This window comes from Microcebus murinus, chromosome 11 (assembly GCF_040939455.1).
Source record: "Microcebus murinus isolate Inina chromosome 11, M.murinus_Inina_mat1.0, whole genome shotgun sequence".
In the NCBI taxonomy this organism is placed as follows: Eukaryota; Metazoa; Chordata; class Mammalia; order Primates; family Cheirogaleidae; genus Microcebus; species Microcebus murinus.
Window position 1 is genome coordinate 77,134,897 of NC_134114.1, and position 72,089 is coordinate 77,206,985.

Consider the following 72,089-nt stretch of genomic DNA (forward strand, 5'->3'; position numbering starts at 1 on the left):
CTGGTAAGCAAGACTTATATATGACACAACAAAATAGTGAATATTGATTAACATACATTAGCATATATTATCAATAGCTCTGATGGAAAAGAATCATTGTGTGTGTGATTGCTATAAATATTTCCCTAAACATATTTTAAGAGCCAAAAAGCCTGTGGAATTATTTGTAAAGAAGGATGGAAAAGACTCAAGATGTGAAGAAAGATTAATCTGGAGTGAATGGCAAGTGGGGTTCTATTCAAAGATCACTTAGAATTCAGTAATGATTGAACTGGGTGGTGGAAAATGGGAAGGGTTAAAATGAGTGGCTTGCAATCTATTTATTTCCCCATTAATTGATCATCAGAATATCAGAATGGTGTATTCCCTCCCAATGAAAGGAGGCAGATGACCCAGTTCAATATCATTGTAAACATGCTGGTATTTCATCTCCTGATATTGCTAGCAGAAAAGTCCTGATGTATGGAATGCTCAAAGTGGATGCCTCTGTTTTAGGATTGCCTGTGCTAAACAAATCCAGAACCTACCGCTTGATGAGACATTACTCTCTGGGACCTCCTATAATTATTCTGGGTAGAAAATTCATTATACAAAATGGAAGGGCATATGGAGCCATGTGGGATATCCCAGAGCTTTCCCTGATTCATCTTGCTTCTCGATTCTAGGTAGGACTTCTAACTCATGTGAGTCTCATTTGACAATCCAAACCTTTGTGTTAGCTTAAAAATAGCTTCCATTTATAAGATAACTAAATTAGACAGGACACAATTATTTTATATACATTATCTCAATGAATTATCATAAGAACTAAGTCATTGCCCTCACATTACAGGGGAAATAACTGAAGCTCAGAGAGGTTACTAACTTGTTTTATTTATTTATTTATTTTTTGAGACAGAGTCTCACTTTGTTGCCCAGGCTAGAGCGAGTGCCATGACGTCAGGCTAGCTCACAGCAACCTCAAACTCCTGGGCTCAAGTGATCCTCCTGCCTCAGCCTCCCGAGTAGCTGGGACTACAGGCATGCGCCACCATGCCCGGCTAATATTTTCTATATATATTAGTTGGCCAATTAATTTCTTTCTATTTTTAGTAGAGACAGGGTCTCGCTCTTGCTCAGACTGGTTTCGAACTCATGACCTTGAGCAATCCGTCCGCCTCGGCCTCCCAGAGTGCTAGGATTATAGGTGTGAGCCACCGCGTCCGGCCTACTAACTTGTTTTAACTTATACAGTAAGTGATAGAGCCTGGCACCATGCTAGGCCTCTCAGAGGCAAAGGAAATATGAAACCTGGCCTCTGGTTTCCTGCAACAATCCTCCATCTTCCACGTAAATTGTGTTTCTAATCCATGCAAATAACAGCTTAGACTTTCCTAAAAAGAAAGGCAAGTATCAGGTTGCAGCAATAGTAGGGAAAAAGCTATTTAAAATTGTATGTACAAAAGGATGTTTGAAGGATTTTCAGTTTCTGGTCCAGTGTGTAAAGAGCTTAGAAGTCACCACTCTTTCCCAACAACAAGCAAAAAGCTGAAAAAAAAAAATGGAAAAATAAAAAGGTTTCTTAGGTCAATTAAGGAAGTGAGGTCCCAAGGAAAAACAGCTACCCCCCAAATTGTAGAGACAGACAGGCAGATATAGAGAATCACAACTTACCTAAGCAGAACCCGCTACTAAAAACCTCTAAGGGAACCAATTCCTGGATAGGAAAACCAGAACTATAGTTGACAAATTGCTGAAGGCTCAGTGTGGACAGGTCTGAGAGTTAAAAACTCCAGGGGGCCTTATCACAGGAGAGGCCTCATGCATTTGTGAGTTTTACCTCCAGGTGCTCTATCAGGTTCTTATGGTGAATATTGGTAAAAAATCCCCTCATACTTTTTGGGGAGGGGGGGGGAAGTAACCATTCTGAAATACAACAGAGCACTCTGTTTTTCTTAACAGGTCTGCCCCCAGATTCAAACCTGCTGGGACTTTATTAGAGCCTAACCTACTGGGAGAAGAGGAATACCCAACTCTAGTCCCCTCTAGCCATCCTGTCAACTTAAGGGGGGAAATAAATCTGAGAAGCCCTGGTCCCATTAACAGTACAGGGGTGCAGGCTCACCAAAAAACTAAGATCAAATTGTAGGACTACAGAACACTCTTGCCCCTCCTCCATACTTTACTGTCACGTTACTAAAAGCCCATTTATAGAAGTTTCATTTCCTGGTACATAATGTATGTCCACTTTTCAACAAAAAAATTTCAAAGCATACTAAAAGGCCAAAAACACAGTTTAGAGAGACTTAATAAGCATCAGAACCAGGGTCAGATATGTCAGGAAATTCAAATTATCAGACCAGGAATTTAAAAAACACACAACTGTGATTAATATGCAAAGGGCTTTAATGGAATAAGTAGAAAACATGCAAAAACAGGTTAATGGATGAATAAAGAAAACAGAAGGATGGAATTATAAGAAAAAATAAAAAATAAATGGTAGAGATCAAAAATAGTGTAACAGAATGAAAAATCCCTTTGATGGACTCATTCATAAACAGATGTGTCTAAGGAAAGAATTTTTGAGCTTGAAGATATGACTATAGACACTTTCAAACCTGGAAAAGAGAATAAAAAACTGAAAATAAAAAACAAAGCCCAAAAAAGAATATCCAAGAGCTGTGGAACAACTACAAAATATGTAACATACACATAATGGGAATACCCAAAAGGGAGACAGAGAGAAAGGAATAGAGCCATCCTTGAAACAATAATGACTGAGAAGTTTCCCAAATTAATGTCAAACACCAAAACCACAGATCTGAGATGCTCAGAAAGCATCAAGCAGGATAATGCCAAACACCCCTTAGGCATATCATAATCAAAATTCAGAAAATCAAAGATAAAGAAAAAAAGCTTCAAGGAAGTCAGAAGAAAAAATCACCTTACCTACGAGGAACAAAGATAACAATTACATCTGACTTCTCTGAAATTATGTAACCAAGAAGAGAGTGGAGTGAAATATTTATTTAGTGTTGATATATTAAAAAAAACCCACTAACTTAGAATTCTTTATTCTGCAAAATTGTCTTTCAAAAGTGAAGGAGAAATAATTAGTTTCTCAGACAAACAAAAATTAAGGTAATTTGTTGCCAGTAGATCTACTTTGTAAGAAATGTTCTTTAGAGAGAACTAATGTTCTTTAGAAAGAACTCTAAAGAAGTTCTTTAGAGAGAAAGAAATAATATAGGTCAAAAACTCAGGTCTAAATAAAGAAGGAATAAATGAAGGTAGAATAATAACTGATTTTTCTTATTCTTAATTGATATGGTAGATGACAGTTTATGCAAAATAATTGCAATAATGTATTTAATTATGTAAGCTTATGTATACATATATAAGCCTATATATATAAAGCACATATATACTTATGTATAAGTGAAATATATATAAAAATATATATATTTAAATATATATGTTTTACTTACACATACACTTATACATATGCTTATATAAAAGTGAAATGAATGATAGCAATGATATAAGAGACAGAAGGAAGGAATTAGGAATATCTTGTTATTATATGGTACTTGCACTACCTGTGAAGCTGTATAGTGTTATTTGAAAGTGGATTTGGATTAACAGTAAATGTATATTGCAAATTCTAGTGCAACCACTAATGTTTTTTTTAAAAGGAGTATAATTGATTTGCTCAGAAGGTCGACAAGATGAAATTATATAAAATTTCAAATAAACCACAAAAGACAGACGATATGTGAAGACAAAAATAAGAACAAATAACAAAAGCAATAAATAGAAAACAGAGATCAATATGATAAAATTAATCTAATTATAGTCATAATCATTTAAGTGTCAATGGTCTAAATACAACAATTACAAGATTTTGAGAGTGCTTCAGGAAACAAGACTCAGCTATGTTGTCTGCAAAACCCACTTTATTTTTTTTTTATTTTCAGAATATTATGGGGGTATGAACATTTTGGTTACATATACTGCCTTTGCCTCACCCAAGCCAGGGCTACAAGCGTGCCCTTCCCCCATACAGCGTGCTCCATGCCCATTAGTTGTTAGTTTGCCCACCTCTAAAACCCCTCTCCCACCTGACCGGCACCCAATGAATATTACTTTCATGTGAGCACCTTAGTGTTGATCTGTTAGTACCAATTTGATGGTGAGTACATGTGGTGCATATTTTTCCATTTTTGTGATACTTTACTTCGAAGGATGGGCTCCAGCTCTATCCAGGATAATATAAGAGGTGCCGGTGAAAAGCCCACTTTAAATATAAATATACATATACACAAAATGTAAAGGGATAGAGAAAAATATAAAGAAAGTGGGAGTAGCTGCATTAATTCTGGATAAAGCAGACTTCAGAGCAAGGAAATGTATCAGGGATAAAGAGGACATTGCAGACATATTTAATGATAAAAGAGTCGATGCCACACAAAGACAATGATTCTTAATGTGTGTACACCTAACAACAGAGTGTTAAAATATGAGGTAAATATATATAGAACTGGGAGGGGACAGGGATGAATCCACTATTATAGTAGGAGATGTTAACACCCCTCTATCAGAAATGGACAGATCCAGCAGGCAGAAAATCAGGAAGGACACAGTTGAACTCAATAACATTACCAATCATCTGGATATCATGGACACCTATAGACTACTTTATCCTACACCATCAGAATACACATTCTTCTCAAGCTTCTCAAGCTCTATATACATAGAACATTCACTAAGATAGATCGGATTCTGGGTATAAAAGTCCATTGCTTTTCTATACAACAGCAATGAATAAGTAGAAATTTTAATTAAAAACACATTACTATTCACTATTTAGCACTCTCCTAAATGAAACAGGTATAAATTTAACAAAATATGTACAAGGTCTGTATGAAGAAAACTACAAAACTAATGAAAAATATCAAAGAAGAACTAACTAAATAAATACCCATGTTCATGGATAGAAAGACTCAATCTTGTCAGAAGGTCATTTGATCTATAGATTCAATGGAATTCCAGCCAGAATACTAGCAAGTTATTTTGTGGATATTGACAAACTTATTCTAAAGTTTTTGGAAAGGCAAAATGCCCAGAATAGCCAACTCAATCTTGAAAGAGAAGAATGAAGTTAGAGAGGACTGACTACTGAACATCAAGACTTACTATAAATCTCCAGTAACAAACAGACAGTGTGGTATTGGAACAGACAGTGTGGTATTGATGAAAGAATAGACACATAGGTCAATGGAACAGAATAGAGAGCCCAGAAATAGACCCACATAAATATACTCAACTAACTTATGACAAAGGAACAACGACAATACAATGGAGCAAAGATAGTCTTTTCAACAAATAATACTGAAACAACTGGACATCCACATGCAAAAAAAACTAACCTAGATACAGACCTTACACCCTTCACAGAAATTAACTAAAATTAGATCATAGACCTAAATGTAAAACACAAAACTATAAAGCTTCTAGAGCATAACATAGGAGAAAATCTAGGTGACTTCAGGTATGTTGAGGACTTTTTAGACACAACACCAAAGGGACCAGCTTTGAAAGAAATAATTGATTACCTGGTCTTCTTTAACATTAAAAACTTCTGCATTGCAAAAGATAATGTCAGCAAAAAGAGAAGACAAGCCAGCCTGGGAAAGAGAAGAAGACAAAAATATTTGCAAAAGATATATCTGATATAGGACTATTATGCAAAATATACAAAGAACTCTTAAAACTGAATAATAAGAGAACAACTCTATTTAAAATGAGTATAAGATCTTAACAGCTACCTCTCTAAAGAAAATATCCAGGTGACAATCAAGCATATGAAAATAAGTTCCACATGGTATGTTATTAGGGAATTGTAAATTAAAACAACAATGAGATACCACTGCACACCTATTAGAATGATCAAAATCTAAAACACTGACAATACCCAGTGCTGGTGAGGAGACGGAGCACCTGGGAATACAAAAATGTACCGTTGCATTGGAAGACAATTTGGTTGTTTCTTACAAATTTAAACATTCTTTTATCATATGATTTTATAGTCAACTCTTTGGTATTTACCCAAATTAATTAAAAACTTATGTGTACACAAAAACTTGCACACTGACATTTATAGCAGCTGTAGTCATAATTACCAAAACTTGGAAGCGATCAAGATGTCTTTTAGTAGGTGAATGGATAAACTGTGATACATCTAGACAATGGAATATTATTTAGCACTAAAAAGAAATAGCTGTCAAGCTATAAAAAGACACGGAGGAAAGTTACATGCATATTTCTAAGTAAAAGAAGCCAATCTGAAAAGTCTACATATTGTGTGATTACACCTCTATGACATTCTGGAAAAGGCAAAACTATGGATTAGTGGTTACCAGGAGTTAGGGGGGAGGGAGGCATGAATAACGAGTGCAGGGAGGATTTTTAGGGTAGTAAAACTATTCTGTATGATACTACAGTGGTGGATACATGTCATTATATACTTGTCAAAACCCATAGGATGCATAATACCAATGGGGACCCTAATGTAAACTGTGGACTTTGGGTAATAATGATGTGTCACTATAGGTTCGTCACTTGTAACCATTGTACCATTATGCTGCAGGATGTCAGTAGTTGGGGAAGTTGTGTGCTTCTGTGGGTACAGAGGATATATGGGAACTCTCTATACTTTCTACTCAATTTTACTGGAACCTAATATTACTCAAAAAATCACAGTCTTTAATTAAGAAAAAAATCTGTTGAGAAAGGGATTTAACTACTTATTTAACTGGAGAGGAGAACTGAGATTTTATATTTTCAGGAAATTCTGAATTTTGAGTAGTTAGGATAAAGACTAACAAAAGAGGAGGACAACTTGACTTAGATTCTGAGATGTGTGAGGGAATAGAATCATTTAAATGGATACTTCATGTTGTCTACTCTGTAGTGGCTTCGATATTAGTCCACAAAATCAGGTGTGCTGGAAATATAACTTTACTTTTTACAATGTATTTTAACCTACTCTAGGCCTTCTACTGGCTAACAGAAGCAATCTAAGTCAATGAACAGTTGTTATCCTTTCTATGAAGTTGATTATAAATTCAAGGGTCCTTTGAAGAGCCTGGCAATACATTGAGAGAGCATTCTTTGGTGTTGATATCTGTTGAGCTGTATATCATTTTGTTGGGTCCTCGGTCCTTGTGCTTTTTTCATGTCATTGCTCTGTGATGTCTTGAACTTGGCTAATAGGTCTTTTAGGGTCTGCTGGATCCCAATTCTAGATTTGTTCTTTTCCTTCATCACCCTGGTAGGCAGTAGAAACTGCAAGCTTTTCTGAGGCCCATTGCCCACATTGCTTTTGTGTCATCTCTGGTTTGCAGGGAAACTCTGGGGTCTTCCTACCTGTCCAGGATCCACTGGGAAGTGAATTAGTTTCTCTACTAAGAGAATCTGGAATTCTTAACAACAATTTGAAATTGCTGTTTTGCCCTACTCTGGGATCCTGGTATAAGATGAGGGGGATGGTTAGTATATAGTCTTCTTCCTTAGGAATAAAGCAGTATCTAAGCTCCAGTTGCTTATCCTCTTAATGGAAATAGAACACTTACTTAACTTTTACCTCTTATATTCTTTATATCCTCAAAAGCTTCTAAGCCCTAGGTTTTTGACACTCCACATTTTGTTCTATGTTATTCTGCTGTCCCCAACTTTTCATGGATACCAAGGCCTTCACTGCCAAAATGAGAAAAGTTTTAAGAAGTATAACAAGAATAGAAGAAATCGGGCCGGGCGCGGTGGCTCACGCCTGTAATCCTAGCACTCTAGGAGGCCAAGGCCGGGGGATTGCTCGAGGTCAGGAGTTCGAAACCAGCCTGAGCAAGAGTGAGACCCCCGTCTCTACTATAAATAGAAAGAAATTAATTGGCCAACTAATACATATATAGAAAAAATTAGCCGGGCATGGTGGCACATGCCTGTAGTCCCAGCTACTTGGGAGGCTGAGGCAGGAGGATAGCTTGAGCCCAGGAGTTTGAGGTTACTGTGAGCTAGGTTGATGCCACGGCACTCACTCTAGCCTGGGCAACAAAGTGAGACTCTGTCTCAAAAAAAAAAAAAAAAAAAAAAAGAATAGAAGAAATAATGTGATCATTTAATAGTCTCTCATTATCTCTATGTAAAGATGAGAAAAATGAGGGTTGTGGAGATTTAAAATGGGCGTGAAATCAAGGAGCACAGCTAAGACTAATAGGTGGTTAGTTCAGCTTTTACTTCCCTCCCCATGCCAAAGTTCCACTCAAACTGCAAGGACAAAAGAAAATGTTAAAGCAACAATAATAACTATGCCTAACCTTTATTTATGAATTACTCTGCTGGGAACTCCTGTAATAAGTATTTGCAAGCTATCTCATTGTATCTTCACTACTCCAGGAGGTAAACATTATTTCTTCATTTTACAGATGAGGCAACTGAGTTACAAAGAGGAACAATGACATGATTGAAGAGAGGCAAGAACTGCTTCCTCCTCTAACATATGCTACACTGGTTATGTAGGCAATATGGTTGTACTAGTTATATGTTGCTTCATAACAAGTTACCCTAAAAGGTAGCAGCTAAAATCAATAAACATCTTATAAAGTTTCTTTTGGTCAGAGATTCAAGATCACCTTAATTAGATGGTAGTAGCTAAGGGTTTTAGATGGTACTAGCTAAGGCGGGGTCTGCAGCAACCTTGAGGGCTTGATTGGAGTTGATGAATTCACTTCCAGAGTGGGTCGTTCACATGCCTGGATAGTTTGTGCTGACTGCTGACAGGATACGTCAGTTCTTTGCCTTATGGAACTCTCTACAGAAGTGCTTGAGTTTTCTTATGACATGGTGGTTGGCTTCTAGAGAGAGTAAAGAGCAAGAAAGAAAAAGTGAGAGAGCTAGCAAGAGAGAGAAACAGAGAGAGAAATAAAAGCCACAATACCTCTTATGATTGTTATAGACTTCATGTTTTTGTTCCTCCCAAATTCATATATTGCTACTCTAACTTTCAATAGGATATTATTAGGAGGTGGGGGCTTTGGGAGGTAATTAGGGCATGCAAATGGAGTCCCCAAGAGGGATTAGTGTCCTTGCTGGAATATGAAGAGAGCTAGCCCTTATCCTTTATTATGTGAAGATCTAAGAAGTCAGCTGTCTAGAACCTGGAAGAGGACCCTCACCAGACCTCTGACACCCTGATCTCAGATTTCCTTCCAGCTTCCAGAACTGTGAGAAAAAGATGTTTGCTGTTTCAGCCACTCAATCTAAGGCAATTTGTTACAGCAGCTTGAATTGACTGAGACAATGACCTACACCAGGAAGTCATGTGCTGACACTTCTGCCATTTTTATTTGTTAATCCATTCATTTTATTTAATTAGTCACAAGTCAGTCACTAAGTCCAGCTCATATTCAAGGGTAGGGCAATTAATCTTCATCTTTTGAAGGGAAGAGTGTCAAAGAATGTGTGGACATATTTTAAAACCACCACAATGGGAATTCCATGTTTATCATGAATGTTGTAATTTAGTCCAATTTGATTTCTTACTTGCTCTTTACATGTATTTGTGAAAATTATTGTCACCACAAATGCATCCAAGGTGACTTTATTATGAAAAATTATGTTGTATGCAATTGAATCTACCCACATCTCAGATTAGTATTATGGAATAAAACAATAATAGCTTGGATATTTACTGTGCTTGGAAAGTAATTTTTTAATTTATAAAGATAATTTCCTGCACTTGCATTTGTGACTGTTTATGATGTGTTTTTCATTTACCCCCTTGATATACTGAGGTCAGTCTTGTGGTACATTTAACATCCTTAAGGTACATTCATAGGTAAAGTGTAATTTATAGCCTCCAGCTCTGCACACATGGGTTAAAATCCTTATCTTACCACTTATGACTTTTGTGATCTTAGATATATTTAGTCTAAGTCTTGATATCTTTGTCTGTAAAATGGGGCTGATAACAGTACATATATCATGTATAGATTCTTTGTGGCAGTATCATTTTTTCTCATTAGAACAGACTGGCATAATATCTGCCAAAGGACACATTGACATTGCTCTTTTAAAGAAAAATCTAACTGACAAATGACATGAGACCACCAACCTCTTCCTCACGGGTATCATGATGTTTAAAAAGTGTCTCCTCTTTGCCAATGAAGCTTTAAGCCAATCAGCTACCAAGCATCTGAATTTTAAGCACCTGATTTTCAAAGAATTTATCCATATTCCCTTAGGATCAGGCCAAATGGCTTAATTGATTTCACTATCCCCCCTTAAGGTCAGCTGGTTAATGACAGTAAAACACTTAATTGTGGTAGAGTCACAGTTCAAGCTTCCAGCTCACTCCAGTTTTACTGAGAATTTGCCTTTTGTTTTCTAATTTCAGCCTTGTTTTCTATTAAGTCAGATCTCAGATGATTGTGTTATCAATCACTGTGGCAACACTTACTCAATATGCCCAATAACATGCTCAGAAAATCATGTATATTCTTTTGTGATAAACTTCTGCAGCTGTTTTCATTGCACATGGTAAGTAAAGCAACATGCAGATTTCTGGGTTGAGAAGTGGAATGTACCAAGACAAAGAACTGATTCTGTTTTACAAATTTAGGAATTATTCAAAGCATTTAGTTCCTGGGATTTTTACGACTGTGATTCTTGGATTGAATCTCTGGAAAAGTATATAATTGTGTGCTTAACCTCTCTTATTATGAACATCATCATTATTTAATGATAATACTGGAATATTCTGTCTTATGGAAAATAATGAATCATCCTGCTATCTCTCAAGGTAGAGTATGACAAATATGACAGTCCCTAGAGGATTCTGTCAGGTAATTTGGCTTCAATTTATCTAGACCAGCCCAGTTCAATGCTCAAAACTACAAATCTCTTTAAGCATTTAAATGGCATTATTGCCCAACATGTGCTTATACACTTTTTCATACAGGCTGTTTTTCCAGGGAACATAGTGGGAAGGAAGAAGGAAACTTTTAAAAACTTTTTTCTGTGGTTGTTTGTAGAGATTCTCAATCCTGGATTTGCATCAGAATCATCCATGGGGCTTTAAAAGATTTAAATACCAAGGCTTACTGAGTCAGAAAATCTAGGGGTGGGGAACAGAGATGTATAAGATTTAAAAATCTCCATTGGTAATTTTAATTCACTCTCAGGTTTGAGATTCATCACATATGCTGAAGTTTTGGTTGAAAAAAATACCCGAAGTCATTTTGCAATTTTCTTTTTCCTGAAAGCATAGACTAGGAATTAATATAATATCCAGTACACACTAAATAAGCTCTGTCATGGTAGAGATTTTGCACAGAGCTTCAAAGCCCATGTTTAGGGAAATAAGGAAGCTATAACAGGAAGCCTCTCTGTTCTTGTAGCTTGGGTTGCAGGAATTCCTGGGAAAAGCTCTGCTCTTAGAGGAAATCTAATAAACCATTTCTGAGCTGCATTTCAGTTTTACTTTTTGACAAACTGATTAACACTTCAAGGTTTTACCTCATGTATGACTTTGTAGATTCATTGACTTGTAATTCAAAAATAAGCTTGTATATGATTGCATTTTTGTGATAATAGACTTTCTGTTTATAATCTATTGGATCCTATAATCTTGCATAGGTCATTTGCTAATTTCAAAGTTAAACATATTAGAATAAAATGATCTGTTAAATTAATCTTACTTTATATTGAAAATTTGTTGGGGGAAGTTACTGTGTTTTGCTCAGAACTCCATATCTAGTTATTATGCTTATTTTGCTTTCCACATCCAGTGTTTAGCTCAGTGCCTAGCACATGATAGGAGCTTGATTAATATCTATCGAGTCAATAAATTCCCTTAATCTGTCCAGTTTTCACCTGTTAGTCTACTTCTTTTGGCCTGATAGAATGTATAACATGTTTTATTATAGCGTGTGTGTGTGTATATATACATGTGTATATATACACACACACAAATATACAAACATACATATACACACACATGTAAAAACATAGATATTTGATGTGATTATATAGTACTTTTTGGAGCATGAAAAATATAGCCACTGAGAATTGAATTCTCTACTCTGTTCCCTTTGCTACTTCATATTATAACAGCTCTCTGAGATGTAGTTTTAAGCATTAAACTTGAAATGTTACTGTCTTCATGAACAGGAGAAATTCTCTAAAAACATTACCATCTTGCTCCTCACAGTATAATTAGCCATTTTGTACTTTATATTTTCCAGTGCTATGCTGTATACATGTTACCCTGGAAAAGCATCTTGGCTTTTGTGAAAAATGACTTTGGAAAATTAAATATGTGTGAAGATAATGATGGTGGCAATGAAAAAATATTTTGGGAAAGCTTGTCTTTAATTTTTTAAATTTTTTGTAGAGATGTGGGGGGTCTTGCTATATTGCCCAGTCTAGTCTCAAACTCCTGGCCTCAGGCAATCCTCTCACCTTGACCTCCTAAAGTGCTGGGATTACAGGCCATTGTGCCCTGGCAAAAGCTTGCTTTAAACACTGGTATTTAAATAGAAAATGATACATGTTTCCTAGTGGCGGTATATATGTAGCTTTTAATAATTTTTAAATGATTTTGCAAATTTCATTATGTTTATATCACATTTAATTCTCAAACATCCTGGGATAAACTTGAAACTTTACACTTGAATGATTAAAAACATAGAGAAAGGGTTGTGACTTTCTTAGTATTGTTAATAGTTTTAATAGCTACCATTTAATAAGAATTGTAATGCATCAGGAATTCTGTAGATTGGTTTATATATATTATCTCATTAAAGCCTCAGAGCAACCTAATAAATTAGACATTGTAAATGAGGAAACTAAGGCTCAGAGCAATTGCCTTGCTGACGACCATACAAAAAGTGGCACAATAAGTGGCTGGGTTTGGCTCTAGTTCATTTGCATTGAAAGTTCTTGTCCCTAACCATATGACCATGTTTCTGGGGCTTAAATGCAACCTTCCTAATAACAAATTCATTTTTTCCCTCTTCATCATGACTTCTCTCTATGACAGTAACCACAGACCCCAAATCAATGAAGACAATGTAAATGCTCTGGCCACATTTATAAAGTGTAGATTTATTTTAGTTAAACTACATAAACATTATAAAATTTAGATAATAATGAGTATGCATTAAATTTTATTATTGATAAATACTAAAAAATATTTATTATTTGATTAGATTTTACTCTTTTACTGCTTCCTCGCTTGCAGGACAATATCCTGCCTGTTGTTTAAATTGAGACTTGTTGTTTTCTAAACTATAATTCTCAGAGGGAAAACATTCACTCTAACCAAATAATGTCTTGCCTCTCTCCAAAGCATACCATTTATTCACAGGTGTACTCTAAAGGCATTCTTCTGGATCGTGGTGATATAAGTAACTAGTGCATTAGAAAATCCACAGAAAAGCATAGCCATGAAAAGGCCAAATAGTGTGGTGTTCGAGAAAATCCTTTTTTTTTCTAAACAGTACTCACATTCACCCGTTAGCCACTGCATGGCTGGATTTGCAGTGTTTCTGTAAATGTGTTGTTTCTCTTAGTCCAATTTACTGGCCAGATGCCTGTGTCATAAAACCACCATCACCACCACCACTCCTGCTACTAATTAGCACCCCGTTTGTCAGCTTCAGTCCAGTGGTGAGGACTTGAGTGGTTATAAATACCGTAATACCTTTTCACCTGTGAAAGTAGCTCTTCCAAAGACAAAGAAGAAAGCACAGCAGGCGGGAAGCCGGCATTATTGCCACCTGAGCTGTTCTTTTCTCTGGACAATTTCAAGCTTTAACATCTGTTCTGAACACTATATTTATTAAACTAAATAACAAAATACATTCATCTGTATATAATAGTCCTCCCAGGGGATACAGAATGGGATTTCCCTCTTTTTAAAGAAAGTGAAACACAGTTGACAGAGTCTTGTGTCTGTTTAATGTCAGGAAAAGCAGACTGGGAAATGGGAAAGGAACTTATTAGGAAAGATTTTTTTTTTTTTCCTCTTCTTTGACCGTGGTATGACTGTTGCTGAGGATATGCTTATGTGTATTCTCCTACAGTTTTTAATTACTGGGTTTAATTGTTGGCAGGTGGGTAAGAGTTCTGTTACATGTAATGTTTAATTGTTTATCCTTTGCTCTTTGTTAGAATTTGAATGCATTTTGGAATGCATTAGTTTGAAAATGAGACTCGAGAGGTCTGTTGTGGTAATGTGTTCTTTTCCTTGCTAGAGGACAAAATAAACTCAGATGATAAAGTTCTAATTCTCGCAAGGTCAAAAACTTTCGTTACAAGTAGAAATCACATGACTACCAATGAATATATAGGTCATCTACTTAACAGTCTTAATAAAAGTAAAAAATGGCAGGAAAATGTAGCCATTTTCAGGTGGCCATAAAAGTCCATTCTTAAACCAACACAGAGGGTATCAATAAATATTCCAACTTTTCTCTTCCTCTTTCTTATCACAGTTACGACTTGACCCTTACTCTTTCTCTCACCTTTCCTCACTTTCCTCCTGGTCTCCTAAAGATTTCACCTAGGTTTTAAATATACTCTCTCCATTCACAAGGCTCTCAGCACTCCCATGCCCTGAAGCCTCAATCCTCTATAGGATTATAAACCTGTAGCAGGCTACAGAGCTCAAAGGATGTGGGTTGGCTTTTAGAAAAGGGACTGGAAGAATGGAAAAATCTAAAGGGGCTCAGAGGAGTGAAAATAAACTGACTGTAGACATACAGAGAAAGTCCCCACTCAAAGATTCTAGGTTAGGGATGGGATTGGGGTGTTGGAGGTAGTAGAAGATAGCACCTAAATTGGAGCAGAAAGCTAGGGCAGAAGTGTGGAGGATAGGCCTTACGGAATATGAAAAATAATATATTTGATGAACACTGGAAGAACACATGCTCTAAGGGTGTTGAAATGAGGGAAAGAAAGAAAAGATGGTTCAGTGCTTACTGATCTTGTACTTAGGTTAGTGATGTGTGTAGTATGCCTGGCTGATTATCTCATACCTGAGCAGACACATTTTTCTCATTGTTACCCGCATGTGGTTGTATGTTTCCAGCACATATGTGACTCCTGGCCCACCTTTTCAGCATCTAAGTGACAAATGGGAGCTTGACCTTTTTGAAAAATATGCCTGTGGTGTGAAATGCAACTAAAATACTGAGTGGTAGGAATTGCCATTTTGAGTTTGACAAAAAAAGACTTTTATCTGGCCAAATTGAGCAAGAAGTGCTATATTTCACTTACAAAGAACTTCTAATTATATGGGGTTTATGAACCCAATGGGGAGGTCAAGTTTATCTGTAATAAAAGTTTTTAAAATTGATTATTTGGATTGGTAACCTATTGTAAAGTGGCTTCTTTTTGATTAATTACTCATGCAGAAAAATCTTAGATAATCTATCTAGACCTTTCCCCATCAAACCAACACTGATTATTAATTTACATTCTCACATATTTCCTCCTTTTCTGTTTGAAATGACTCAAGCTGATTCCTTTGGTATCTATCTCATGTTTAAAGAACATATGCATATCACACTTCAGTTTAAGATATTACATATTGAATTTTCACTATGAAAGGTAAGGATTTAGTTCCTTTTCACCTATACATATGTACATTCTCCTTGTTCCTAAAATATCATGGTATAAGTTTGGGTAAATCAGTATTAAGTATGTTGAAGTAAATGCTATTCAAAATTCATCTATTAGCATGCTTTTAAAAATAGGTTTAATGAAAAAAATATATATTTTCAAGGTATAAAACATGATAATTTGACATATATATATATTGTGTAGTGATTGCCACAATCGAATTAACACATTCATCACCATCCATGCTGTACCTTACAACTCCAGAACTTGTTATCTTACAATGGAAACTTTATATCTTTTGACAAACATCTCCTGATTCCCCTCACACTCTCAGATTCTGTTAACCACTATTCTATTCTGTTTCTATGAGTTTGACTTTTTTAGATTCCACATATAAATGAGATGGCCATAGCTCACTGCCGCCTCCACCTTCTGGGCTCAAGGGATCCTCTTGCCTCAGCTTCCTGAGTAACTGGGACTACAGGTATGCACCACCATACCCAGCTAATTTCTTTTAATTTTTTGTAGAGATGGAGTCTGTCTGTGTTGCCCAGGCTGGTCTTAAACTCCTGATCTCAAGCTATCCTCCTGCCTCAGCATCCCAAAGTGCTGGGATTCCAGGTGTAAATCACTGTGCCCAGCTTAGGTTCTTTGTTCATAACTTTTTCCTCCTCTCTGGAAGCTTATAGAATCATCTCTTTATCTCCTGTGTTCTGAACTGTCAACGATGACATGTTTTATTGAGCTGGGCATTCAGATGCTTATTCGATTGGAAATTCACATTGTTCAATTCTGGGGAAATTGTTGGATGTATTTCATGATTTTTTTTCCCTTCTGTTTTTTATTTCTGGAACTTCTATTATTTGGATGTTACTTGTAGGTTTTTTGTTTGTTTTGTTTTGTTTGAGATTTCCCTTACATGGTATAATCTATTTCTTTCAAGTGGAATTTTCAAACATATGCTTTTAGTGTCCTTTCTATTAGAGATTTTCCTAAGATATCTCTTCACATTTACAAGGCACTTAAATTTTGATTGGGAACTCTGAACATTTAGATGGGGTTTATCTTCTGTACACCTTACAGATTGGCTTGGCTGAGCTTTTTCCCTGGGAACCCCTGACACTGATATCTTTACTCATAGAATGTCCAAACTCCCAAGACAAGTATCATTCAATTGTCCTCCAGCGGGGTGTAGGCCTGGCTGCTGGTATTTAGAGATCCAGGTGAGGGAAGAGTGCTGCAGTGAGGGGTAGGGCATTCACTAGTTATTAATGCTTTTGTTTTCCTATATAGTCTTGCTTTCAACAGTGGCAATAAAAGTTGGTTCCAAAGAATCTTTCTTTTTAAACTGTCTATGAAAATAAACTTCCAATCTTGTTCAAGGATAGGGGAGATGCAGTTCCTTGGCTGCTCAGAATGGTAGAGTGGGAAGTCATCTGTGGGCTCCAACTGCCTAATACAGATTTTCAAACATTTCTCCTTTCTTTAGTTCTACTTTTACCCTTTTTTTAGAGGTAACTAACTAGTTGCTCTAATTCTTGAGCTTTTGTGGACTCAGCATGTGATTTCTTTTTTCTCTATGGCCAGCTCATTGTTGTCTTAATAGTACTCTTCCCCTTTGAAATGGTTATTTTCTCTCAACTGGGCCTACTTTTGCCATATTATTCTTAGAAATTTAATGAAACATTCCCCCCCCCCCACACACACACACTTGACCATAAGGAAAAAAAGTCTCACATAATTTACAAATGCAGCTAATCCTCTATATAACTCTGGCTATGTAACTCCTACCTAACCTCAAACTTTTATTCCACTTACATATTTTTTATATGTTTTGATCCAGTGCATTGTTTGGAATCACTTTAAAAGATAAGATGAGGTGGTTTTAAGACAGTTATGACAAAGCTCAGAAATCACTCAGTTCTTCTAACTATAAAAATAAGCCTGCTGAAGTGATGACTACCAACCACTCAAGAGGAAAACAGCTTAAATCATCAACATTCTGGCACAACAAGTGCCCCTCGTATATGCAATCAGTAGGAACACATTATTTTTGAATTGAGATCTTATTTAATAAATGTTGACAAGAATATATTTCATTGAAAACAATGTTTCATCCATTTGAATACATAAGGTACATTTTTCCTTCTTAATTTGTACCTCTAAAAATATTTTGCAGACATTGGAACTGCTGCCAATGTTATAAATTATGACATATACAAATTAAAATTTCATTGAATATTTAAAAGGAAAAAAATAGAAATGTACAAACACTTTCAAAGTATTAAATTGTCCCAAAAAAGGTATTCTTCATTTAATCCCAAGTGCAAGTAAAACTTCATAAAATGTCACCTAAAGGTATTGTCTGCTTGTTTACTTTGGGAAGAAACGTGTGAGTAGTTTAAACAAGGCATTGCCTATTTTGTTTGTAACATATTTCTCTGCCATGGATTCTCTTATTAAATAGCTAGTGTGTGTGTGTGAGAGAGAGAGAGAGCAAGGAAGAAAGAGAGAGACAACTTTGATACTTGAAAGATTGGAGTCTATTCAAAGACATAAAAGGAACAAACTTTCAGGAACTGATGTTAAAATAGCCTGGAAACTCCTGAGACTAATGTTTCTCAAGAATTACTTTTAGCATTTTGAATTCTCAGCCAATGCATTTAAAATGCAGAAAAATAATCCGTCTCTGAGTTTGGTTCTCTATGGTCTTATCCTCATTCTACTTGGTTCAAGAGAATAAAATACTTTTGTTGATTCAAATGGATTAATATGAGTCAACCAGAGCACCAATTTTTTTTTTTCCTTGGGACAATCACAATGTGAGAAGAGTTTGGTTTCATTTTTTGTTTTGTTGTTAGAAGTTTTTCCTTTCAGTAATGCCTTTTTGTGCATGGATGGAATGTTTTTTCTTGTTGTAGTTAGGACTCCAGAAAAGGTTTGATGTATAATATTTTGAGCTTGGTGGGAAGACAAGATAAACAATTATTCCCTCACTTATCCAGGAGTCATTTATCTAGTATCTTCTCTATTTGGATCACAATAGAGGACCAGGAAATAAATGAATAAGGAGTGTGGTTTGTCAGCATATATGCCGATGCACTAAAGCTCATGGTTTGTGCTCATAGGAAAGCTCCCTAGATCCTTTTATAACAATTAAATTTATATTATAAAAATCCAATAAGGTTTTTTTCTGATTACCCCACATGGATTTCAAAAATATTTTTATAAAGAAGGGAAAAAGGACATGTAAGTCTAGACACAGGTAAGCTGAAGAGCCTCTACAGTCTGCAGGTTAGGGAGGATACAGGCTAATCAACTTCCATGACCCCAGAGGGCAGCCTACACAACTCAGAATAATGATGACCATAATAATAATATGACAATCATTAACTGAGGATGGTGATAATCATAACAGTCATTGAAATGGCTTTAATTTCCCGAGTGTTTTCTATGTTCTAGGATTTGTTTTATGTGGATTTTCATACCTGATTTTTATGATAAATCTGTGGACTACATATTATTGTTTCCCCCATTTTATATTAATAAATGATGTCATGGAAGCACAGAGAAGTTAAATAATTTGCACAAGGTCACACAGTTAAAAGAGGCAGAGGCAGGATGTGCACTCCTACAGCTATATCATGCACTACTGAATAGATTTCATTTGATGGCTCTGAGTCATCAAGAGAATGTTAAATTGTGTGCAGCATTTTTTGGTTAAGAAGATAGAAAAAACCGTAGTGTGCTTAGTAGAATAAATGTCAGCTTATTAAGAATCACTCATTCTGTTTTATCTAAATGCAAGTGTGCTGAGGGACAACTAAACAAGGCCCAGTGACAAACTTCTCAGGGATAGGAAGGAAATGGTTGATGTGTACTTATTATGGGCTTTAGTCAAATCAGCGGGGGCTGACGAATGGCATTTGGGATGCCTGAGACAAGGGTGGATGATGCAATATCATTAGGGGCTGTTAGGGAAAATTTATTTGAGGATAGTGAAGTCTTTCAAAATTGTCTAAGGGAAAATTTGTTTTAAAAGGGAAAACAATTTTGTAAGCTTAGATGGATTAGAATAAAATTCAAAAGTAGGAACAAATACTGGAAGAGCCAGTGCAATTTCTACCATTGAATGCAGGCAGGGTGAAAACATTTTTCTTTTCTCTTATGAATAATGCCTTGGATAATTAAAGAAAAATCAGATGATGTACCCTATCAGATGTCAGTCTCCATAGCCTGGGAGTATTTATGACTAGAAAAAAAAAACGCATTATGAAGAAGTCTTACTATCTCAGTCTCAAAAGTGGAGCCAGTCTTTTTTGACGTAACTAATTTTTGTCAAGTTAAATAACGAGTGACCTACGAAATAAAACTTGGGGCATATGTATCAGGATATACATGATTGCTAATGACTTGAATGATAGACGTGTTACTTTGAACAGATCATGAAAAATTAGAAAAAATATTCAACAAAAGCTAGAGCTAAGTTAGGTAGGAATGAATACTTGCAAATATGTTAATGACTAAAAATTAAAGGTTTTTTATATAATTGGAAAAAGCTTGGCTTAGAAGAAATATGGCTGGAGAGTACTAGACAGAGAGGACTATAAAGAAAAATAAGAATCTCAAACCTAAACCTGAAATCCCACGCGTGAGGTTATAACATCCTAGATTACTAAAAATTGTTAACTTAGTTCCATTTCTGATGGTTTCATTGATTAAGTGGTATATGTAAACTAGGAGAGGAAAAACACCCTAGTCACATGTCCAAATAAGTACAAAAATAGTGGTTGAACTAGAATACACAGAGTAATGTTAAAATTCCTAAAGAGTCACACTCTCTAATTTTTTAAAAGTTTACTAAATATCTTTTTAATGACCATATGCAAATAGTGATTAAAAAATGAATTAGTGTTCCAGAATAGAATTCAGAAAATTAAATCAGCTCTTGAAGGTAATTGCATGTTTCTTTTTTTTTCTTTTTTGAACATGTTGAAGGATGATGGCATCTAATGGAAACTTTCTTTCATATTGCATACATTTTCCTTATTGCATTGCAATATACTTCCACATTATATGCTGTGTTGTGGCAGAGACTATTGGTTTTTAATACTCTCAAATTGAATTGTGGTCATTTAGCTTTATAAATACTTCAAAGTCATTAAATATGTGATTTAGTATATTCTCTAAATAACATATGACATTATATAACTATATCTTAAGTAAAGCATAAACAATGTGATTCATATGTGCAACAGCATCTTTTGTATAAAACAATGTAAGACATTTTAACAATGCTGATTCTGCCGACCCATGAGCATGATATAATCTTCCATCTGTTTATGTCCTCTGCTATTTCCTTCTTCAGTGTTTCATAGTTCTCCCTGTAGAGGTCTTTTACCTCTTTAGTTAAATATATTCCAAGGTACTTTATTTTCTTTGTTGCTATTTTGAAGGGAATTGAGCCTTTGATTTGGTTTTCACTTTTACTGTTGGCGTATATGAATGCCTCTGATTTCTGTGTATTGATTTTGTATCCTGAGACTTTACCAAATTCATTTGTCAATCAAGGAGTCTCTTGGTTGAATCCTTGGGGTTTTCTAGGTATAATATCATGTCATCAGCAAAGAGTGAGAATTTGATCTCTTCTGCTCCCATTTGGACTCCCTTAATTCCTTTTCATGTCTGATTGCTGTAGCAAGGACTTCCAGCACCATGTTGAACACAAGTGGAGATAGTGGGCAACCTTGTCTTGTTCCAGTTATAAGTGGGAATGCTTTCAATTTTTCCCCATTCAGTATGATATTGGCTGTGGGTTTGTCATATATGGCTTGTATTATTTTTAGGTAAGCTCCGTCTATGCTTATTTTGTAGAGCGTTCTTATAATAAAAGGGTGTTGAATTTTGTCAAATGCTTTCTCTGCGTCTATTGAGAGGATCATATGGTCTTTGTTTTAGTTTCTGTTTATATGGTGAATTACATTTATAGATTTGCGTATGTTGAACCATCCCTGCATCCCTGGGATGAAGCCCACTTGGTTGTGATGAATTATTTTCTCGACAAGCACCTGGATTCGATTGGCTAGGATTTTGTTGAGGATTTTTGCATCTATATTCATAAGGGATATTGGTCTGTAGTTTTCTTTTTTGTTGTATCCTTTCCTGGTTTTGGTATCAGGGTTATGTTTGCTTCATAAAATGTGTTGGGGAGTATTTCATCCCTATCAAAATACCATCATCATTTTTCACAGATATAGAAAAAATAATATATTTTTATTATATATATATTTTATATAATATATTTTATATATTTTTATTATAAAAATAATAAATTTTACACTTTGTAAGGAACCAGAGAAGACCCCGTATAGCAAAATCAATCCTAGGCAATAAAAACAAAATAGGAGGTATCAATTTACCAGACTTCAAACTATACTACAAGGCTATAGTCATTAAAACATCTTTTTACTGGCACAAGAACAGGGACATTGACCAGTGGAATAGAACAGAGAACCCAGATATAAAACCATCCTCATATAGCCAACTAATCTTCAACAAAGCAGACAAAAACATACACTAGGGAAAAGAATCCTTATTTAATAAATGGTTCTGGGAAAACTGGATAGCCACATGTAGAAGACTGAAGCAAGACCCACACCTTTCACCTCTCACAAAAATCAACTCACGCTGGGTAACAGACTTGAACCTTAGGAGTGAAACTATTAGAAGTCTAGAGGAAAATGTTGCAAATACTCTTCTAGACATTGGCCTAGGCAAAGAATTTATGAAGAAGACCCCAAAGGTAATCACAACAGCAACAAAAATAAACAAATGGGACCTGATCAAATAAAAAAGCTTCTGCACAGCTAAAGAAACTCTCAAGAGAGCAGACAGACAATCCACAGAATTGGAGAAAAATTTTGCAAGCTCCAAATCTGATAAAGGGCTGATAACTAGAATCTATTTAAAACTCAGGAAAATCAGCAAGAAAAAGTCAAACTACCCTATCAAAAAATGGCCAAAGGAGATGAACAGAAACTTCTCAAAAGAAGACAGAATAATGGCCAACAAACATATGAAAAAATGTTCAACATCTCTAATCATCAGGGAAATGCAAATCAAAACCACAATGAGATATCACTTAACTCCAATGAGAATGGCCTTTATCAAAAAGTCCCCAAACAACAAATGCTGGCCCCGGAGAGAGAGGAACACTCTTACACTGCTGGTGGGACTGCAAACTAGTTCAACCTCTGTGGAAAGCAATATGGAGATACCTCAAAGCGATACAAGTAGATCTACCATTTGATCCAGCAATTCCACTACTGTGCATCTACCCAAAAGATCAAAAGTCACTTTATGAAAAAGACACCTGCACTTGAATGTTTATAGCAGCACAATTCACAATCGCAAAGCTGTGGAAACAACCCAAGTGCCCATCAATGCATGAGTGGATTAATAAAATGTGGTATATGTATACCATGGAATACTACTCAGCTTTAAGAAACAATGGTGATATAGCACCTCTTGTATATTCCTGGATAGAGCCGGAACCCATTCTACTAAGTGAAGTATCTCAAAAATGGAAAAACAAGCACCACATGTACTCACCAGCAAATTGGTATTAACGGATCAACACCTAAGTGGACATATAGGAGTGACATTTATTGGGTGTCAGGAGGGTGGGAGGGGGGAGGAAGGGATGGGTATATATAACCACAATGAGTAAGATGTGCAACGTTTGGGGAATGGATATGCTTGAAGCTCTTACTTGAGGGGTGAGGGGGCATGGGCAATACATGTAACCTTAACACTTGTACCCCCATAATATGCTAAAATAAGAAAAAAAATATAAGAGAAGTTCATTAAAATCTATAGTTTAGTGTGGTTCTAAATGTCTTTTTTTTTCCCCCCAGAATACAGTCTTTCTCTCTTACTAGGATAGAATGCTGTGATGTCATCATTGCTTACTGCAACCTCAAACACCGGGGTTCATGGGATCTTCCTGGCTCAGCTTGCAGAGCAGCTAGAACTATGGATGCCATGTCACCATGCCCAACTAATTTTTTTTGTTAGTATTTTTTGTAAAGGCTGGGTCTTGCTATGTTACTCAGGCTGGTCTCGAACTTCTGGCCTCAAGTGATCCTCCCAACTCAGCCTTCCAAAGTTCTAGGATTATAAGCATGAGACACTGCATCCAGTATCTCATCCAAATGCTAAATATCTTAAGCCCAGAGTTCATCTTATGGAAAATAAACATGAGATATTATTTTTAAGAGAAACTTGTACATATGGTATGATATCCTAAACAGTATCCAAAGTTTGGAAGTAGGTACTTAAAGTTTGGAGAGGTGTCAGAGTATGAAGTAACACATAACATTTATAGCCACACTTATATATGCAAATCTCACTATATGATACTACTTATTTTATGACAAATGATTTATTTGTACTGGGTGTGTTTATCATGTGCAGCTCTAATAAAAGCTTGACTGGATAGGGAATGAACAATTTCTGGTTTTTCAGGTGTGAGTAGGTTGATAATAAATAGAAAGATTCATATAATTTTTGGTAAGTTGGATTAGAAAAAAACATACATATGTTCTGTGGACATTTGAATATAGATATAGCATAATTTATATCCTTATCATGGACAATAAAATGTTTAGAGTAGTAGTTCTCAGTTTTATTCAATTCATGCTCCCCCTTCTTTCCATACCCTCTATTTATAATCATAAATTTCTTCTTGCCATCTCCCAGATCCTGATATACTTCCTTCTCCTCGAACCTAGCTTGGGAAACACTAATTTAGAACATGACTTTGAGAACAGTCACTCAGTTTTCCTTTTGGGAGCCACCCTCCTCTCTTTTAGTCCATACTGTTTGGTTGAGCTTATCCAACTGCAGCCTGGGGAGCGGGGAGTGGCTAATATGAATTCTTTATCCATGGCTATAGTTCAGAGATTGATACTTGAAGAAAGTACTGCATAAGAGTCAATTCCAGGATGAAATTTGACATGAACTATCATGAAGAAGATTTTTATTTTTCTGGTATTGCTTTCTGTTAAAGATAAGACAAGGCTAGAAATGTCAGTACCTGGAATACAGAGAGGTCATGCTTAAATATAGTCATCACAAAGCAAAGCTCTACTGACAAATGGAAAATGATGACATACTGATCATTTAGTTTGAGCCTCTGGATCCAACCATACCTGATGCTGACATTTCCCCTAAAGTTTTTAGTCATATAAAATAGCATCTTAGAACCTGTCCTGTTTTTTTCTAGGCTTAAAAGAAATGAGTCGGCTTAGTGCCCAATGCAAGCAGAAATATTTTAGTATAAAAATGACTCACAGAGGTATGTATATTCCACTAATTAATTCTTTACTTATCTGTTTGTCCTATACATACACACATATATATCACATATATATTTTGTATATATATTATATATAATGCAATATAATTCCACTCTAGCTTATTATCTCTCTTATCCACAAGTTCTCTAGCAGGGAGCTACTATTACTCCCTTTATACTATTAATACTATTTATATATTTAATACTATTTATATATTTACTATTACTATTAATACTATTTATATGTTTATATACTATTTATATATTTAATAACTATAATATAAATTATTTTGGAAGACAATTGCTTTCTTCTGATTGGATATTAACAACCATGTCTTCTTAAACTAGCTTATCCTACTGTTTACCTATAACATCATTGTTATTGAAACTGACACGGTACTTTTTTCACTTTATTTTTGCTATCTCCACCCAGTTCTGATACTATTCTTTTGTGCTTGGTCTATGGTGCTCCTAATTCATGGCTTTGGCATGGATTAGGTATTTTGCTCACTATTTTCTCTTTTTTTTACAACTAGGTTTCAGAGTTTGAAGTGTTACTTGACTTATGGCTCCCTTTGCTTTTTCATGTATACGACATCCCTCACTACTAACTCTTAACTCACCCCTTTGTCATAGCTGCTCCATTGCTGACCTCCTCCTTATGTTTTCTTTTTGCCTTGACCAGTCTGAAAGCATCTTCCAGCAGATACAGGTATCAAAGGAGTTTTGTGGACTAGGCATGGTTGGATGTAACAGTGTCTAGTAACAGTGTAGTAACACATGTCCTAGTAACAGTGTCTCAACACATAGTAGGCATTCAGTAAATGCTGATTGAATTAACATAAGCTTACTTTATTAAAATGGCATTCTACAGTTCTGAGAAAATTAATGCTGTTTTGAAGCTGCCTGATTTATGCTCAGAAGCAGATTAGACAAGGAGAGAAGTGAACTTATTAATTTTACCTTCAATGAATAGTTAATTTTGATGATGGCCTATTAATCACTTGCTGTTATTTAGCAAATAATAGCAGATGTGTCTCTCTATTTAGTGAGGCCAGGTCTTCCTGCAAACACTCTAAGAACTGCACAATAAGACTTCAAATGATAGTAAGCAATGGTTTATCTTTCAGTACAAGTTTCTGCATTATTTCATCCATTTTATAAAGTTTACGGGACTACAGGGAGGTTATTAAGAAGAAAAGGCTGCTGTACCTTTGGCATTGCTGTACTCTGTATTTCAGACCCTCTCCCAGGCTCATTGTCCAGATTCTGCCCCAGTAGAGACCTCTAAGGGCCCAGCTCTTCCCTCATCTTTCTCAGTCATTATTCCCTATGACTGCAGTTGAATCCTTGCTTGGTCAGAATTTCCCTCGGTCACCTTTGCACAGTCCTAACACTCTGGATTGCCTTGTACCGTTGACCTAGAGCCAGACCTACCATGCCTGGAGCAAACCCTGACCAATTTATCCTTTTTTATGCTCCCAGGCTATAGAATATCTACAGAGAGTTGCTAGAATGTGTTGATTGGCCTCGCTGTGGCCTCTAATATACTCAACTCACTGCAAAAAGGCAAGACTTTTTATTTATCTATCAATTTTCTAGTAACAGTTTTTCTAAATTTCAGATTACTTCAAACCTTTAATCTCATTTCGTTAGCCCCAGTCTTGTCAGATAATCTCACCTCCCATTTTACAAAAAGTCTAGATGCCATGACTTTCATCACAATTTTGCCCGTCTTCCCTCTTGTCCACTCACAAGTGCCCTTTGTTTATGTTCATCGTATTTCTTCCCTGCTTCCTTTCTGTATCTGAGGAAGATGTGCCCCTTCCTCTTTCTGGGGCTATTTTCAATCCATTTCTTCCTCCAAGCATCTGCTCACTCATTCTTTTCCTACTTTAGAATATCTTTAATCTTTTCATCTTCAAACTTTCTTCCTTGCAACCTGTAAATAGACAAAGGTCTCACCTCCTTTTCATTATTGCCAAAATTTTAGATTCAAGGCCGGGCATGATGGCTCACACCTGTAATCCTAGCACTCTGGGAGGCCGAGGTGGGCGGTTTGCTCAAGGTCAGGAGTTCGAAATCAGCCGGAGCAAGAGTGAGACCCAGTCTCTACTAAAAACAGAAAGAAATTAATTGGCTAGCTAAAAATATATAGGAAAAGTTAGCCAGGCATGGTGGCACATGCCTGTAGTCCCAGCTACTTGGGAGGCTGAGGTAGAAGGATTGTTTGAGCCCAGGAGTTTGAGGTTGCTATGAGCTAGGCTGATGCCACAGCACTCTAGCCAGGGCAACAGAGTGAGACTCTGTCTCAAAAACAAATTTAGATTCAACATTAACAAACATTATGTCTTCATAATTATATGTTCAAACTTTAAGCTGCTATTTATTAATATTTAATGTTGCCATCTTGAGTCTACTGAAATTTTCTTTTTAAATTCACTGACAAGATCCTAATCTCTAAATCCAATTTTTTTTCTCCATTTACTCTTTGAACATTTGGCTTTGTAAGCTGTCTTGTCATTAAAACTCTTTCTCCCTTTGCTATATCCTGAGAACTGTGTTTTTCTTAGCAGTGGACTCTTCCTTCAACTCCCCAGGCCCACTTCAGCTTATTTTCACCGTGCATCTGTGTGGAGACCATATGTACTACTGTGACAGTCATCTTTTACAATACTCTTTATCATGCCACTACAATGCTTGAAAACCAGGATAAGCTCTAAGCATCACAGTCTGGCATTTAAGGACAGCAATCTTGGCCTAGCTTATTTTCCCTTTCTTAGCTTCTACCCCATTCGAGCAGGGATCCTGTGCTTCATCCAAACTGGTTTCCTCACTTTCCTAAAGTTATTCCCATGGTTAGAATACTTTCCTTCTATTTCGCCACCTAAAATATCTATGATTGAGGAAAGTTACTTTTAGAAGCCACCACAAAGCTTTTGCTCCAATGTCTAAGCATCTGTGATGAACAGAAAAAATAACTCATTCCTGCTTGCTTTGAAAGCTCTCCTTCCTTTCACAAAGTTATTATTATTAATTTCCAGATAAGATATCCACAGCATATTGGTGTGTGCTAATGAATAACTCAAGTGTGCCAGGACTGAGCTAGGCTTAGGGATGGCCTAAATGAGAAAACATAGCCTGTGCTCAAAAGGATCTCACAGCTAGCCTGTGCATTAGGATATTAAGCCTAGCTTTAGCTCATATCTGAAAGGTTTATCTAGTTTGATATGGCAACTTTTTAAAAATTAAAATATTCCTGATTGCAAGAGCTAAGTAGATGTTTTATTAATATTCTTAAAATCATGGCAAGTTGATTTTTTTTCTACTAAAATCAGTGACACTTTTGGCTTAGAATGTGAAATTTAATTATTTTTTATAATGTAGTGCCCCTTACCCAATTCTAGAATATGGAAAAATTCCCATTAGAATATGGGAGAATCTATGTTAGGTGAGTTTATAATTACTTTATGATTTATTAAGTTACTAAATTAAAATCATATCAATTTCTATTTAAAGGTTTTCAAAAAAGAATCATGTATGCTGAAAGAAAATATATTAGATATATGTATTTACTCTACTGCCTGATTAAAAACACAAACATAGAATTCCTCAAGTAAAAGATGTTTACCCAGATACATAGTGACCACATTTTCTCATTTTTAATAGATTATTATTCATTTCAGGTCTTATGCCATGTTCACATGTAATGTGATGGCATGACATCATATTTATGGGGAAACAAATACTCATTTTGTGCTTGTGTATCAGATAACAGACATTTGTTATAAATACCAAGGGCTTGCATACCTCAGTTTAAATTGTGTATATACTATCATTTATGAGTTCCTCCAAATACTGTGTAGTTTCTAGCCATAAGTAAAATGACTGCAGTGAATAGCAAGACATTTAATTTTTTACTTACAATTCGGCTATACTTTTTTGTGAGGAATCATTATTAATTTACCTACTCACTCCAAATGATTTAAAATACTATTTTTGCTACAGTCATATTTTATACACGATAAATAAGCTGTCTTAAATTTTCATGCATTCTTTAGGCTACTTGGTAGCAAATGAAAAATACATGTTTTGTATGTGCTATATTAACATAGCACGTATAGATTGTATTATTATATGTGCTAATTAACATATATAAGCATAATTTTATTTCTCATATATTACTGCTGAGGAAATTTTCCAGATTAATTTTAAATGAACTGTCTTTGCATAAAAATTAGATTAAAAATTCTAGGCTACTTCATGGCAATATATTGAGACACTTTCTTCAATAACTCAGAAAGAAAGTCTGAAGAGTTACATCATAGATCCTAAGAAATCTGAAACATAGGTTCTTTTTATTTCATACCATTTTGAGGCTGATGTGTGTTACTGTACAAGTCACAAAATTTCTTCATGGTTTGGCTTCTTTACCACCTACCTAATGAGAATATTTTAGGGGATAATGAAGCCATATCTCCTTCATATCAACAATCTTCTACTGATTTCCATTCTAAGATTGTGAAGTATTGTCACTTGTGACTAGGGTTGGACTTGAAAGACATGTAAACCTTGTGGCCTTTATAAAGTTTAAAGCTCTAATACTTACCCCTTCCTTGTCAGCGTATGATCCTCTGGGGTGTAAGTTTGACTTCAAAGGTATTTTGGTGCAGGAGTTTAGGCAAAACCCTAAGGTACTGCAATATTGATTATTACCTGGGTGTCTCTGTCTCACTAAAGGTCTAATTGAATCCTACATAAATCTTTTTTAGTTTTTTAAATTGAGGGTCAGTTTTCCTTAATATGGAACTCCTTTGGACATAAAGTCTTCTGATCTGAGACAAAGGGTCATTTCTTGGGTACTAGGGATCTAATGAAGCATTTCTAGTATGTCCAAAAATAATCCCTAGATCAGAAAACCTTTTAAATTATTATCTCTCCTGATAGGAACATAATGCAAATACATGATTTAAAAAGCTGGTCCATATGTATCCATGGAGTTCTACTCAGCCACAAAAAAACAATGATGATATAGCACCTCTTGTATTATCCTGGATAGAACTGGAGCCCATTCTACTAAGTGAAGTATCCTAAGAATGGAAAAACATACACCATATGTACTCACCATCAAATTGGTATTAACTGATCAACACTTAAGTGCACATATAGTAATAATATTCATCAGCTGTCAGGAAGATAGGAAGTGGGAAGAGGGGATGGGTATATACACACCTATTGGGTGCAGTGCACACCATCTGGGGGATGGACACACTTGAAGCTCTGACTCAGGTTGGGCAAAGGCAATATATGTAAACTAAACATTTGTACTCCTGTAATATGCTGAAATTGAAAAAAATTTAAAAAATACTGATTTTTTTAAAATAATAAATAAATAAACATAAAAAGCTAATCTAGTCTGTAAAATGTCTATTATACACACAGAGGAGAGATAATAAAAATTTGTTTTTAAGTTAGATTCTCCCCTGTGTACTTAACCAACTCAGAATAGCTAATACTCCCCATTCTGTTCATGGAACATGCTATTTTCTGCCCAGGACTTACTGAACAAGCAGAATAAGCAGGCTACTATTTTATTCTACTGTCTGGATGTTTGTGCAATTCTATTACCAGTTGGCTTGTATGCTTAGCACAGAATATTCCCAAACCATTTGTGTCAATTATTATTATAATTATGTAATTTAATTGATAATCTGTGAGTTAATGTAGTATGAGTGTGAAAAGAGAGTTGTTTCCATGATAACTAATTAGAATGCCCTGGGAAGGCTTGATAAAGGTGAGTTGCCAAAATTTTTGACTACTACTATTTTGTAGTCAAATTAGGTGTGAGCAAGCCAAATATGAACAACTAGAGGAAAAGCTATTGAAATGTAGGTTTTCTTTGTAATAGCATTTTACAATTCTTCCCCACTTAAAAGACACTCAGTAGAATTTGTATATAATGGTGTATATAAGTGGTGACAGAAAGAAAATGGGCAATAACAACCAGCAGATTTCCAGATTTGTAAGAAAATGCTTTGTCCTACATCAAACATATTTGATAATGAGTGTGCTTTATTTTTCACATAAAATTAAATATTTAAGATTTATATATTTCCCTGTGATTCCCTACTTTTTCAATTATTTGGCCAATCACCATTCTGGATAACATAAGACCTTGTCTACTGTAAATGCTTTAGACCATATAACATTCTTTTGCTGTTTATTTTAACTTGGAACCCCCAAATTCCCACAGTAGGAAATAGATTTTTTGCTTGGTCAAATTGAATTTCCTTAGCATACTGTATTCTTCTGAATAGAGTTTCTGCTAACTTCCCAGTATCCTCTCCCAGCTTTCCCCCACATACCTGAAGCTATAGCCTAATCTGACTTCTAACTACAATAATCATGTCATAGACTTTATGTCTCTGGTCATACTGCTTGGGATTCCGTCAGCCTCCTACTCACTTGTGTATCTGCTCTGTCCCCTGCAAGTCCTCCTCAAATATTCCAATATTCCGGTTTAAATATTCACTTCCTTTTTGTAATCATCCCAGCAGGGAACTCCCTTAGTCTGCCAGGAGACTTTGTCTCAGCACTAACATTCACATTGCTTGATGATTTTTTAGTGCATTTGCTGTGTTGGCCAGAGTCTAAGCTTCAGAGTGAATATATTGATTGTTTCTGTACCCCCAAATCCTAGGAAATACTACATATTCAGTAAATGTGTATAGAATGAAGTTACAAAGAGATCAGATTTGTTTTAAATTGAAAGTTGAACTAACGACTAGCATCTTTACAGAATAAGACTCCCTCAGATGCTGGTGAATTTTCTCATCATTCCACTTTAAGTTACCTTTCTTTGTTTCCTTTTACCACATATATTCCTGAATTTATTGTCTCAACTTCCATACCTTTCATTAATGCTAAGCCCACTGTATTTCAAGTTCAGCCCCTGCAAATTTATGGGTGATTTTTAAGAAGATGGTAAACAACTACTGACAAGGGATTCTAGTACGAATTGAACTATCAGATGGTGGGTTTCACCAGATTAAATTTAAGACTCTCTCTTGCCCTGATATTCTGTGAATTATCTTTCAGCAGGTATTAGCTCCCTCACAGATTTATGGTGCCCTTCACATCGCACCATATGGGCTGTCATCTATCCTAATCTGTAGCCATGAGTCTCTTGTGGAGCTTCTCTTTCGTCCCCTAATTCGTGATACACACGAGAGAGTGGGTGAGGTACTCATTTATACCGTACCTACCTTCTAACGAATCCACAGCCAAAGGATGGGCTCTGTAGAGTTGAAAATTTGTCCTGGCAGATGGTTAGGCTTAATCACCTATCTCCACAGACTATTCTCTGTTATCTGAGATTAACAAAATGATAAATGTGTGTGTGTGTGTGTGTGTGTGTGTTACTCTGTAGCCATAGTCTACATGAAAGAGTGGACAGTATACTTCTTTATGCAGGAAGGAAGTAGCAACAAAAGAAGGTAGAGATAGATGCAGACATCATACCACATCCCATTGCTCAATGTATTCAGCAGGTCTGGAGTGAAGATGGTCCAATGTATCTATTCAAGTTACAGGTGGGCACAAAAGCTGGCAGCAGCAGATTTGACTCAGGATAGGCAGTTCTCTAGGGCTAAATGGATATGGAGGCAGCAGGGTCTTAAGAACTCAAGTTGAATGTCAATTTCTGTCACAAGTCTGTTACACACTCAAATATTTCCTTACAGTCGAAGCGCAGTGGCTGTGTTATTGGCGAGACATTTATTTACTAGGACTACTAGGATTGTAGAAATTACACAAGTCCCGGTATTTGTAGCAACTAATACTCAATGTCATGATGCCCTATAGAGAATTCCACTGGTTTGGCCAATGAGTAATTATTTCATTTCTTTGTTGATTATTTCCCAAAGACATGTTATATAATTATATTCTACCACAAGTGGTTAAAAACTTTGAAGTCTTGTTTCCTTTGTGATTATATGTGGCTGAAAAGTTCATTTCTCCAGAGCTGTTTTGTTGAAAGCAATTTGGTTTAAGATTCAGGAAACAAAGTAAGAATTGAACCATATGACTTTCTATTATATTTACAGAAGCAAAGTCACTAAGTTTATGCAGGGCTCTGAAAATACATTTACTCTTGGGCTAGAAAATAAACATTTTGAAACAGAGTTCCTAGAAATATGGTTAATGTTAGTATCAGAAATTGTGTGTGTGTGAGTGTGTGCAAGAGAGAAAGGGAGAGACAGAAAGAGAGAGAGAGAGAGACCTACAAATAATAAGAAGCAAACATGCATTTCATCAAATATCTATAAGACAAACAGGACAGAGACTAGAAACAAATGAACACTTTCTAAAACTTAATAAAAAGCTCAATTGAGGGTATGTGGGCTTGAAGCATAGTGATATTCTTTAACCATGCAAAATTGCATTTCATTTCAAGTTCTTGTCAGACAAAGCTACATATATCAGACACTTAAAATGAAAACTGACATTAGTACCAGCTATTGGATGAAGACAATCAACCTCCTTAAGTTTATCTGCTAGCAAACGTCTGTAACCTGCTGTTAGCTGTGACGGGCTCAGGTTTATGTCCTTGAATTAGAAAGCAAAGCATTCTGGTAGGTAAAAATTAATTGATGAAATTTAGGTATATGATTTAATGCACCAAAAAATGAGTCACATGGAAGACAGAAATTAATATATATTCATAACAAAATTAGCCCTTGGCTCATTGACATCAGGGAGCAAAATAATTCTGGGGTGGAGAGGAATTCAGGTTAGAGCTGAGGGACTTTGCCAGTTACACAATTACCTTGTGGCCTAAAGGGGCCACAGCCTCGCCCTAGGCAAAGCTATCACTCTCAAGTATTCCAAAGCCCTAAACAATTCACTCAATTCCTTACCAAAATTGTATGCATAGATGATAATCCAGGGGAACTGGGGAGCTCCAGATGCCCTATTATTAATATCTGCCATCCAATATTTCATTCAGAAAGTAATGACTTTGGTTCCTTGGACCCTCAGCAAGAAACTAAAACAAATGTGACTACACTTTATAATAAGTGACAAATCTCTCCTTGCTCCCTTTTGGTATTCATTGTGATATCATTAATCAGCGCTGAACTCCTGATAATAAATCTTGATGTTCCCAAGAATGTGAAAATGCATTATTCCTCTGTTGTCCAGTATTCTGTATGCTACACTCTTAGTTATAAACAACTAGAAGGTTCTAGGAAAAGCATTTAGTTTAAATTCAGCTATTCAACTATTTCACTTTTGAGACTATCACGACTACCTTGGGATCTCATTAAGAACTGTGAAGATTGCTTTGTCATTTATATATTGTCCCTGGAAGGAAAATAAAATTCTCTCTTTTTGATTTTGAACCTGTAGTCTAGTAATGCTTGTTTTTTCAATCTATATGTTATGAATATGCATTTTTGCCTGCTCTAGTATCTATCCAATGCAGATCATGGACATAAAAGGGAGAAAAAAATTATGTCCACTTGATCCACTTCCTCATGGGAACATTATCTATCTGTCCTTAATACACTATAATTAGCCCTATTTATTTTTGATTTTTTTTCTAAAAGAAATTGACAAAGACAAAATAAAAGACACACTTAGGATTTGAGAAAAATATATTTCTCATTATGAATCTCTACTAGATCAAATTTTTACCGTGTCACAGAGCACATCATGAAAACAACATTGACAGATTAAAATAATACTTTTACAATAGGCAATCAAAACAGGAATAGTTGGCAGTTGATGTCTGACTCTCATATTTTCCAAATGTATTTTTTATGAAATAATAATTATATTTGCTTAGTGAAAAAAGTTATATGGGTTTTTAAAATAAGACTTAGAATCAGCATTTTCTCCTGTACCACATCCAGATCCCACTTCCTTGAGGCACCACATCAAACTCTTTGAGCTGTTTTATTCCATACTCACTTTATATTTCTAAATTAAATGGCTTCTTTGTGTGTATTAATCCAGACTTTATGTTCTTTTTCTTCTAATATTGTCCCAACACAGTTATATCACACTATTTGATTAAATTATTATGCATTCTACTCACCTTTCCATTATTGTACATTTATTTGTTTTTTTTTTCCCTAGAGTTGAAAATTGCTTCACTTTTTTCATTTTGTCTCCAATTTTCTCTTTAATTATCACTAATTTCTTTCAAACTCTTCCATAGAACTATGAAACACCTTCTAGTACCTTTTCCCATATGGTCAAATACATTGGATAATATATAAATTTCACTTTTTTGAAACCAGAAGACATCTGAGCCCTCCCAGGCTCACTAGAAATAGGTATGTTATGCACGATTCCAGGGTGTGCATTCATTCACACAAACTGTGATGGGAACAGCAGCCCCTACACCCACTCCGACCACGTTGCGCAATGCACAGACATGTGCTCTGTTATACACCTTATCTACTTGTTCCAAACTGCACCAGTTCTCCAAGCCTAATGTCCAAGCATGACTATTATTCTGAATCATCCCTTTACCATTATTCTAAATAATTCCCTTCATTTATGTGTTCTGTTTCCTGTTCTCTAGATATCATGCTTTCCTCTTTCTTGGTCATCTATCTCATTTCAGTGGCTCTCTTTTCTAGTAGGTTCCAGGAAAACAGGCAAAGGATACAAAGCTTGCATGTTTGATGATGTCTTCATTTTATGTTCACACTTGCTTGATAGTTTGGTTAGTTATAAAATTGTACTTTGAAATATTTTTCCTCAGAATTTTTATGGCATTTCTCACTGTTGCTGTTGCAAATTGTTGTAGCCTGGTGTTTTATGTACAATCCTTTATTTTTTTTCTATGAAAGCACTTTATACCCAGTGCTTTGAAATTGTATGCTAATGTGCCTTAGTGTCTGTCCTTTTCAATTTATTGTGCTCGGTGCTCAAGTCATTTATTTTTGTTATGGTAACTTACATTCAGTTGTGTGAAATTGTATTTCTTACATAATTTTTGCTTCCATTTTTTTCCTTCTTTTGCCTGGAATACCAGTTAGGTAGATGTTTGATTTCTTGCATTGGCCTTTGCTTTTCTTATCCTTTCTCTCTATTTTCCTACTCTTTATCTTTTTAAAAAATTCCTCTTTATACAAGATTGGCTCATATCTTTCAAACTTCCTACTGAAATTTGTATTTTAGTTATTCTGTTTTAACATTGCTCTTTCTGTTCTTAGGATGCCACTTAAAGAAAAAAAAATACCTACAATCTCTTCTTGTTTTTTGGATGAAATAGCTTCTTTTATCTCTCAAATAATCTTCTTTACAGCATGACATTGTCTATTTCTGCCAAGTTCTTTTTATCTGTTGTCTCCTTTTCATGTTGAAAAGTTTTCTCAAATTTCTTTTGGTTCTTGAAAACCATTCAAATTTAGGAGTGAGGACTAAAATAACTGATTGGAAACTGTATGGCGTATGAGTCGAGGGAGAATTTATAAAAAGTAGGTATAAGAGAACCAGAAGATTCATTGTGGGAACCCCCAAATGCCTTATTGACCTTTTCTCTGGTCATATTCTCCAGAGATTAATTCACTCAACTGCTAGAGTTTCTGGCTGCTAGCATAATAAGAGTTTAGGTGGGAGAAAAGGCTGGAAACTCATTGTTCAGTACATAGGATTTTACTTTTTTCTCCTGTGGTTCCTCACCCCTGCCCTCCCATATTTTCAGCCTCTCTGGTCGATTTCTTTAAAAACTAAAGCTCTCCATATCTTTCCAGAGGGAGTAATTGTTTATCTCTCTGGGGTAGGGGTTTGAGCCTGGGAAGAGGGATTGGCTGACTAGTCCTAAAACACAGTTCTGGTTTTCACTTGCAGAAGGCTTTCTTAAGCCTGCTCAGAATTGTGCAGCATCAATTGACTTCATCTCCCTGGTATGCCCCACAGCATGTGCTGGTATTTTAGTTCTCTCCAGATGATTAAGTATATTACAACTCGTACCTTTCTTCTCCATCTCCTAACATTTGTTGATATCTCTTGCTCTCTGTTGTGTTCTCATTTTATTTTCCCTGTGGTTCAAAACTCTATGATCTTGTTATTTTCATGGTGATAAGGGTTCAGAAGTGAGTAAACAAAAATACACGTGTAAAATCTGCCATGTTTAATAGGAAATTCTCTAATAGAATTCTCTAATTTTATATATCAAAGAAATTGCCCTATTGATAATATCTATGTGTTTATATGGGAATTCTATTTCTATAGGCTATTTATGAATCTTTAGCATGGATGAAAACTCCTTGTCTCCAAAAATATAGGTTAAGAAGAAATAGCTTAAAGATATGAAAGCGTTTATCTCAGGGAGTAGGTTTTAGTGTTACAGGAAATAGTTTTGGAGAGGTGGGAAGGAGGATTGCTGTTTTTTCTACCAGCCTTTTAGCCCTAATTGGACTTTTAAATTAAGTGCTTGTGTTACCTAGTAAATTCTAAAATGAAAAATGAAAATACACAGACAAAAACCATAACTGAATGTAGGCTGCCCAGCAACTATTATCCCTTCCAATGATGCTCAACAGTGAGGTTTAAGAACCTGATGATGTTGAATAGACTCACTTGACTGATGAGCTCACCAGAACCAGCCTGAATAATTAGTATTTGAATTAATTTATTAAGAATTTCTAAGAAATTTCCCTCTGCTATAAATAAAGAACCTTGATAGATCAAATAATAAAAACCATTTGAGGTAAATAGTTTATTAGACTATTTTCTTCCCTTTCTTAATAAATAGTACCACATCATCAAAGTTATTTATGACAAAAATGAAAGAGTCATCTCTGGTTTCTTTTTTTTTTTTTTTTTTTTGAGACAGAGTCTCGCTTTGTGCCCAGGCTAGAGTGAGTGTGGTGGCATCAGTCTAGCTCACAGCAACCTCAAACTCCTGGGCTTAAGCAATCCTGCTGCCTCAGCCTCCAGAGTAGCTGGGACTACAGGCATGCACCACCATGCCCAGCTAATTTTTTTCTATATATATTAGTTGAACACTTAATTTCTTTCTATTTACAATAGTGATGGGGTCTCGCTCTTGCTCAGGCTGGTTTCAAACTCCTAACCTTGAGCAATCTGCCCGCCTCAACCTACCAGAGTGCTAGGATTGCAAGCGTGAGCCACCACGCCCGGCCTGGTTTCTTTTTCCACCTCATTCCTCATAATCCAATTTATCAGCACAAACTACAAGTGATTCTACCAAAAATATATCCAGATCACTTTCTCTCAGCTATCACTTGAGTGAAGCCACCATCTTCTCACTCCTGGCTCACTGTAATGGCCGCCTTACTATTTTCCTGGCTTTCAGACTCACTTCTCTCCAATTCATTCTCTAAACTGCTGTCACAGTGATCTTTGAAAAATATAAGCCAGATCATGTAATTCCCCTTCTTCAAAGCTCTCCAAAAACTCTCTGCTACATTTAGATAATGTTGCAGCTTAAATTTCCTGGAAGCAGACAGTAAGATGGAGTTCGGGCTATAAGATGTCTACCAACACTTGAGAAGCAGAGAGAACTAAGCTAACTCGGTGGAGAAAAAAGTCTAAATTTGATGCAGACCTGATAAAACCTTTGCTGAATCCTCAATAGGGAGCTCTAGAGTGAATAATGCCTATCAGAGTTCTCCCCCACCAGGCTGACACTGTCAGATCTTTATATACTGTGCCTCCTCATCCCTTCATAGATGAAGTATATCCCAGAAAGGGCAGGACTAGAGATGTAGAGGAAGGCTTTTTCCTGAACACACCTTTTACAGGTAGGCAGTAGGTATCTTCCTTGAAGTGGAATTTGGGTAGTGCTTCTTCATGTTTACAACAGATTAAAAAATGTAATATCCTTATAACTCTTACAAGGCTTTGGTATGAAGCTCTGGCTAACCTTCCTCAACTTTATTTTCTAATATTCTTATCCTTCATCTCCATGTCCTGGCCACATCGGCTTTCCTTTTTTGCCTCTTGATTATACTGAGTTCATTTAACTATTATGAGTTAACTATTATACTGGGCTCGATATATTTGCATAACTTACTCCTTCTTGTCATTCCTTCAGATAAAATGTCGTCCCTTCAGAGACCTTAAGTAACATAAGGTTGCATCTTCAACTCTGGACTGTTTTCCATTGCCTTATTTTAGTTTCTTCAAAGCATTCACTTATTGCTATGTGTTTTAGTCTATTCAAGATGCTGTAACAAAATACTATACACTGGGTAGCTTATAAACAACAGAGATGTACTTCTCACAGTTCTAGAGGCTGGGACGTCCAAGATCAAGGCTCTGGCAGATTTGGTGTCTAGTGAGGGCCTGTTTCTGTGTGCACACATGATGCCTTATCACTGTGTTCTCACATGGTGGAAGGGCTATCTAATCTCTGGGGTCTTTTTTATAAAAGCACTGATCTCAATTACAAGGGCTCTGCCCTCATGACCTAATCATCCACCAAAGCCCACACCTCATACTGCTATCACCCTGGGGGCCAATTCTTCAACATATGAATTTTGGGGGACACAAACATTCTAGCTATAACACTATATGACATAGCTATTTGTTTGCTTCTTTGCTGTCTCTCCCTCCTTCTTGTTCTACACTGGAATGTAAGCTTTACGAAAATAGATATCTGTAATCTCTTTTGTTCTAAGATCCATAGCATCTAGAACAGTGTCAAGAATATATTGAACGTTTAATAAATATTATTTTATCACATATGGGATATATGTGTTCTAGAATATATATCTTGAACTTGAACTTGGGGTACTGAGAATGAGGAGAAGTGGGGGAGTGTGTAGGGAAGAAAATGGTTTATACAACAGAGTAGATGCTCCAGATATAAAGCATAAGCATGCGGTGTTCCTTCTGGTTGCCCATTCCCAGGGTTCCACTCAAATTTTCTCATACTTTAGAGACATCAAAAGAATGAACATAGTTTTTAGATAATTTAGAATAGCTATTTGAGTTTTGATCCATTTATATGTACATTAAAATTTGATAATGAAGCTAAATTTTTCTTCCTAACAATACTTGATGTCAGTTATTAAAGAATAACATTACTATTTGGGTAGTACTTTTTACATGTTATTAACTAATCCTTCCATTAACTTTGTGAGTGAGAGAGGAGAAATGTCACTATCTACATTTTATGGCTGAAGAAATGGAGAGCAGAGAGGTTAACCGAATTGTCCAATACAAACAGGTTTTCGGCATTTTCACTGTAAAATTTCTAATTTTTTTCTACATTTACAAGGAAAATAAACATAGAAAAGCTACTGATTACAAGTTTAATATTGAATAACTCTTCCATGGGTATGGGCAGGTAGACATAAAATGTACTTTAAATATTCCCCATCATCTTCTCTGTTCTTTCCTTCATTGAAGAAAGTAGCAAGTTCTGTGCTTCTCTGCTTAATGGAAGGTAGAAATAAAAGGTTGCCTGCCAGGTGCTTCCTTTTCTAAAATCTGAAGCCCATTAACCAGATTCTAGAAAGAGACGAAAGAGGCTGCCTTTGAGAAAAATATGAAATGAGAGAGTTAGTGCTTTCCCTCAGATTAAAAAGAGATTCTTAGAACATGAAAAGGGGTAAAAATGTGTGAGCTCTTCAGCCAAGGGGCACTAGTGCCCTTCTCTCTCTCACCTTGGGTAGGTGGCGATGCCCCCCAAGAAAATGGCTGAGTGTTTCTCAGCTTTAAAAAAAAAGTCTTATGCTCCACACATGGTATTGAAGCACTAGAACTATTAAAGCTGAATAAACAAAGTAAATGACATTTTGGCCAAAATAAGTGTGAACTAACAACTACTGACTTGACACACTACAAGATTCTGGCACCTGTGAACCATCCTGTGCGGGGAGAGATACCAGCTGGAGCAAGAATGACAGATGTTCAATTTCATGCCCACCTGGCTGTGGGACAAATTTATAGTCAAAATTGATTTGATTTAAAGAACATGAACAAATTTGATGAAATTTATACATCTGATATTGTGGGCTATATTACTATCCATTTGCTGCTATCGCCAATTACCAGAAACTTAGTGGCTTTAAACAACACAAATGCATTACTTTATAGTTCTGGAGGTTGTTCCTAGCATCAAGGAGTTAGTACTATAAAAAAATTAATAAAAATAAAATAAAATAAAACCGAGGTGTTGGCAGGGCTGCATTCCTTCTGGAGGCACTAGGGGACAATCTGTTTCCTCGCCTTTTCTGGCATCTAGAAGATTCCTGCATTCCTTGGCTCTTAGCCCCCTCCTTCATTTTCAAAGCCAGCTGGGCAGTATCTTCAAATTTCTCTCTCCTGTCTCCCTCCCTTTCTCTCTCTTTCTGACTCTGCTGGCTCCCTCTTTCCCTTACAAGAACCCTTGTGATTACATTGGATCCACCTAGATAATCCAGACTAGCCTCCCCACTTCAAGATCCTTAACCTAGATCTCAAAAGTTCCTGTCATAACGTAAGGTAACATAGTCACAAGTTTGGATACTACATGGATATATTCGGCAAGAAGGGCACTATTCTGCCTATCACATGGTTTGAGAATATTGCAAATACATGTTATTTGGGTCAGAACATAATTTTAGCTTTGGGGTGAAAGGACCAAAACCAAACAAATAAGGGTTTGTAATCCATAGCTGAAATGTTTTATTACTTTTTATTTTAAAATAGTCCCATATTCATTGTGACTAATCTAATTAGTAAAGGAAAAATATATATATAGTGAGAAGTAAAAATTAACTGACGTTCCAAGGCCCATTGATAATCACTGTTAAATTTTGGTGCTTATATTTCCAAATCTTTTTCTTTCATAGAGAAATGTCACTCCATGAACACAATGACAGACTCTGATGTATGTTTTAATCATAATGGTAGACTGCATATATCTTTGATAGAGATACAGATAGGAAAGAATTTGCTACTGATCAAGCCCTATATGTTTGTTATTCTAAGTAATTTGTTGTTTACTCATTACTGTATTGATTCACTTTGAATGTGAAGTATCAAATTTAATTCGTCTGCAAGTTAGTTACTTGTCTTAGTGCAGGGACAGACTATCCTCTCTAGATCATCTCTTGACTGAGTCTACATTCCTTCTAACATAAATCTTATTCTTATTCGTGGGACTTTATTACTTTATTTAAAATCTTATATTTAGATTTTAGTCTATGAAAAAGTCTTTTTGGAATTGAAATTGGAATTGCCTTGAATGTACAGAGGGACTTGAAGGAAAATTTATTCTTTAGGCTTTTGTATATGTAGTACAAATCTAATGTCTTTCTCTGGTTGAAGAATTACTAGTTTTCAGAACTTAAGAAAATAGAAAACAATCAACCAAATTAAAAAATAACAATACCAAAGTGTGTTCTTCATAAGACAAATAAAATAGCTGCAATTGTGGCAAGACAGATAAAGATAAAAGAGAAATTTTATATAAAGTATGTATCTATGCTTTATTTTAAATAAAGCTTAGATATAAGTAAAGATAGCAATTTTAACAAGGAACACAACAAAGATTTGTATGCAAAAAAATGACATGAAATGTAAGATTTTTCTAGACATATATGTATTATCAATGACCCCATTGTACATTAAATTAAGAGTAACAATTAGCCATATGAAAAATGCACCAAACTCAAGCTGTTTTGTAAATAATTTTGTTCAAAAGTTGAAAAATCAATATATCCTTACCCTAGAAAAATTATTCCTACCAAGAGAAAAATGGGAGTTTCCTTTTCTGTAGGATTTAACCTCAGCAATGCAAGAATCAGTCAATATATCAGTATAAATTCTTATGTTAATAGCATAAACTAGAACAAGAAAATGAGCACCTAAACAGATAGAGAAAAACATTTGATAAAATTTTAGCTATATATTTTATTCATAACAAAAACAGCAAATTAGGAATATAAAGAAAGTCTTAATCTGATAAAGGGTATGCATTAAAACATATTTAAAATAATAACTAATGGTGAATGGTATAATGTTACTTTGGGGGCACGAAAGGAACCCTTTATTTCTTCCCAGTTTTGAAAAACAATTGATAAATTGACATGAAGCACAAAGGAAAATATGAAATATAGCAACTTTATTACTGAGAAAGATTCTTGAACATGACTTATATATGCAGCCATATTGACTTTCTAATTCTTTCTTCTTTTATTGAACTTGCTACCCAAATAAAGGCCTTCCTCTGTGTGTCTCAATATGAGTACTACATGGATGACTGTATAATCTAGGATTTCCAAAGGAAAGTAGTTTTGAAGAAGAGTAGCCCAGAAGGAAGGAATTGAGCATGATGAGTTCCTCCTTCTAAACTCATCAATTTAACAATGTTGGAGTAATATCTGCATAGTGTTGTAAAGTAGAAAGTTTATGGAAATGTCAGGAATGAGGGATAAAGTTATCTCTTAATAATTTTTTTTGAAGCCAGGAACAAGATAGTGATTCCCATATTATGCCGACTCTTCAATATTACAATGTATAACCTGGACCAGGGGTCCTCAAAGTTTTTAAACAGAGGACCAGTTCACTGTCCCTCAGACCATTGGAGGGCCGTTGGAGAGTGCGGCACACATTCCACACATGCGCACTGTGGGCCCAGGACGAGTCAGCTGCTAAGCAGGACAGGCAGTGGCGCCAAAAACACCTGGTGGGCCAGATAAATGTCCTCTGCATCCGAATGTGGCCCATGGGCTGTAGTTTGAGGACTTCTGAGTCCTGGACAATGCACTAAAACAAAAAATAAAAAATACAACTTAAGGAACTGAAGGAAAAAGACAAAGGCAGTTTCTATTTGAAGATGACAAATTTGTCTACATGCAAACTGGAAAAAAAAAATAGAAAGTGTTAGAAGAATTAAGGGAGTTCCACAAAGTTGCTGGATATATTAGGAACATTGGAAAAAAATGGAAAAAAATATTTTTAAAAAGGCATAAAAGGTAATCTGAACAAATGGAGAAATGTACCATGTTTATTTAATTTGAGAGTATGAATTTTAAAACATTGACAATTTTCTTTCAAATCACTCTATAAATTCAATATAGTTCCGATTACAATCCCAAAAGGATTTTTTCCCCTATGGAAGTTTACAAAATAATTTAAAAATTCATAGGGAGAGTAATTATTCCATTCAGTTAATTCAATAATAGTTCAATAAGAAAACATAATAATATGAGGATTGCTTAATAAAAGAATTCAGAAGTAGATTCATGCTTAAATGGAAACAACATACTTGATGTGCAATAGAGGAAGAATAAAAGATTATTAAACAAATGATGATGATACAATTGACTTTCATGTGGAAAAGAAATATTACCATACCATATACAGGAATAAATTATGTAAGTTATAGAACTAATGTAAAACAAAAATTTAAAGCAATTAGATGAGATTATGGAAGGATATTGTTATACATTTTTTGTTGGACATATTCCTTAAACAAGACATTAAAAACATAAAGGGCAAGTTTTTAAAAGTCTGTTTCAAAATTTTAATATTCTGAGAGTATATTTTTATATATTTGGCAAAGGATTACAACCAAAGTTTTTTGAACTTTAGTAGGCCCCTGAATCCCTTGAAAATTACACAGAATTGCAAAATTGAGTACACATTCATTGACATAGTGTTTTGTCAGTCTTTGAAGTGAGTACATGACCTTCAAAATTAATGACAAGAATCACTATTCTAGGTAACTGTTGCTAAACTACACACACATACACTCAACACAGCAGGAGGGGGCCCTTAATTGATCTGTTCTCCAAATTCCAACAACTTTGGCACTTGTCTTGGCTCTTCCATTGACCCTTGACTTTCAGGCAGAATATACATTTATACCACTCTTCTTTTTCATGCAGAAAGGTTCATTTGTTATAAGAGACTAGAAAGGAGATTTACTTCCTTGATTTTGCACTAGGTCTCCAGTGAGCTTGTCTCTGAAAATTAAAATTAGGAGCAGCTAAACCTGATATTATTAGCTTGTGATTTTCTGGCATGAGCCTTATTCTTCTCTAGGATTGTCAGATTTAGCAAATAAAAATACAGGAGGCCCAGTTAAATTTGATTTTTTTTTTTTTTTATGAAACACAAAGAAGAAATTTAAGGGTGGGCATTGTGCTAGGCAACATAATGACTCCCCAAAGATGCCTGTGTCCTAATTCATAGAACCTATGGATATGTTTGTTACATGGCAAAGGGGAATTAAAGGTACAGTTGGAATTAAGATTGATAAGATTGATAATCAGTTAACCTTAAGATAAGGATCTTATCCTGGGATATTTAGTGGGGTCAATATAATGACAAGGATCCTATTATAAGAGGGAAGACAAGGAGCTGTCAGAGTCAGATAGAGATTTAAATATGCTGTATTGCTGGTTTTGAAGATGGAAAAAGGGACCATAAGTCAAGGAATGCAGGAGCCTATAGAAGCTAGAACAGGAAAAGAAATGGATTCTCTCCTAGCACCTCCAATAGGAATAAAGCTCTGCTGGGACTTTGGTTTTAGCCCAGTGAAATCCTTTTTGGACTTCTGACCTTCAGAATTGTAAAATAATAAATTTGTGTTGTTTTAAGCCACTGAGTTTCTGATTTTTTTTCAGCAGTAATAGGAATTCAATATAATCCATTTAACAAAAAATTTCCAATGCTTAGGCTAATGAAGAAATGAAGTTTCTCTGTTCAAAGACAATGGGTTGGATTGGTGCATCTAATTTTTAGCCACCATTTATTGGAGCTTACTATATTTGAGTACTTTTCTAAGGGCTTTACATGCTTCATTTCATGTTTTCTTCAACCAATCAGCTCCCTTTATGGATAAAGAGATTGAGCCTCAGAGAGGTGAATTAATTTGCCCATCTTTGATGAGTGAAATAAATCTATCTGAATCTAAAAGCCCTTAACTGTTAAATTATACTTCATCTTCATTAGTGCAAATAGCTTACATGTGATGTGCACATACGTAAAAGAAGTAAGTAAGGCTTTTTGGGAGGAGAGGGTAAAATGTTCTCAAGGGTATGAAGATCAAAGAAGATAACAGGAGAACTTTGGGTTAAGAAAAATTTGCCTGTATCATTTATAATTTTATAATTTGGGGAGATATTTCTTAAGAGACACTGTGCATGTTTCCTGGTAAGCTAGTACTTAGAGATATATTTTACATGGATTGAAAGTCGCATCCTTTCTTGCTTCATGCTAATGTTGAAATTTCGTTATATACTTAAAAAGAGATTTTAATACTAATTCACATTATGACCTTAATGTATGTTGGTTGTACTTTTGGTCCTGATAAAAACATAAGTCATGAACATCATCCTAGATGTAAGCTTGCTAGAAGTGAAGTCAATAGATGATCTAAGTAGTTCACAGGAACAGCTATCACAAGGCCTGAATAAATCAAAACTTATTTTTGCTCAGACTTCACTGTATGATCAGGGCTGCTTATGCAATAAAAGATGTAAGGAAATTTATTTTACTACTTAATTTCAAAATTCTCTGATACATTCTTACCTTGTTTTTTCCACTAAAATCTATTTTGAAACAAACAGAATCATGATTAAGATGTCTTTTATTCCATTCTGTTTGGTTCTTTGGTCTATCTCCTACGTGAATATAATTCCCTTGAGAACTGGGGATATATCTCATTATCTCTTCATTCCCAGACAGAGATTGTGGTGGACCCAAAATAAATGATAAATGTGTATAAATAATCAGTGTAACATAAGGTGTATTGTACTTATAAGCAATATTTCAGAAAGTATTAAGATTCTGGGGAAAATGGGAATTGACTGAAATCCAAGAGAACCAGTTAAATTACTCTAATAGATACCTTTTTTCATTTTTAAAAAATTGAATATAGTGATATTTTATTTCTGTTTCTTACACCAAGAAGTATTGTTTTGCATCTGATGGGTGATATCCCTATCTTTACCAATCGTAAAGCCTAATGTTTTATTTATTGCCCATGAAAGAAAAGCTGACCCAATATGGCTAAAGTAAATTGGCTCACCTTACTGAAAAGTCCTAGAGTACAGCTGGATTCATGGGCTGACACATGGCATCAGAGTTCAACTTTCTTCCCTCTTTTAGCTCTGCCTTCTATTGTGTTGGATTTATTCTTCCAGGAGTCAAACTCATATCATCGCAAAACCAATTTTAGGGAGAATGAGAGCCTGCTTTTTAGATTTGAGATGTGTTGCCATAATTGGTCTAATGTGGATCTTATGCACTTTCTGAACCAATCCTGTGGCTGAATAGATGCTAAATCAATTGGATAAGCATAAATTATGCATTTCATACCTGGGGATGAGTCCAATCTTACTAGATCAAATTAGAAAGAGAATGAGAGAAGAGGCATCATTATCACAAGAAGGGAGGGTAAATGCTAGACTGTAAAATCAACAAATAATCGCTACATCTAACTTTTCTTGACCCTGCTTTACAACCAAAGTGTGAGAAAAACAGTCATGCTTGATTATTTTGACAAATGGCACTGGGCACTCTCTTTGCCTGGTTAGGATGAATTGAGTTTAATGTTTCCTTAGAGGGTTGTGGAATTGGCTTGACCTTTGTTACCACCACTGACATCAGCTCAAATCAAACTAGTTCTCTATAGTCAAGTGAAAAGTTGCTGAACAATGCCTATCCTATAAGCAGATTACAATAAGGGATGACACACAGAAGAATTAAAGTAGCTGTTTATTTTAGATTCTTGCTAGTTTTAGTTACAAGAAAGAATTTAATTAACTTCAGTTTGGGTGGATAGCAGAATAGAACATCTGCTTTCGTGATCTAGAGGGAGTTCAAATCAAAGTTTTGAGCCACTAAAATAGAAGGGTTGGGAAACCCAACTGAACTTTATAGCAGATGAACAAGTGCCAAAATATTACTTTTCTAAAGCCACCTAGATGACTAGCTCAAGTTGTTTTGGACTGGTTTAATGGTAGAGTGGGTTTGTTATCAATCAAGGGAAACCATAAACATGTACATCTTTATTTATGAGTTTTATGTAATTTAAAATTATGTGGTAACCTTCTTAGAGAGAAACAGACTTGAAGAAACCAAGTTTAGTAACTTCAGTGACCAAGTATATTTACTCATTGAGGTGAACTTTTAATCAATTTCTGTTAAATGGCAATGTCATTGGGATCCAAGGAAATGAATCTTGTTTACCACTCACATTATCTTACTAATTGAAGTCAAATGAATAAGAGTCATGCATTACATTTGGTGCCATGATGTGTATAGTTCTGTGGTTTGATTTCTAATCCTCAGAGTTCATTGATGTGGAGCAATATGATGCACTAAGAGCTCAGCTAGCTAACAGAAAAATGGTACACAATATATATAAGAAACACTCCTCTGAAATACAGTTCAATGAAAGATAGTTTAGGGCTCCCTGAATGAATTACAGCCTGGTAAGATGCTGCTATAAAAGCAGCAAAACCATTAGCATAGACAGTAGAGATGCTAGTCTGGAATGCTTTTTATGCCAATTTAATGTTTGTGATTATGCTGCACAGATTCAGTCCTTCATAAACCCATTTCTATGGTAACAGGGAAGTGTTGAAAGCCCATAGCATATAACTAAGACTTTCAAAAATTCTGACTAGTCTAAAGAATATGTTATCTTCTTTTAATGCACAAATTTGAAAAATTGAAAATCACTGAATAACACATGAAATAGAAGATCTGACATCTTATAGTTAAGCCTGCTGAAAACCTTATTTGATCGCTTATTAAAAGCATCTGGTATATTTAAAAGTAAGACTAGAGGAGACAAAAAAAAAAAAAAAAGAGTTGAGACTGTAAAATGCTCTAGTCCAAATAAGCCTTCAGTGCTTTGGTGGCAGTAAGGAAATATAGCCAACGTTCCTGCATTTACTTTTAGGATCCCTTACATTTTTTGAATGGAATATTGTGAGATGCAGCACAGAGATTTCAGGAACAAATAAACAAACAGAAGATGATCCATGGAAACTTTTAATAATCTGATAGCCTTGTAAATGCTTTCTTCAGAAATTAACTCTGGGGACTTTGGCATTTATTTTTCTCATAACAAGGGTGAATCGATTATTGAATGGTTGAGAGCACACAATGCATATTGATCTGTTCATGCATAGCCACTTTCTCCCAGCAGGCACCTTGCTGCCTGCAACATATTTTTAAATAGGATTACTGCTCATTAAATTACAATGACCTGGGACACTGGTCAAAAAAAAAATTAAAAAATTGCCTTGATTCATTATGGTTTGAAGCATTGCCATGGACTCTTGGTGGCTTGCTTTCCCTAGTGGAAGTTGATCTGACCAATATACATAAATGACTGCTTCGATGTCTAGAATTTAGTTAATAAAACCCCCACATTTTGTACTTATAACTGAAACTTAAACATGGCCAAAGTTTTATATTGCAATTACAAAAGGTTTTAAGGCATCCTTGTTAAACAATATATATTTTTAATCAAAACAGCTGATACTTTGTGTAGCAATCTATTGGCTACTGATCCAAAAGAGTAGACTTTAGTTTTAGTAAACTTTGGAATACTAATGTATATACAAATCTGTATTCTTGACCATGTTTTGTCACATATGCTATATAAAGCAATCTTCTATAAATCAGAGAGACAGAGTAACTATGTTCCTTGATTTTATTAGCCTAGGGGATTTTTTCTTTTGTTTCCCTTTTTGTTTGTTTAAGGCAGAGAAAGGCAATCACTTTAAAAATGGCCCAGAGTTTTAAAGGAAATATTTGGATTAAATGATCATAGGAATAGGAAGAGGCATAATGTGGACATATTAACATTTCCCAAAAGTTATATTTTTCCTATAGTCATTTTTGACCATTAACAAGAATGATTATAAAGGCCATGTTACTCTTTTCTTACCTATACATTATTATTCCATGATTTAACTTATATTTTCATTGACAATCTATTTTGTAATTTCTCCCTTCTTAATCTGCTTGCTGATACATGAACACTTGGTATGAGTATAAAATCTTTCTCTGAGAAATCCGAGGCCAAGGTTATGATGAAAAATTTTGTGTTCCCACGTCCTTATTCAAATGTCTTTTAACTCCATATCTGCCAGCTTCCTCATCATACACTTTTATTCATGTGGATTTTTTATTAGCAGAAGGATCATTCACCTCTTTGATTAACATTTGCACCCCCATAATCTTTTGAAATAAGAAAAAGAAAGAAAAGAAAGATCTTGTAATCTCTTCATTACTTCTGACAACCTGAGGCCAAGTCACAAAAGCTCCTAAGATACAGTGTCAGGATCACAAAGTCAATCACAAAGTGTAAATTTACTTTTCTTTGGGCATCATGTAATCTGATTTTTCTGTTTTGAATTCCAGAATCATGTTTAACTACAGATATTCTGTTTCTCTGAAGCTCCAGTTCTTGCCAAACGTCTTGGTTCTGTTGTGACTCTGACTTTCATGTTTACTTGAACTATTGTAGCTTTTCAGAAACTCAGACACTTCTGAACTCTTCAATTAAGCCCTTGGGAGCTCTGGGTTTTGATAGTCACCAGCCTAGAGTTCTTGGATGCCACATTAGTGACCTTTCTACCCAGGAATGATCTCAGTGTTTCCATGTCGTCTGTGTATCCATATTGTTTCTCTACACTCAGAATGAGCCTCACTTTCCTCTGCAGTATCCATAATAACACCTTTGGCAATTGCTGGATCATCCTATATAAAGTGGCTACTTCTCTCTCCAGTGCCTCAGATATTCCCTACCTAGTCACTTTGTTTTGATTCCCTCCACAGAACTTCTTATTCATCTTATTTTACATTTATTTATTGTTGGTTTCCCTCCTCTAGAATGTAGGCTTCTTTAAAAAAGAGACTTTGTTTACTGCTGCTACTTCTGCACCCGGATCATCACCTGATATTTGCTAGGCAAATATTAGTTGAGTGACTGACTAAATAAATGAAGGGCAGAATTTTGAGGGATGAAAGCCTCATGACAGTCTCATCTGTGCTGAGATTAGAAACATTCATTGGCAATGAGAGTGCCTCAACTGTAATTTATGAGTCTTCAAAGAAGATACAAGAATGAGAACCCAAACCAGGTCCTGAGATTTATGAAAATATTAATGTAATTATTTTAGATTCCATAGGTTCACATTTGTACTCATTGGCCCCTTCTGATAATTTATTAATATATCTGAATAGACATATTTTGTCTATCTTCCAGAGAAATAAGAAAAAGTGGAAGATGAAAATTGTTTTTCCAAAAGAAGGATGTAGTTCTTGGGAGAATAATGATAGCTAATGTTGATGTTAAGAATCCATGTGACAGTTTTGCCTTATTCTCGGTGCTGAGCTAACCTATCCACTTCTATTGCTCAATGCTCAAACCTATCGTTTGGGTATAAACTATTAATATTTATGCATTATAATCTTGCTAATATAATGTTGTGAAACTTAACAATTCTTTTTACCATAAATCCCAGTAGAAACTAACTTTTAATAGTGGGACTCATACAGACATTTGTGGGATTTTTTTGGTAATTTCAAAATATTACGGGGATACAAATGTTTAGGGTACATATATTGCCTTTGCCCCACCCATGTCAGAGTTACAAGCATGCCCATGCCCCAGACAGTGAGCACTGCACCCATTATGTGTGAATATACCCATCCCATTCTCTCCCCACTCCTACCTGCCCAACACCCAATGAATGTTACTACTATGTGTGCACATAAGTGTTGATTGATTAGCACCAATTTGATGGTGAGTACTAGCACCTCTTGTATTATCCTGCATAGAGCTAGAGCCCATTCTATTAAGTAAAATATCACCAGAATGGAAAAACAAGCTCCAAACAGACTTTTGGATGAGGAAATAAATAACATGGCCACTTCTGAGAAAGAAATATCACCACCAAAGGGAGATCGTTGTGCAATCAGGGTGAATTTAAGGATGGGAATTTAAAATGCAACAAATAATGTCAGCTGTTTAGGAATAATTGGTCAAATGAAACATTCATCTTCAGTTGAATGATTTTAGATTGTGAGTCATGATTCATCTCAAAAGTTAAATATTGCAAACCCTTGTAAATTTTATTCTAGTAAATAAAAAAAAATGAGGAAAATTAAGCTGGTTAAAGTAAAAAAAAGTGAGTTTAAAGCATTCCCACATGAAAGTTCATCTGGGGATATGAGTAGATGTGAAGTTCCAGAAAATATCTGGAACTGATGATTCTTTCTATGTTGCTCATCATTTCTTTCTAAAAATTATGCTGCTTCCCTTATTGGAATTCTACCCTCCCTGATTTTCTTATCCAAGTCTTACCCACACTGAGGGTTTCCTTCTCTAAGAAGAAGAATTAGAATTTACATGAAGAAATTTCTTTTGTGAAATCTGTGAGACTTTATATTTATGTATCATTCCTGTAAACTTTAGTTGTCTCATTCCTCAAGAGGATTTTAAGTAACCAGTGGGCAAGGTCCATGGTGGCTTCTCTTTTCCTCCACCTTGTCCTTCTTTTTCTTTTCCTCTTCTTCCTCTGTTTCATTTAACTGCTGGCCCAGTGATGGAGCTGAATATGTTTTCTATTTTAATATGCTTAATACAGTTTGTGGAATAGGTAAGGGTTTGGACTCAGACAGATTTGTCTTTTAACTAATTTTCTGTGACCTACTAGTTTTGTGACCTTGGGCAAGTTTCTTCTCTTTCTTTTTCAGGGACCTCTTTAAAACTATATACTTTCAGTGTTGTCGTGAGAATTAACCTTGATAACAGGTGTAACCTGTATGAAAAACAGACATGTACTCAACCATGTCCTATCTCTTCATCTTGATTTTACTCATTTGACAGTGTAGGGAATGTAATTATTTGTTTGGGTCAGGAAAATTTGTGTGAGATCCTAAATGAGACTTTTCTGACTAATCTGCGTGGTGCTACTTTGAAGTATGTGGGAAAGTAGATGATAAAAGGAAAAAGTGAAGTAAATGGCCATTTTGGTGTAATTTCATCTTTAAAAGGATATTTTTGAAAAAACATATTTTCTTTTCTTTCCTTTCTTCTTCTTTCATTTCTTTTCTTTATTCCTACCTGCCTTCTTTTTGAAAGCATAAAACATATGTCCAGAGATAAAATGCAATTTATTGTGATTTATAGAGTAGGCATGCATATACAAGTGTAATTCAATTTTATGACATCTCAGACCAAAAATAAAGGTGTCATCAAGTTCTTCCTTTGACAAACAGAACTCAGTATGCTTAAATATTTTTGTTGACAAAGTACATTCACTAAAAAGTTGGGACTGTGAATTTGAAACTATACCTAGCTCTGATTAGGCTTATCTTGCTATCATCCCAAATTTTTATCTAAGTCCAGTGGGTCAACTTGACATTTCTTTCCTACATTTCCCACTGATGATGTACCTTTTTCATAATGTACAATATTAACTTCAATTATCCTAAACTGAATCTAATTTTGTTTCTTGTCCATATTTCTTTTTATTCAGGTCCACTTGTCCAGCTTCTGTGTTCTTCCTTGAAATTTGAATACCACTCAATTTATCATGGATTGAAATTTCATGAGCTTTCTTCCAAACTATTGCTGATGTTGGTAATTAAGACAGATTCATTTTCAGTCCTTTAATCGCTTCTTGAGCTCCATTTTTATTATTGTTTTTGTTTGTTTGCAGCCCTGAAAATAGTTTTTATTCTATATTATTGTTTTTTTATGTAGGTCAATTTAAATTAATTTTTGAGTATGAGACACAAATAAAATGTTCCCAGAATCAGAATGTATTATGTCTATAGTGCTTCAAATTTTTTTTATTTCTATCAAAATGGAACTTTGAAGAAATTACAGTTTTATAATGGACCAAATTTGCTTTGCCTTTTAAATTATTTTCTATGTACTTTCAATCTTTCTCTTGCTTTTCATTTGATCAGTTCAGAATTGATAAGTTTTGTATACTCAGTCTATGCATAGGGCTAGCTATTTGCTTTTATTCAATCTTGGGCAATATGTTTAATAACATCTTTCTTAAGAAAAAATTATTTGTTTGATTTTTATAATAACTGCTTTAGTATAAAGAGGACAGTCTCTACTTTTGGGACCCTAAAATAACATTGGGCAATTGAGAAATACTGCTGCTAATTACCAAACATTTTTTTTAACTTGGTGATAATACTTGTTTCTAAATGTTTTCATACTCATGTCCATATAAACGTGTGTTTACTATTGATCTCATGACCTAATTTTTCTTTCTGGGCCATTTTTTTTTTTTCTGAAAAGAAGATACATTTTCAAAATACCTGAGGACCATATTAAATTAAAAGAAGCATTTCCAGCATTAAAATTTTACTTGTACCTGCAGACATCCTCCCTTTCTCTTTGTGGCCACACATTTGGAATAATTTCGCCTAAAGCAAGCTCCTTTTTATTGCTTGCTTACCAGTACTTCAAAAAAAATATTGTGTTGTGAAACTGGCATTCTTTCCCCACATTAAATGTGTATGCTTATGACTAATTATAAAATCCCAACTTTAACGTCTGCTTCTTACCTCAACAAGCTCTAATAGAAAAAGAAGTATCTGAGAGTAGGGCATACCAAAGAATGATTTAAATATAAAGATGGCTGCTAAGTTTAGTCACATTCTATGAGTATATTTATTATTTTAATTACTGTATATGCCAAATTTTTGTTTCTCTTTGCCTTTGCTATTATTGATTTTTTTTTCCATTTGGCTTCTTTTGATACTAATTTAAGGAAATGTTTTCTAAGAAGAAAAACACTTCTAGATTATTGCAATCTTCAATAATACAAAAGAGTATTCAATCAGAGATTGAATATAATCAGAGATTCCTTTGAATTTTTAATTCTTTGGTGTAAATTTATACTTGCCTATATTTAAAAAAAAAAACCTTTTAATTTCTATTGCTCAGAGCTAGTCTTATTCAAAATTTAAAATTAAACAAGGTTTTCTTTGAGTCTCCTAACCTCTATTTAAATTTTTCTTTCTGGAACATTTAACAATTTAGTAACCAGGTACTTTGGGTATTCATTTCTTGTATCCTGTTGATCCAGGGAAGACAAAAGATGATTTAAAAATTTTCCCTTCTGCAAGAATGAAACTTGTGGAACTTTCCTGTGTTATCTTCCTTTAATTCCCTGAAATTGGCTGGAAGAGTTTGCATTAAATTATATGAACTTATTTATGTTAATGTATAAACTAATTAAGATGTTAGGAACCTCTCCCCAGATAGTCCTTCTTGTGTCTTACCAATGGAGAGAACCTCAGAAAGTATGACTTAGTAGAAGAGGTAAATGTAATGATTTGGATATATGTCATGTTCCCCAAATCATGATGCATCTTTATCTGCCAATTTTCTGCACAAGTAAGGTCAGTTCTGCTGAGTAGACATCAACATTAGGGGCTCATCTGGGTTAACTGAATCTGATCATGTTTATCTCATGACATTTTAATTGGTTTGTGATAAGTATGGTGCATTATGCATTCAGCACAAAATTACTGATTATGGAGTATAATATAGTTATTTATCACATTTATCACATTTTAACATACCTGCAATTCAATAACTATTTCTAAAATTTAAAAATTTGAAAATGTAATATGTTTTTGAATGAATACTCATTGATATGACTCAAAAATTCAAAAAATGTAAAATGGTAGACAGTAATAGTTTCTCTCAAACCAATGTTTCTCACCCACCTGATTTTTCTCCATATAGAAAACTAAAGTTATGCCTTTATTTATAGCCTTATGGACATATTATGTGCATATATAAATACATACATAAATATGCATGTATTTTTTATCTTTTAAAAACAAATTGTAGAATATTATAGTCACACATATGGAAGGTCATTATTTCATATTAGTACATAAAGATCTTGCTTATCCTTTTGCTATAAATGCAACATATAGATATACCATAGTTTATTTAACTTGTCCCCTATTAATGTATATTTAGATTATTTCTAAACTCATGCTAGTATAAAAATGCTACATTGAGCAACCATAAATATGAGCTTTTGTACCCACGTGGGTTGAAATCAGTAACTATTAAATGAATAAAATTTGACTCTGATATTATTCCTTACATCATAATTCAATTTAGGTAAATTCAGTTTTCTTTTTAGTAAGTCAAATTTATAAGCATTTTTAGCTAAAACAGCATTTTTGACATTAAAAATAAGAGAAAATCATACTTTTTTGGAACTATCTTTTAAAAAATAAAATGTTAAATGGTTGAATTATTTTAATTTATAAAAAGGAAAATAATTTGATTTTGGATTTTACCTATTCAACTAAGGTGGCATAAGAATATTAGAAGATGAGGACTTTTCAGGATAACTTTCTGTGGCAAATCAAAGTATTAATGAAGGAAAAATAAAAAAAGTTTTTATTCTTAGATCTATTTCTAATTACAGTAGTTGTGAATCTGGATATGACAAAGTTTTTGGTTTTCCTGCTTCCCACGCTTGGTGTTGACTATGGGGAAAAAAAGCAACATTCATTTGGGGCTGATTACATTATGGATACAGGGACAAAATCCCAACATCTCTCCTCCTATAATTACATTTTCACCTCCTCATGCGGTGCACACCTGTGCCTTGTTGGCAATTGTACTCAATGGGAAGTCACACATCACATAGCTCCAGTAAAGGAGGAAATTAGTTTCTTGCAATATGTGTCCTTTCAGATGACACTGGATGTTTCTCACCGAACTTCTGCAAACTAAATAAATAAAAAGTCAGGAAAAAACTTTGAACAGAATTCAGTACCAGAGAGTGTCTGGCATGAAGGGTACAAACAGATCTGCGTGCCATGGGTGATGGAATCATAATGACTTTAGTAAATGCTCATGTCTCTATTTATTTAAAATTTAATAACAATTCAAGGAAGTAAGCTTTAGAATAAAATTATGTATACTAAGTCTGCACTTTGCTTGAATTTTCAGGCTGGCTCAGCTGAACAATAGGATGTGGCAGTGTGTTCATCTGTCATGAGTTCCACATTATTTCCTCTGCCCCACCCCCACCCGGCCTTCGCTGGAAATGTTCTGCAGCTGGGTGACTTTTCCACTGTAAAACTTTTTCTGAATTTCTCCTCTAAATTCAATTTCATTTTGAGCTCTGGGGATTGTTATTTTGTTGGCTATCCTTCAGCTTCTTAGATATTTATTCTTTTTATTTTATTTTTTTAACAGTTATTAGCTACTTTCAGGCAATCTCTCTTTTCTGTGACTTAGTTTTGCATGTTCACTATTTAGGCCATGATTTCTTTAAATGTGTTCCTTTACCTCTTTGATATAATAAATGTCTGTGTCTAAGGGGAAACTACTACATTTGTGTATTTAATTAGCAGATTTGAATTACTCAATAACAGATTAGAAATATGATTAGAGCATAGCAAAGAAGAGAAATCACTCAAAATTTTACATGAAATCATGGATATTTCACAAATAAATATAAAAGTAGTCATAATTAGAAAAATGGGAACTTTCACTGGAATTTCTTACACTCCTTTTATGACTTACTGTTGATTTTATTTGAAATTACATCTGAAGGGGACTGCAAAATCTCTTATAATGCTTAACTCCTTTAATAATTTTAATCTGATTCTCTTCATGCACTCTCCTCAGCAGTATTTGTTATCCTTTCTTAGATTTTAGAAAAAAGAAAAGCTATTTTTTCCCTCCTAACGTCTGCCTTCCCTCACTTCCCTTTTATGAGGAAGACTGTTATGGGCAGCAAAAAGAGCTGTAGTTCAGAAACCATGATCTATTCAGAGGTCCTCAAACTATGGCCTGTGGGCCACATGTGGCCTGCCGAGGACATTTATCCAGCCTGCTGGGTGTTTTTGCCACAGCTGCCTGTCCTGCTTAGCAGCTGACTCATCCCGGGTCCACAGTGCGCATGTGTGGAATGTGCGCTGCACTCTCCAACGGCCCTCCAACTGTCTGAGGGACAGTGAACTGCCCCCTGTTTAAAAAGTTTGAGGACCCCTGAAGAGTTGGCAAACTATGGCTCATAAACCAAATCCAGACCACCACCTCTTACTGTCTGGCCTGACTGCTAAGAAGTGTTTTACATCTTCTTACAGTTGAAAAAATCAAAAGAAAAATAGTACTATTTTATGACAAAAATTATATAGACCTGGGAGTCTTCCATTTCCAGAGAGATGGTGTAGATGAACTTTTAAATACTCTTCCCATTAAGTACATCTAAAAACATTGTATATAGAACAAATATAAGAAGATGCTGAAAGATGGAGAGAAAAAGGCCTACTAACTAGCAACCTTAGGATTCAAGAAATAACATCATAATAGGTTTTTTGGGGGTCTTTTTGGCCTTATTTTTTGGTTTTTATTTTTCTTGCATCATATAGTCGCTATTTGGAACTAAAGAAGCCAGTAACCCAGAATTGTTAATGGCACAGGAAAAAACAACCACCACTACAAAAAAAGCCTACTCTCTCTAGGTAAACCAATAAAGAAACAGTCTAGAAAGACAGAAAACTTTTAGACAATAAGTGCTATACTCCAGCCAAATGCCATGGAAAACTATAGTCCAACTCCCAATCCTGTCTGCAAAGATGAGAAAGAGAAAATAGAAACATGAAAAAATGGAGAAAAAACAAGCAGGAAAACTAACTAATTAAATTAAATGGCAGATATAAGTCCTAACATATCAATAATTGCATTAAATGTAAGCAATCTAAAGTATACCAATTAAAAGACAGAGATTTGCAGATTTTAATTTGTAGATTAAAAACAAAAACTTGTCTATACAAAAAAACCCTCACCTCAAATGTGATAATATAGTTAGGTAGCTCTTTACACATCATGTGAACATTAATCAGGAGAAAAAAGAATGGTATATTCATATCAATTTCATTACAATCTTAAATGTGTATCTACTAAACAACAGGGCTGCAAAATATATGAAGCTAAAATTGATAAACAGCAAATAGATAAATGTGGAGGCTTCAATATCCATATATTACTTTTTTAAGCCTACAATAACAAATTTTCACCAACTTGATGGCCTAAAACAACAGAAATATATCCTCCCATGGTTCTGGAGGCCAGAACTCTAAAGCCATGGTGCCTTAAGGGTTGGTTCCTTCTTGAGATTCTAAGGGAGAATCTCTTCCATGCCCCTCTTCTAGCTTCTAGTGGCTGCCAGCAATCCTTGGCATTCCTTGGCTTGTATACGTACCACTCCAATCTCTGCCCTCATCTTCACATAGCCTTCTTTTCTGTGTCTCTGTGTCTCAAGTCTCTTTCTTCCTTTCTCTTATAAGGACACATTTTTTTGAATTTAGGGCTTATCCTAAATTCAAGATGATCTCATTTTGAGATGCTTAGCTTAATCATATCTGCAAAGACCATTTTTTACAAATAAGATCACATTCACAGCTTCAAGGTGAAGATATCATTCAATCCATTGCAACTCCCAAGTTGATAGAACAACTAGATTAAAAAATGTCAAGGATACAGAAAAGCTTAACATCATCATCAATAAGATATTTTTTTTTTTGACAGGTGAGAATCTGAATTTTTTTCAGAGCAAATGATTGCCCCATGTCAGGGACTACTTGAGTCATCAATTATCGTATCACTTTTCTTTTTTTTCCTTTCTTTTTCTTTTTTAAATTATTTTTTCAATTTCAGAATATTATGGGGTTACAAACATTTTGGTTACATATAATGCCTTTGTCTCAGCCAAGCCAGAGCTACAAGCATGTCCATCCCCCAAACAGTGTGCTCTGCACCCATTAGTTGTTGAGTTTACCCTCCCCCACCCCCCTTCCACTTGACCAGCTCCCGATGAATATTACTTCCATCTGAGCACCTTATGTTGATCAGTTAGTACCAATTTGATGGCAAGTACATGTGGTACATGTTTTTCCATCCTTGTGATACTTCACTTCAAAGGATAGGCTCCAGCTCTATCCAGGATAATGTAAGAGGTGTTAGTTCGCCATTTTTTTTTTTTTTTTAGTTTTAGTTGAGTAGAATTCCATGGTATATATATACCACATTTTATTAATCCACTCATGGATTGATGGACACTTGGGTTGTTTCCACATCTATGCAATTGTCAATTGTGCTGCCATAAATATTCAAGTGCAGATGTCTTTATTATAGAATGTCTTCTTTTCCTTTGGGTAGATGCCTGGTAGTGGAATTGCTGGATCAAATGGTGTTTCTATTTTTTGTTCTTTGAGATATCTCCAAATTACTTTCCACAGGGATTTAACTAATTTGCAGTCCCACAAGCAGTGTAAGAGTGTTCCAATCTCTCCACAGCCACACCAGCATTTGTTGTTTTGGGACTTTTTGATAAAGGCCATTCTCACAGGAGTTAGGTGATATTTCATTGTGGTTTTGATTTGCATTTCCCTGATGATTAGAGATGTTGAGCATTTGATTTTCAGCATGACTATTATTGGTGTATATGAATGCAACTGATTTGTGTTCATTGATTTTGTATCCTGAAACTTTACTGAATTCATTTCTTAATTTCAGGAGTCTCTTGAATCCTTGGCATTTTCTAGATATAATATCATATTATCAGCCAACAGTGAGAGTTTGACCTCTTCTGCCCCCATTTGCACACCTTTAATTCTCCTCTCTTGACTGATTGCTCTGGCAAGGACTTCTAACACTGTTGAATAGAAGTGGAGATAGTGGACAACCTTGTCTTGTTCCAGTTCTAAGTGGTAATGCTTTCAATTTTTCCCCATTCAGTATGATATTGGCTGTGGGTTTAACCTATATGGCCCTAATAACTTAAAGGCATAACCCACCTATACCTATTTTGTTAACAGTTTTTATCATAAAAGTGTGCTCGATTTTGTCAAATGCTTTTTCAGTGTCAATTGAGAGACTTATATGGTCTTTGTTATTGCTTTTATTTATGTGGTGAATTTCATTTATAGATTTGCATATGTTGAATCATCCTTGCATCTCGGGGATAAAGCCCACCTTGTCATGATGAATTATTTTTTTGATGTGCTGTTTATCTCAGTTTGCTAAGATTTTGTTGAGGATTTTTGCATCTATATTCATGAGGGATATTGGTCTGTAGTTTTCTAATCAACGTTAATGGAACCTTATGCCAAAAAATAGTAGAATACACATTCTTTTCAAGCATCCAGCGAACATATAACAACACAGACCTTTGGGCATAAAACAAACCTCATTAAATTTAAAAATATTGAAATTATCCACAACTATGCCAATAGTGATAAAGAGCTACACAAAGTATTAGAATCAAATGTCCACCTTTAGTGTTTTTATCTCATGTAGCGCTCCCATGTTCATGTTGGCATCACACAGATATCCGTCAATATCAATATTGTATCACAATCTCCAGTGTTTCACTGCAGTGTTTCCATACAATAGTATATGGTATAGTTTCAGCCCCGGCTCTTCCCAATCATACCCTTTTAAACATCTGGATACTAAGCAACACAATTCTAAATAATTTATCGATCAAGGAGGAAGTTTCAATGGGAATTTAAGAAGTCAGATTGACTGAAAATTAAAAGACAACAAGCCAGATTTGTGGGAAATAGCTAAGGCAGTTCTGAGAGGGAAATTTATAACATTAATAGCTTAAATTAAGTAAGAAGAAAAAAATCTCAAACCAATAATATAAGCTCCAATATCAAGAACCTAGAATAAAGAGACCAAATTAAACCCAAAGCAATTAGAAGGAACAAAGTGAAAAGAAACTATGAGATAATATCCCTCATGACTATAGACACAATGAAGCTTAACAAAATGTTAGGAGATAGAATCTAGCAATGTATAAAAAGTTATATAACATGACCAAGAGGGGTTTATTACTGAGATGCAAGTTTGGTTCATTATCTAAAAATAAATCAATATAATTCACCATGTTATCAGACTAAAGAAGAAAAATTATGTGGCCATATCAAGTGATGCAGAAAGAAAATTTGACAAAAATTATAAAAAAACTCAGAAATTTGGGAATAGAGAACTTTCTCTTTTTGATTATGTACAAAACCCCTACAGCTTACATTATGCTTAAAGTGAAAGACTGAATGCTTTCTTCCTTAGATCAGAAACAAGGTAAGAATATCCACTTTCACCCCTCTTATTTGAAAATAATACTGGACGTTTTAGCCAGTGTGAAAAAGCATAAAAAAGAAATAGAAGGCATACAGATCTCAAAGAAAGAAATAAAACTGCCTTATTTGCAGATGCCATGATTGTCTACATAGAAATTCCAAGAAATCTAACAGGAAGGCTTTTAGAACTAATAAGTAGATTTATCAAAGTTGCAGGATACAAGAAAAACATAAAAATCAATTGTATTTCCGTATACTAGCAATATACCTGCGGACACCAAAATTAAAAATATAATTTACAGTATCATTTACAGAAAACCATTACAAAACACTTAGGTGTAAATTTAACAAAGCATGTACAGGACTTGTGTGCTAGATACTACAAAACACTGATGAAAGAAATAAAAGATCTAAATAAATGGAGGGACATGCAGAATTCGTGGGTTAGAAGATTGAACATAGTAGAAGTGTCAATTCTCCTCAAATTATAAAAAGGTTTAATGTAATTCCTACTAAAATCTCAGCAACTTTCTGTAGGTATAAACAAAATTACTCTAAAATATATGTGGAAAGGAAAGGAGTAGGTAAAATAAATTTTACAAAGAATAAAGGAGTACAAGATTTTAAGACTTTTTGGATAGCTATAATAATCAAGACTGTGTGGCATTAGCAAAAGGATATACACAGACCAAGGGAATAAAGTAGAAAACCCAGAACTAGGCAACACAATTATACTCATCTGATTTTTTCTTTTTATTTTGAAGACAAGGTCTTGGTCCATTTCCTGGGCTAGAGTATAGTGGCATCATCATAGCTCACTGCAACCTCAAACTCCTTGTCTCAAGAGATCCTCCTGCCTCAGCCTCTAAAGTGTCTGGGACTAAAAGCACATGTCACCATGCCTGGCTAATTTTCCTCTTTTTTTTTTTTTTTTTTTTTTTTTTTGTAGAGATGGGGTCTTGAACTCCTGGCTTCAGATGATTCTCCCACCTTGGCCTCCCAAAGTGTTAGGATTATAGGTGTGAGTCATCACACCCCTCAACTGATTTTTGACAATGGTATATAAGCAATTAAATGTGGGAATGATAATCTTTTGAGAAAATGGTGCTGGAAAAGTTGAAGATCTATAAGTGAAAAAAAAAAAAAAGCAAAAAGGAATCTCAACTTAAACCTCCTGCCTTCTACAAAAATTAACTCAAAATGGATAATGGACTTAAATATAAACTAAAACTATAAAACAATAAACATTACTATATTTTACAAAACTATAAAATATTTTTAGAAAAAACTTAAGATCTTCTAAATCTAGAGGTAGGTCAATAATTCTTGGATGTGACACTAAAATCACAATGTTTAAAAAATCAATAAACTTGATTCCATCAAAATTGAAAAGTTTTGCTCTATAAAAAAGACAAGCTATAGGCTGGGAGAAAATGTGAAAACTATATGTTTGACAAAGGATTAGCATCAACAATATTTGGAGAACTTTCAGAATTCAGTGATAAAAATCTACTTAAAAATAGACAAAAGAGGCCGGGAATGTTGGCTCATGCCTGTAATCCTAGCACTCTGGGAGACTGAGGTGGACGGATCGTTTGCGTTCAGGAGTTTGAGACCAGCCTGAGCAAGAGCAAGACCCCGTCTCTACTAAAAATAGAAAGAAATTAATTGGCCAACTAAAAATATATAGAAAAAAAATTAGCCAGGCATGGTGGTGCATGCCTGTAATCCTAGCTACTCGGGAGGCTGAGGCAGGAGGATTGCTTGAGCCCAGGAGTTTGAGGTTGCTATGAGCTAGGCTGACGCCACAGCACTCTAGCCTGGGCAACAGAGGTGAGACTTTGTCTCAAAAAAAAAAACAAAAACAAATACAACAAAAAAACAAAAACAAAAAACATAAAAAAATAGACAAAAGAAATGAATAAACATTTTATTGAAGAGGATATATTATTTTATGTAGTTTAAGCACATGATAAGATATTTAACATCATTACTCATTAGAAAAGTACAAATTAAAGCTACAATGAGATATCACTATACAGTTGCTAAAATAAAAAATAGTGATAACACCAAATGTTTTAAAGGATGCAGAGAAATTGAATCACTGATACTCTACTGGTGGTAATATAAAATGAGAAAATTAATCTGGAAAAGAATGTGGTAGTTTCTTAAAAAACTTAACATGCAACTACTAAACTACCAAGCAATTTCACTACTACACATTTATTACATAGAATTCAAAACTTATGCTCACACAAGCATCTAAGAATGATTGTTCATAGTGTTTTACTCCTAATAGCTCAAAACTGTAAATAACTCAAGTATTCTTTAATGAGTGAATGGTTAAATAAACTGTGATACATCCATAACCTGCATTGCTACTGAACAATAAAAAGGAACAAACTATTGATACATGCAACAGTTTGGATGGATCTTCACAAAATTATGCTGAATTAAAAGATCCAATCACAAAAGGTTGCTATGATTCCATTTGTATAACACGTTTGAAGTAACAAAATGATAGAAATGGAGAATAGATTAGTGGTTGCTACAGGTTAAGTTTGGGAAAAGGGAAAGTGAATGTTGTTATAAAAGGGCAAAAGGAAGGTTCATTGTGGTGATGGAGATGTTCTGTATGTTGACTGTATTAATAAATATCCTAGTTGCTATATTGTACAGTCATTTTGAAAATTGTTACCACTGGGGAAATAAGGTAAAGTGTATATGGACCTTGTCTGTGTTATTGCTTACAACTTCAGTCTACCTACAGTTATCTCAAAATAAACATTAGAAAATTATAGGAAATTCAAATGTTAATGTCTATAAATAGCATGTTATCAGTACACAGTCATACTCGTTTGTTTGTGTATCATCCATATATGTGTTTGTGTTACAATGGCAGAGTTAAATAGTTGTTACAGAGACCTTATGGCTTGCAAAGCCTAAATGATTACTCTCTGGGTTTTTATACAAACTATTTGCCGAATCCCGATCTATGTGATGAAGTTTCCTCCTTCATCTCTGCTTTAGCAGCCCTGTTTTTTGCCAAGATTACTTAGATTAAAAGAGGCAGGCTGAGATGTTCTGTCTGAGGAGAGAACTGTGTCACTCTACTCTTATGAAAAAGTAGAGCAAACAAAAGAAACTCTTGGGAAAGAGCACTCTGAGCCTTGTTGAGAGCAATTTCAAAGGTCCAAAATGCCATTTGCTTATAAAGCTTAGCTTGTTTGAGCAACAGAAGTGTGGCCAGTGTGGCTGGTTTTGCAGTAGATGGTATATGATGAGATTAATTTGAAGAAGTGACACAGACCAGAACATCTTGGGCCCCACTGGCCATGGCAGTGATGAGTTCAGGCTTCATCATAAATGCAGGAGGGCCATTTGAAGATTGTAAGCAGAAGAATATCCTGAGCTAATTTATGTTTTTAAAACAATCATGTTGACTGCTTTATGGAGAATAGAAAAGTTGAAGCAATGAATGTCACTTTTTTGTCAATTTCTTTGTAAGGCCACTCTTGTAGTAGTCTGGAGAAGAGATGACAAGGTCTTCTTATATCTTTTAAAATTAGTGTCATTAAAATTGCATGTTCAATTAAAAAAGGAGGCGAAGGATGTAAGAATAAAAGTGGCACTAGAAGTAATTATTTTCAAAAGGTTACTGTGGGTCAGAAGACCTGAGTAACAATCTTAGCAAGTTGGTCATTTGATCAGCTGAGGACTTAGAATCATAGGAAATCAAAAGGAGAGGGGTGTTCATGCTAATATGAAGGATCACTTCCAGGGTGGCTTGGCTCACTCAATTATGGAGGCTGGCATGCCCTAACTTTGTAGAGTTAGCAAGTTGGCCGTCTGGAGACCCAGGAAAGAGTTGATATTGCAGCTTGAGACCAAAGGCAATTTTCTGGAAGAATTCCCTTATCCTCAGAGGAAGTCAGTTATTTGTGTAAGGCCTTCAATTCATCGGATAAGGCATTTGACATTATGGAATGTAATCGAGTAAATCTGCTTTACTCAAAGTCTACTAATTTAAATCTTAATCTCATCTAAAAAATAAATTCATAGTAACATCCAGATGTGATTGACCAAATATCTGGGTACTGTGGGCTAGCCAAGTTGAAACACAAAATTAGCCATCACACCTAAGTAAATTGAATTCTAGGTACCACAACCCTAAAGATACCGTGCAGGCCAAGGCATAGGAACCCTAGCAGTAATAGGTTGAGACAGATGACCAATGACCAGAGGGACACACCCTGGCTTTGGGACTGCACAAGTCTTCTCACAACCTTTGTTGAGGAAGTAGATAAAGTACCCTAGGGATAACAATCAGTAATGGCAAGGTGTCTCTCTCTCTCTCAGGAATATGGACAAAGCAGCAATTGTATTTTATTACAGTGGCTAGAAACAAATTTGATTGGTGTTTGTAATTGAAGAGTTGTCTCTGGTCTTGGATTGTACCTCTATCTTTGCAAACTCTCAGGAAAAATCTAGGCCAGGCATATGTGCTTCTCATTGTATTTGCATGAAGATGTTTGATTTCTCTTTATTCTACTACAAAATATTTTAGAGCAAAATCACTTCCATTACTATGTAAGTCTCCAAAATAAAACCAACACTTTATTCCAGTCCCCCTATATTGTAGGGACTGAGAGGAGAAAACAGAATCACCAAGACTGGCTGTTTCTTTTTAACATTGCCCCTTGGTCTCCTGGTGCAAAAAACATTCTTTTAATGCCTGAGGCAGTCTAGTATAAGAAAATATATATATATATATATATATATATATATATATATATATATGAGTTTTGATTGAAACTGAGCTAGTTTCACTTTATAGCTCTAGCATTTTCTAAACTTAGGCACTGTAAGCCTCAGTTTTCTTATCTATAAAAGAGATATAACAATTGCTCTCTTGTAAAGCTGTTGTGAGGAATAAATGAGATCATATAAGTGTCCAAGTAACATTGGACTTCTTTTGTTCTAGCTCCCACTGAATAAAAAAAGGTAATTATTAGCATATTTTGGAAAATGTCTATAGTTTCTACAAGATTAGGATTATTCAGAGAAAAAGAAATAGAGTCATTTTGAAACTGATTTAGTGTTGTATACTATATATGGCTCAATATCAAATTTTTGCTTCTTTTGTACCTTTTGTAGTATTTTTTTAAGATTCCCATATTACATTGATTTGCAGAGAGGTTAATCCATAATTTTTATTTCTAAAGAATAAATGTTTTTTGGTATGCTCATTTGCTGCCTCTTTATGATTTCAATAAGACAGTTCCTATCAAATGGTATCAAAATGGAAAACCAAGTGACACATTGAGGGCATTCATTGTGTTTCATTTGCACTAATTAGTTCTTTAAAAAGAAAGTAAGATTTTTTTCATAGAGTCTCAAGCAAATTTTTATTGGATTTGAATTTATGTCCACAAATTAATAGTGTCACATTTTTACATATTTTTTACATAATTTTTTAAACATATTTTTACATATTTTTTTACATAAAACATCCATGAGATTAAACAGGTACCAATCTGCAATGGGATAGAAAATAAAGAAATCAAATAAAAATCAATTATTGAGTCAAATATAAATTTGATTTACTCTGATACTTCCCTTTGGTTTGATTTTTATGGGTATCATCTTGTCTAGAAATTTCAAATGAATCCACTTAAAAAAGATGCTTCAATATTTCTGAAGGACACTCTGAGCACAAAAGTTCAGCAAATGGGGAGACCCATATGGCAAAGGTATGGGATCAATAAATGTCACTGTACCCAGGGACTGTACCCGCTGTACCCAATCATGTAATATTTCAAAGAACTGCTGTCTTCTAAAAGGAGCAACACAGCTAAAAACTAAAATAATCCTTGGAAATCTAAAGCAATTTGGTAATTCCAAGCTAAATAAATGTTGATTTAATTTTGACATTGGTATCTAAGATTGGTTTCACCCTGTGCCATTCACAGCTGAGTTTATTCCAGGAAGGTTTAAGTAAATTGCAGGTTAATGTAGTGTCAGTATAGAAGTGATGATAGAAGGAAAGTATAAAAAGCAATTATTAAAAGTAATAAAAATCCCACATTGTAAGTGCGATGTGCTTTGTCATGGGGGATGGACATGCTTGAAGCTCTGACTCAAGGGGAGAGGGAAGGCAAGAGCAATGTATGTAACCTTAACATTTGTACCCCCATATTATGCTGAAATAAAAAAATCCATACATTTCAAACTTTAAAAAATTATGTAGCAGAGTTACCATATCTTCTCTCTTCTCTTCAACATCCAAAGGGATTGTAGATGCAGTATCAAGATATAAAGAAAGCCTCTGAAAGGCATTTAGGTTCATCAAGTAATAGGGCTAGAAAGGGATTGTCTAATCAGCCTACTCATTTCACAGAGGTAGAGACTGAGACCTAGAAATGACTTATGTTGAGTGCCAAAAATTCCAATTGGTATGTAGATTGCACAAGAGAATTAGACAAGAAGTTATTGTTATCAAACTATTTATTACATGTAAACATCAGTTATAGGGAGAAACTTGAAGGTATAGTTCTTTCAGATGTACTTGCAGTATGAAAGAGAAGATATGAGAAGATAAAAAGAGGAGGAGAGGGAAGTATTAAGAAAGATAGACAGGGATCAGTCTGATCCAGATTATTTTGGAGGGATTTGCAATTGGCTTTGACCAACCCCTTGGTGTCATTTTTTTCACTTCTGTAATTTGTAAAAAAAAAAAAAAAAAAAAAAAAAAAAAAAAAAAAAAAAAAAAAAAACATCACCAGACAAGCAGGCAAGAAAGACTTTGTTCAAGGCTTTTGCAATAAGGATACAGATTATTGTAACAGAGTAGAGAGACTGAACCTTACTCTGCAGAAACAAAAGAGAAGCATTTGTAGGCATTGAAGCGAGCTAGTGGAAAAGTAGTGGAGGACATTGCTCAATGTGATTAGGCTATCTGCATTTGCCAATGACCACTTAACAAAGTTGGGTTTCTACCCTTCCTGGAGACTAGGAGATAAGAGTATTATTATTTATTTATTTATTTTTACTTTTATTTTTTGTAGAGCTAGGATAATACTAGTTTGCCCAGGCTGGCCTCAAACTACTGGGCTCAAGAGATCTTCAGATCTGAGTCTACCAAGTAGCTGGGATTAAATCCACTGCTCCTGCCTGTGTCATTTTTTATAATTACATTTAAAACAGATGGTTTCTAGGTTCTAGAGAAAGACCACTCCTGGATTGTAAAACTGGCAACAGCTGGTGGAAGATTACATCTCAAAGAGGCAGAGAAAAAATTTACAGTTGCAAGTTTTCTAAAGTAGATATTCTAAGAAAGAAGTCTGGAGCCTATAGTCAGGAAAACCCCTGTCTAAAGTTTAGCCAAGCTGAGGCAAATGTGAAGGCTGTTTAAAGCTGTCTGAGTCTGAGTTCATTACATTTTGTCTAGTTTCACACATGACTTTTGTACTTACCTAAATGAGTCTCACAATCCTTATAAAATGGTATTGCCACCATTTTGCAATAAAGATTCAGAAGTTCAGGAAAGTCATGTCTCAAAATAAGGACTTGAATAGAGTTGCATTTAGGTTTCTAACTCTAAGTCTAGTGCTTATTCTACTATGTTAGCTTGTTTCTTTAAAACAACAACTACTATTTGAGTAATATTTACAGTTTCTATAGCACTTTAATGTAGATTATCTAATTTGTGCTTCACACTGAGGCAGGGGTAGAGAGCCTGTAATTATCTTTAATTATAAACGAAGTAATTGAAATGCTGACAAATTAAGTTACTTTTAAAGGGGATTGGAATTCACATCTCTCAATGCCATTAACTAATGAATTAAACACATATTTAGACAAATACCCAACATGTGTCAATTCTATGTCGAGTGCTAGGAATTAAAAAAGAAATAAGGTCTCTGCCCTCATGGAGCTTGCATCCTGATGAGGAAAAGGAGAATGAAAATAAAGAAATATGAGAACAAGATAATGAGTAAGAAAGATAAGAGTTATGAGAAAAAACATAACCTGTCATAGTGGGTGGTGGTGTTTGCCTCTTTAGATGAGGCGCTTGGGGAAGTCTTCTCTGAGGAGTGAACATTTGAGCCGAGAAATGGCATGATGACATTCCTCCTAACTGAGGGGACAGAAATTATGCAAGCCTAGAGAAGGAAACTAATCTGCAAAACACTTAGTATTGGACACAGTTCCAAGTCCTTTATGAATATGAATCAATTAATCCACAAAGCATTCCTTTTGAGATAGTTATTATTACTATTCCTAAGTTACAAATGGGGAAATTCTCCCCTGTTGCACAGAGAAGTTCAGTCAATCGGCCAACATCACACAGCTTGGAAGCGCAGAGCCAGGGCTGTGATTTACACTTGGTCAGTCTATGTTCTTAATGCACCACATGCCGCTGGCTGATGGAGGAGCCGGAGGAAGGCTGGTGTGGCCGAAGTATGATGAGAAGGTAGAAATGTTGACAAAGATGAGGTTAAAGAAGGAGCCCACGAGTCAGATCATGCAGGGCTTGTGAGCCATTAGAAGGAGTTGAAACTTTATTCTATAAACTATAGAAATACACCAGAGTGGTTTCCACTCTGTGTCTTCATAAGATCTGATTTACCTGCAACATTTTGTTTCTCTCTCACTCATGCCTGATATTCATGTTTATGAACTAACTGCTCCTGAGCCAAATATCATCAGCCTTCCACCTGGGATAAGAGGTGAGAGGAGAGAGGAAAAGGGTGTAGGTGGGAAGAGCTGGGGCTGAAGCTGTCCCATGTACCATTCTATGGAAACACCCCAGTGAAACAGTGAAGGATGTGATACAATACTGATATTTACAAATATCTGTGTGGTGCCAACATGGGACAGTTACATGAGATAAAAAGACTGCAGGTGGTCATTTCAATTTATAATTTGGGGTAACCCCTTATCACTGGTGATGTAGTTATGGATATTTCTTCGACAGGCACATTTATGCCTTATTACTCAAAGTTGTTTGCATGTTGATCTGAAGATTTATATCTCTTTGAAGCGATCATGTTTACTTTCATTTTTTTTTAATTTTTTTTTAATTTCGGCATATTATGGGGGTACGGATTTTAAGGTTTCAATAAATGCCCTTTCCCCCCTCCCCCCACAAGTCTGAGTTTCCAGCATGACCATCCTCAGATGGTGCACATCTCACTCATTATGTATGTATGTACCCTTTTAGTGTGTCAGGACAATATTTTGAGGTCAAAGTATACATGGAAATAACCAGTATCCTCCACAGAAGATTCAGGAGGAAAGTTGCAATTATTTCTTGACTTTGAACACATGGAGCTTAGGTGGATATTTGATATAAACTTGGGAAAGAATGTAATGGATGTATTGAAAGTTAATAGGAATAAAAAAAATTAAGCAAAACGTACATGATCCACTGTCTTAAAAATCAAAGTTTGAAATTTTTTTCAACAGTTCGCATTGTAGGTTTTATAATCTTTTTAACATCTTGAAAATAGAAACACTTGCAAAATGATTCAGTGACTTTCAAGTCAAGCAAATTACCAGATGAATGGAGATCATACAAGAATATCTTTCCTAATGGAAATGGCTAAGATGACTAAAGACCCTTAAAATCAAAACACTAAAAACATTAAGCCAATTGAGTTCCAATGAGCATACTTTTCTGTAGGCAAGAGATTATTTACAGCAGTGTTCAATGAGTTTTTTTTTTTTTTTTTAATGATATTTGGGTGATGAAGTGACTATGATACTATTACAATATGGGAAGAAAAGTTGATGGCACTTCTCTCCCTCATTATTCTCAGCACTTCCTTCAGTACAGTTGGTGGTCTTGTTACAGGCAGAAGGGCCCACTCAACATATCCAGTATCAGATATTTCCTACTTATGAAGTTGCATCTAAGAAAGGTTGAAGATGAATGCACAGAGAGCTCTGAGCG